This window comes from Spermophilus citellus (assembly GCF_964194105.1).
Source record: "Spermophilus citellus genome assembly, chromosome: 12".
In the NCBI taxonomy this organism is placed as follows: domain Eukaryota; kingdom Metazoa; phylum Chordata; class Mammalia; order Rodentia; family Sciuridae; genus Spermophilus; species Spermophilus citellus.
Window position 1 is genome coordinate 2,836 of NC_138198.1, and position 72,089 is coordinate 74,924.

The window sequence follows — 72,089 nt, forward strand, 5'->3', positions numbered from 1 at the left end:
CATATATTAGTTCTAGATGTTCTGGTATGGATATCCTATTAATATTAAATGGCACAGGGCAACAATTATGTAAGCTTCAAATGCTATCGTTTGGATATCTTCTTAGTTAAAGACCACAAAGCAGCTATTATATTCGTTTTATATGCTATAGTACAGATTATATATTAATATTGAAGGTCACAGGGCAGCTAGTATATTTGTTTTATAGTTCATAATATGGATGTTATATTAATATTGAAGGCTACCTATTATATTCATACTAGAAGCCACAGGATACTTATTTTATTAATATTAATGCCACAACAAGCTATTTTTAAGGAGTTACAAGCTAAGTTTAAGGAGTTATAGAATGGAGTTTGAGTTAATAATAAAAGCCACTTTGCAGCTCTTACATTACAGTTATACACTATTTTATGGATATGATATTAGTAGTAATTAGATATTATTATATATTATATTAGGAGTAAAGGCCACAAGACAATTATTATATCAGATTTAGATGCTATGGGATGAGTATTATATTAGTAATAAATGAGGCAGTGCAGCTATTCATTTTACATACTATAATATGAATATCTTATTATTAAAAGCTTCATGGCATACATTATCTTAGGTTTTGATACAATAATATGCATATCATATTAGAATTAAAAAACACAGACAGTTACTATATTCAATTTTGAAGCTATAATGTGAATATCATGTCAGTATTTAAGCCCACAGGACAGCTATAATATTACTTTTAGGTTCTATTGTATGGATATCTTATTAGTATTAAAGATCACAAGGCAGATATTATATTAGATTAAGGTTCTATAATATGAATATTATATTAGTACTAAAATCCACAGGGAACCTATTATATTGGTTTTAGGTGCTATAATAAGGATGCTATAGTAAGGATAAATTACCTACCACAGGCAGATAATTTATAAATTTTCAAAGCTATCATATGGATAATGTTAGTATTAAAGGTCACAGGGCAGCTGTTGTATCAGTTTTACATGCCATAATGAGGCTATCATGTTTCTGTTATAGCATCTATTCTGTGCAACCATTTTGTCAGCATTATCTAATAATATGAATAAGATAGTATTTAAGGCCACGTGGCAGCTATTCTATTTGTTTTAGATGCTGTAGTACTATATTACATTATTATTAAAGACTCCAAGGAAGCTATTTTGTTATATTTAGATGGTAGAGTATGGATATCATGTTAGTATAGTATTAAAGGCTGCAAGAAAACTATTATTCCACTTTTAATAGCTATAGTAAAGGCCATAGAAGAGATCTTCAGTTTTAGATACTATAACAAGGATGTCATATTAATAATTAATAATAATATAATGATTATATTAATATAATATACATGGAATTTACAATATTAGTTTTATGGGTTACTCTATGGATGTTATATTATTATTAAAAGTCACAGGGTAGTTGGGCTGGGGTTGTGGCTCATTTGTAGAGTGCCTGCCTAGCACATGTGAGGCACTGAGTTCAATCCTCAGCACCACATTTAAAAAAAAAAAAAAAAAAGGTATTATTTCCATATACAACTAAAACAATATTTTAAAAAAATTCAGTGTAGCTATTATATTAGTTTTATATGTCACAGTATGAATATTATATTAATATTTAAGACCATAGGGAAGCTAATATATTGTTTTTAGATGGTATCTATGAATGAATATATATATATATTTAATATATATATTTAAATATATTAAATTTTAAAAAGTATTAAAGCCCACAGGAAAATATTTTATTAGTTTTAGGTGCTAGTTTATCAATATCATATTAATATTAAGGGACCTTTGCAAATGTTATGATATGGATATCATATTAGTACTAAAAGCCATAGGACAGCTATTATATTAATTTTAGATGCTATAATATGGACATTGCATTAATATGAAAGGCCACAGGAAAGGTATGTTATTAGTTTTAGTTCCACAGCATGGATATAATAGTAAATTACACATTTCAGCTACTATGTCAGTTTTTGATGCCATAATATGGATACCATATTAGTTATAAAGTTCACGGGGAAGCTATTATATCCATTACAATTTCATAGTATGGATGACTTGTTTGTATTAAAAGGTCACAGGCAGCTCTTCAGTTTTAAAACTAATATTATATCCACATTATAGCATGTAAAACTGATATAACAGCTTTCCTTTGGCCTTAAAGCTTCCCTTTGGCCCACAAGGGTTCTGTGTTTGGGACTGGGGTCTCTGATGGCTTCATGAATGTGGCATGCTTGGTGGCTAGGAAGTTTCTGTGCCAAGACGAGGAATGCCTGGATGCTAGGAAAACTTCTGTGCAAAGACATGGGATGCCTACCTGCTGTAGCAATGCCCTGCATTAGAAGGCTTTCTGCTAGAGTCTTATCGGCTTTGACCTTGATCGCAGGCACACAGCTCCTGGGAATAAAGAAACACTCTTGTTATACAATAAAAATGTTTCACCAAGCTCCCATGCTCATGGACCTGCCCACCTAATAGTAACTATAAACAATAAACTTTCTTGATAGCTACACAAAGCTTCTAACATTGCATATTGTAACTGTATAATGTAACTGAGGAATAAGCTGCATAACGTTGCTAACTCTATAACCTTCCAAATGACACAAGAAACAATAGTATATCACTGATGCCAATGACCAAATGCAACCTATTGATATAAATAAAGCTGGCAGCTTGACCATTCTGCCATTCTGTCATTCTGACTCTGCATCTTCTCTCTCTGTCTCTTTTTATTTTCCTTACATTTAATATTAATATTTAATATTAATATCCATACAGTTATCTATAAAGCTAATATAATAGCACATTATTGATATTACATTAATATTAAAGGCCACAGGGAAGCTATAATATTAGTTTTAGTTGTAATATCATGGATATCATAGTAGTATTAAAAGCCATTGAAGGTATTAGTTTTGGATGCTATAATATTTATATCATAATTTGATTAAACACTGCAGGGTAACTATTAATTTTAGATGCTATATTATTGATATAAGAGGCCAAAGGGCCACTATTATTTCTAGATAGTACAGTATTGTTTTAGTAAGCATTTTTGTCATTGTGTCTAAAATTCCTGACAAGAACAATTTTTAGAGAATGAAAATTTTGACACTTATATTTTCCAGATCTCAGTCCATAGAAGACCAACTCCATGGCTCTTGCCCAAATGGTACAGAGGTAGGAAGCAAATCAAGACATGGCAAAGAGGAAGCAGATAGAGAGTTCTGCTCACCAGAGACAAATATACACTCCAAAGAAATGCCAGCAGTGACCCACCTTCGCCAGCTACACACTACCTTCCTACAGTTACCATCCAGTTAAACACTATCAGTGGATTAATGCACTCACTAGGTTAAGGCTCTCATAACCAAATAATTTCACCTTTAAATCTTTCTTACCTTTTCTCATACATGAGCTTTAGAGTAACACTTCATATCTAAACCATAACATTGTGCCCTTGGCCCCCCAAAAGTTCATGTCCATCTCATGATGCAAAATACATTGCATTCATATCCAGGAGTCCACATGTTCTTAACAGTTCCAGTATTCCCCAAAAGTCAAAGTCCAAAACCTCTTCTGAAACTTAAGGAAAAGTCAGCATGAGACCCCATAAAAATCACAGCAAACTACATAATCCAATATATAATGGCATAGATTAAACATTTCCATTCTACAAGTGATAAATAGGGGTGTAGAAAGAAGAGATGGGACCAAAACAAGACCAAAATCCAGCTGGGCAAACAAGATCTGTAGTTCCATATCAAGCATGCCAGGCGAGTGCATTACTGCTTGAGCCACATCGCCAGCCCAACAGATTACTATTAAATGCCAGAGGTCTGCTATTATGATAACTTTATATGCTATCATATGGATATGCTATATTATAGGGTTTATTGCTATCATATGGATATTTTACTTAAAATGACAAGGGGGCTATTTTATTAGTTTCAGAGGGCATAATATGGATAAAATATTAATATTAAATGCCACAGTCTAGCTATTATATTAGTTCTAGGAGATATAGTTTGGGTATTATATTACCTATAAGGGCCACAGGGCTAATATTTTATCAGTTTTAGATGCTATTATGGGTATCATATAAATATTAAGGCCAAAGAGCAACTATTATATCAAGTTAAGATGCTATAATAAGGATGTCCATTGATATTAAAGGATACAGAGCAGCTATTATATCAATTTTAGATGCAATAGTATGTATTACATTAGCTTTATGGGCCACAGGGAAGATATTATATTAGCTTGAAATGCTATAGTACGGATATTACTTTAGTATAAAAGGCTATAGGGAGCCTATAATGTTAGTTTGGGATGTTATGGCATGAATATTATATTAACATTAAATGTCACAGGGAAACTATTATATATCAGTTTTAGATGTTACACTCTTAATAGCATATTAGTATTAAAGGCATCAGGGCAACTATTGTATTTGTTTTAGATCTATGTCATGTATGTTATTGTTTCAGTCATCTTTTTCACTGCTTTAACCAAAGGATCTGACAAGAACAATTTTAAAGGAGGAAAAGTTCATTTAGGGGCTCACAGTTTCAGAGAACTCACCCAATAGATGACCAACTCCATTCCTTGGGGCTTAAGGTGGGTCAGAAGAGTGTGGTGAAGGAAAGTGGTGATCAGGAAGCAGAGAACCTAGGCATAGCTCACCAAATAAGTACCCCAAAGGCACAGCCTCAATGACCCACCTCCTCCAGCTACACACTATTAGCCTGCAGTTTCCACTCAGTTAATTCCTGTCAGAGGATTACTAATTTTGGGTTAAGGCTCTCATAACCCATCATTTCACCTTTAAACTTTCTTACATTGTCTCACACATGAGCATATCCAAACCAATTATATGATATTAAGGCCACAGTGCATCTATTATTTTATTTTATTTATTTTATATTTTTTATTTTTTTTAAAGAGAGAGTGAGAGGAGAGAGAGAGAGAGAGAGAGAGAGAGAGAGAGAGAGAGAATTTTTAATATTTATTTTCTAGTTCTCGGCGGACACAACATCTTTGTTGGTATGTGGTGCTGAGGATCAAACCCGGGCCGCACGCATGCCAGGCGAGCGCGCTACCGCTTGAGCCACATCCCCAGCCCCATCTATTATTTTAAATGCTGCAGTATGGATATTATATTAATATTAAAGGCCACAGGGTAGCTAATATATTTTATTAGCTTTGGATACTATAGGATGGATATCATATAAATATCAAAGGCCACAGGGCAACTATTGCATCAGTTTCAGATGTTCCAATATGAATATCATATTAGAATTAAACACTCCAAGTCAATAATTATGTACTATTAGATTCTCAAGTATGGATATCATGTTAGCATTAAAGTCAACATGGAAGTTTATTGGTTTTAATACTATCCTATAAATATCATATTAGTTTAATGGCCACAAAGCTGACATTACATTAGTTTAAGGTGATACAATATCATATTAATACTATAGGACCTATTTACCAGTTTTATATGGAGCACCTGTTTATCAGTTTTAGATTTATATTATGGATATTAAATGAATATTAAATTTCATAAGATACTTATTAAATTGGTTTCACAGGTTATAGGAATGATGTAACATTAATATTAAAGGCCACAGGACATCTGTTACATCAGTTTTGGAGACTATAATATTAGTATCAAAAGCTACAGGGGAGCTATTAGTTTAACATGCTTTAGCATGGATGTCACTTAGTATTAAATTCTATTGCACAGCTACTTACTTGTTTTAGATATTATAGTTTGCATCTATTAGTAATAAAGACCTCTGATATCAGTTTTTTTGCTATAATATGGAAATCATATTAATATTAAAGGCCACAGAACAGTTATTTAATCAGTTTTCCATGCTAGAGTATGAATAACATACCAATAATAAAGGCCACAAGACAGCTATTGTATTAAATTTAGAGGTCACAGTATGAATATTATGATATTAAAGTCTAGAGGGCAGCTATCATATTAGTTTTGGATGCTACACTATCAATATTAAAGGACACAAGGAAGTTATTACATTAGTTTTACATGGTATATTATAAATATTATATTAGCACTAAAGGCCACAGAGCAGTTATTACTTTAGTTTTAAAGAGCACAATATGTTTATCATATTACATATCATATTAAAGGGCCCAGGCAGCTACTATATTACGTTTAGGAGCTACAGTATGGGTAGCGTATTAGTATTAAAGTCCACAAGGTATCTATTATGCTAGTTTTAAATCCAACAGTATGGATATAATATTTGTCCTAAAGAGACAGGACATATGTAATATTAATTTAAGATGCTATATTATGGATATAATATTAATATTTAAAGCCAGAAATCATCTATTATGTAATATATGCTATTATATAGATATTATAGTAAGATTAAAGGACACAAATCATCTATTATGTTAGCTTGAGTTGCAGTAGCATGGATATCATATTAGTATTTAAAGGCACAGTGACACTATTTTATTAGTATTGGATATACTGTAGCACAGATATCATATTAATATAAAAGCCACTGGGAAGCTATTATATTAATTTTGATGCTATACTATAAAAATTGTAATAGTTTTAAAGTTACAGGGCAGCTACTATATTACTTTTAGATGATAAATTAGCTATTATATCAGTTTCAGAGGCTACAGTACAAATATCATGTTAGTATTAAAGTGAACAGGTTAGATACTATATTGGCATATAAATGTCATAGGGAAGCTACTACATTAGTTCAATATGCTATAATATTGACATTGCATTGATATGGAAGACCACAATTCAGCTATTGTATCAGCTTTAAATACTGTAGTATGAATACCTATTAGCATTAAAGGCCACAGGGCACTATTATTCTAGTTTTACAAGCTTTGGTATGGATATACCATATCCATACCAAAGCTCCTATAGTACTTTAGGATGCTATAGTATGCATATTACATTAATATTAAAAACCAAAGTCAGCTACTGTTACTTTTAGATTGCATATTATAGATATCATATGATCATGAAAAGACACAAAACAGCTCTTATATTAAGTTTATGTGCTTCTCTGTGGAGATTTTATTATTACTGGAATTCACTGGGAAGATAGTATATTAGTCTTAGATGCTATAATCTGGATATTACATTATAGTATCAATAGTATGGGTAAATATTAAAGGTTACAGGGAAGATATTATTATATTAGCATTAGATGCTACAATATGGATATCATGTTGGCATGAAGTTCACAGGACAGCTAATATATTAGTATAAAATACTTTAGAATGGATATAACATCAGTATTAAAGGCTACAGTAGAGCTATCATATTTATTTTACATGGTGTATTAGGATATTATATTAGTATTAAATTCCACAGGGAATCTATTACATTAGTTTGTCATGCTATAGTATTGATACCACATTGATGTTAAATGTCACTTTCCTGCTACAATATTAGCTTTAGATTCTAGAATGAGGATATTACATTAGTATTAATTGACACAGGGAAGCTATTTTATCAATTTTATAATACTTGGATATAGTGTAAGTACTTAAAGTCACAAGGTAGCATTTATATCACTTACATTTTATAGTATTGATTTTATACTAGTATTAAAGTCCACAGGGCAGTTATTATATCACTTTTTGATGCAATAATATGGGTAAATATTAATATTAAAGGCCAAAGGATTAGGGTTAGCACCCATGGATTCAATGCCCAGTACCCTCCCCCAAAAAAGATTAAACTACTCTAAAGTAAAACCTTAGGACATGGTTATATTTTCTCAAACACCTACTTGTTTAATTATTCATACAGTTAATTACTAGTAACTGACACTCTTAGCTAGTTCTGTATTTTATTATGAACATTTATAACACAAAAATCAAATAGTTCAAACTAATATAAATTTCAAAGTATGTGAGCTGGGGTTGTAGCTCAGTGATACAGAACTCACCTAGCATGTGTGAGGTGCTAGGTTTGAGCCTCAGCACCACATAAAAAGAAATAAATGAAAATGAAGGCATTGTGTCCAACTACAACTAAAATTTTTTTTAAAAATTCAAAGTATATGCCTCTTTTACATATTCCATGTTGAAATAATAACATATGTTAACTTATTATATTTTTATGTTGTCACTAGGTTCTAGGTTTTCCTTCTTAAAACGTGATCACTACAGAGGAAAAATATGACATTTTGGAGATTTTATTTTAACTCCTGGTTAACTTTCCTGAAAGAGTGACTTCATAAAAAAAAAATGTTCTAATGGCAAACTGACTCACTGTGACTGAATCACTTATCCCAAAAAATCCTTGTCTCTATTTTATTTCTATGAATACACTTTAGCAGCAATATAATCAAATATTTGCACTGGGACAAATAGTCAAAGAACATCCATTTCCTCCAAGACCTCTACAGGAAGTGGTGAGCCAAGAGAAGCAGAGGTGTCAGATCAGTCCAGGAGTGATATTAGATGCTGCTTTGTTGTAGGAAACTCTACCTTTTAGAAATCACAAGGAGCTATGGATGCCCAAACTCTTGCATGAGTCTAAATCTAGTTGAAATTCTAAGTAATTTTATTGTCACTAGCTCAGCTTGAAGCTAATGACAACTAAAGGATCTATGGGGCTGGGGATGTAGCTCAGTGTTAGAAAGATGTCCTAGCATGCAAGAAGCCCTAGGACCAACCCCCAGAACCACAAAAGGAAAAAAAAAAGAATTTGTGTCTTATTTGTGTAATCAAGTAGAAAATGAATAATCATTCCTCTTAAGGAAACATGTTGGACCGAAAACACTTGAGACTCTCAGAATCAAAACACTCTCCTTATAGTGTATTGCATACCTAGACCATCATGAACAGTGGTGTCACATCATAAAGCATGTTCACATTAAGCATACCATCAAAACAACAAAAAAGGCTTTATTGACTGTTGATAAGAAAAATGAACATAATCTAGCTTAGGAAATTATTAACACAACATTAGGATAACATTCGGATAAAATGTAATCATGGCATTTCCCACATGTAATAACTCTAAATACTAATAAATACATAATTTCAAAAGAAAGTCAAATTTCTAAAATCAAATGCAAACTGATACATTTTTAAATAATATTTTGAACAGAGGCAAAACAAAGAGTTCTCCCACAAGAATTCCTGACAATATAAAGTATCATACTCATTAGAAGGCCCATCCCTTTGTATGCAAGGAATAAGAGAACTTTCTGATGAATATAGAACTTTAATAGGACATATGGACATGCTTTCTAAATTTTAAAGAAGAAAAAATATCTTTTTTTTTAAAAAAAAAAAAGCTTATTTTTAGTAAATGTATCTGAATTGCAAAAAAGCAGCTACTGACTTGTCTCTTACATTTGGTAATGATTTGCATCTCAGGAAATTTCATCTGTAGTGGTTTTAAATATGAAATATCAATAGTTAACATAAAAAATATCATCCCTCTTCTCTTTTAAAACTGATTTGAAATTTTCTTAGAATAATTTCATATGAATTTGGAAGAGGCACTGTGGTATATGTATGTATGTGGGAATACATGACCTTTTTTAAAAAAATCTTTATTTTAGTTGTAGTTGGACACAATACCTTTGTTTTATTTACTTATTTTTATGTGGTGCTGAGGATCGAACCCAGGTCCTTGCATGTGCTAGGTGAGTGCTCTACTACTGAGCCACAACCCCAGCCCCAATACATGATCTTTTTAAAGCATACCTCTCATGCTTGAGTCCTGTCAAAGACATCTTCTGTGTGTGTGTGGTGCTGGGATGGACTCTATGGCCTCTCACATGCCAGGCAAGTGCTCTGCTACTGAGCTGCACATCCACTCTCCAAAGATACCTTAATAAGTGGAAATTAATTAAAATCATTTGATTATGAGCATTTCAAAACAATACAATTCTCTCAAACAAGCCAATTCTCTCAATCAAAAACAAAGTAAGCTAAAAGTAATTTTTAAAATATTCCTTATAAAAAAAATAGAAGTCCACAGAATTAAAAATTCTATAAAGGGCTAGAATGTGGTGCAAAGGCAGAGCTTTTGCCTGGCATGTGTCAGGCCCTGGGTTCAATCCTCAGCACCACATATAAATAAACAAAATAAATAAATAAAATAAAAAGATCCACTGACAACTAAAAAAATATATTTAAAAAATTCTGTAGAAAACTGAAAGAATATTAATCAAAAATTGAATTGGAAAAACCTACTGCACAGAACTGGAGACCTGGAGGCCATGGGGAATTACAATACAAAATAACTCTAAAATAAGAAAATGAATCAATTAGAAACCAAAACCTTAGAGTTCCCCCACTGGGTGAGATGCTGGGATCATCAGGGCTCAAGGCTGACTATCATCTGCCCTTTTACAAATTCTGATTTTATTTCAAATGTTCATGATCTATAGAGAAAATAAAAAGAGAGAAAGGTGACTTTTCTAAAGTTATTTTATGGTATATAAAATTCTGATACAGTCAAGATAATTCATCCAATGCAGGATGTCAGTGTTTATACAACGGACGTTATTTGTGCACCATTAAAAATATACTGCCAATTAGCACAGCAGCCAGGGAGCTGCTCATCCTAGACTAGCAGGGACAGATTCTGGAGGAGGTGGAGGGAATGTCAGGAGGAGGAGGGGGCCTGGAAGATGGGTGGGGTCTGGAGAAGAGGCAGGGTCTTAAAGAGGAGGAGGATTGGGCTGGAGTTATGGCTCCCTGGTAGAAGGCTTGCCTAGCATGTGTGAGGCACTGGGTTCAAACCTTAGCACCACATGAAAATAAATAAACAAAATAAAGGCATTGTGTCCATGTGCAATTAAAAAAATTAAAAAGAGGAGGAGGGTGAGGTCTGGAGGAGGGGCAGGACAGGAAGAAGGGAAAGATCTGGAGGAGAAACAGGGTCTGAAGGAGAGGGATAATGAGCCACAAGGGGGCAGGGCCTGGCAGACTGGTGAGACCTGAGGGAGAGACAGGCCCTAGAACATGAGTAGGACATAGAGAAGCAGGGTAGGAAGGAGGGGGAAGGTGGTTCAGGAGGACAGGCAGGGCCAAAGAATATGGGTGGGGTCTGGAGAAGAGGCAGGGTCTGGAGGGGGAGACCTTAGCAAGAGAGTCCTGGAGGGGTGGCTTCTTGCTAATTAAACTCTCCACCAAAAGAAAAATGTGTGGCAGTGGTAGCTCAGTGGTAGAGTGCTTGACTAGCATGTGTGAGGCACTGGGTTTGATCCTCAGCACCACATAAAAATAAATAAAGTAAATGTATTGTGCCCTTCTACAACTAAAAATAAATTTTTTGAACAAAACTAAGCAAATATTAAAGAAAAAAGGTGGTTCATTATTCAAAATACAGGGGATATATTTTTAATAAATTCTGGCTTTGTTAGAAGTAATATATTTAAACCTAAGTGGCTCAGAAGGCTGAGGCAGAAGGATCTTGAGTTCAAAACCAGTGTCAACAAAAGCAAGGCACCAAGCAACTCAGTGAAACCCTGTCTCTATAATACAAAATAGGGCTGCCCCACACCAGGCATCTCCCTCAGGCTGCTCTGAGGAGAACTGAACCCTGGGTGTCCCTAGAGACACGACCCACAAGGCTCCCCACACCAGGAGTCTTCCTCAGACAACTCTGAAGATAAGGAAACCCCAGGCATCACTAGAGAGGTGACCCAAGAGAGTCCCCACACTGGCGTCTCCTCCAGACCGCTCTGAGGAGAAGGGAACCCCAGGCCTACTTAGAGTCATGACCTGTGAGGGTCCCAAACCCTGGCATCTCCCTCAGGAAACCCTGGAAACCCCAGAAACATGCCACATGAGGGTCCCCAAGACAGGCGTCGCCCTCAGGCTGCTCTGAGGACAAAGAAACTCCAGGCATTCCTAGAGCCATGACTCACGAAGTCTCTAAGCGAAGAGTCCGCTGAGGCTGCTCTGAGGAGAAGGGACCTCCAGGAGTCCCTGGAGGCATGGCCCACGAGGGTCCCCAACCTGGGTGTCTCTCTCAATCTGCTCTGAGAAGGGAGCTCTGCCCCTCTCTGTGGAGTGACCCAACACTCCAGTGAACTGGGGTTCTCCCAAGCTGGTCCTGAGTGGGAAACCAGCTCTCCTCACTCTCAGGGAGGCAGCATTAAAGATGGCGGTGAGGCCCTGCCCCTTCTTGACCACGCCCCTTTGGCCACGTGCACGTGCAGCGAGCTGCTCAGGGCTCAGAGGCGGGGCCTCTCCCAGCTACCTGGTGAATGTCAGTGCCTTCTTCCACCCTCAGCAGTTATTGAATAAAATCTGTTCCCACTTCTGTAACTAGGTCTGGCTGTGGCACCATGAGTAGTGGAATCTCAGGAGAGGAGAAATGGAGTCCAGGAGACCCCCTCCCTGCACTCCACCAGGCCAAGGGCTGCAGCAGCCTGAGCCAGGTGGGCAGAGGCACAGAGGGAGGCTTCCACAGGGAGTCTAGACCCTCACTCAGGCGCCCAAGGGCAGAGACCACTTCAAAGGCTTCTGGGACATGTAGTCTTTGAGACAGAGTGACTTAGCCAGGGTCTGCCCCATTTTAGAATCAGGAATTTTAAGAAAATCTGTTAATTCCCAGCCCAGGGTGACCACTGTAGGAGGGTAGAAGAACCTGAGCTCAGACCAAATTCCCAGTAGCCCCTGAGAGCATTCTAGGTCATTCAGTCTGTCCTGTGCTCTGCCCACACCATCTTTGCCCTTCAGGACCATGGAAGCTGTGTGCCATGTGTGGGCCCAGGCAACCTGGAGGACCCTGGCAGTGGACTCTGCTGTTCTACCCATGCAGCCCTCACCCCAGAAGCCAGAGGCTACAAGTAGCACATTTACCCTCATAACCCCAGGATTCTGGGTAGTCCAGTCTTGTATTCTACGATGCAGCCCAGCTGCACAGGCCTCTGTGAGCTGCAGGCTACTCAGGAACCCCTAGTGATTCTGAACAGTGTAGTCTGGCATTCTGACCATTCAGCCCTCACTCCAGAAGCCTATGGGGGCTTCAGGTAGCACTTTAACCCTCATACACCAACCCAGGATTCTGGGCAGTGTAATCTAGTCCTCTACAATGCCGCCCCCCCTCCAGAGGTCTCTAGAAATTGCAGGCTACACAGTCACTCAGGCATCCCTAGGGATTCTGGACAGAGTAGTCTGGTGTTCTGCCCATGCAGCCATCACTACAGTGGATTCTGGGAGCTGCAAGCCCCCAAGGATCATGGGTATTATAGCCTGGTGCTATGTTCAACTGTAAAGTGACTACTTAGAGCTCAGAGCCCCCAGGAATTCTGAGTATTGTAGTCAGTTCTACTCAGTCAGCCCTGACCACAGAGGTCTCTGAGAGCTGTGGGCCATTGATTATTCTGGGTTGTGCAGTCCATCCTACCTAAGTGGACTTCACCATCAAAACTCTGGGATCTGTGTAGCACAAGCCTACCTAGACACCCCTGAGGAGTCTGTGTAGTGCAATACAAAGTTTGCCCCTGCAGTACTCAAAAGGTAGGTGTCTGGGAGCTGCAGGCCCCCAGGGATTCTGGGTAGTATAGTATTGCCCTCTACCTCCATAGCCCTCACTGTGGAAGCCTCTGAGAGTTCCAGGCCACATGGACACGGGGCACCTCCAAGAATTCTAGGTAGTGTAGTTTACCTCCCTACCCTGCAGCCCTCACTATAGCAGATCCTGGGAACTGCAATTCCCCCTGAGGATTCTGGATAAGGTAGTCTAGTGTTTTGCCTGCATTTCCCTACTGCAAGTGCCATGAGAACTGAAGGCCACATGCTTGCCTTGGTACTGATAGACCTCACTGTGGAAGCCTCCTGGAATTGCAGGCAGCACATTCACAAGTGTATCCCCAGGAATTGTAGGTAGTGTAGTCTGACCTGCATAGTGCACAGCTCTCACTTCGGAGGCCTCTGGGAGTTGCAGGCTGCATACTCACCTGGGAAACACACCGCACCAAGGATTATGGATACTGTAGTTAAGCTCTCAGTCCAACAGTCCTCACAACAGAGGATCCTGAGAGCTGCTGGCACCAAGATTTGTGGGTAATATCATCCTGTGTTTTTCCTACTCACTGCAGAAAATTCTGAAACTAAAGTTCCCCCTTAGGATTGTGGGCAATGCAGTTCAATGGTTTGCCCACTCATCACAGAGGATTCTTGGAGCTGCAGTCCCTGAGGGTTCTGGATAATGCAGTCTAGTGTTTGGCCTGCACATTCCTGCTGAGGATCACAGGAGCTGAAGACCCCATGCTTTCGCTGGGACCCTGGAGATTCTAGGAAGTGAGCTCTACCAACAAAACCATCACCACCAAATCCTATGGGACTTACAGGGTTACAGGATATGTATGCATCCCCAGAGATTCTGAGCATTGAAGTCTGGTATTCTGCCCTTACAATTCTCACCCCCAGAGGCTCCTGGGCAGAGCAGGCACCCAAAAGTAATTGGCAGCATAGTTTGATTTTTTGTCAATACAGCCCTCTCTGCAGAGGTCTCTGCAAGTTGCAGGTCCCCAAGAATTATGGGTAGCACAGTCTGTCATTTGACCCATGCTGCCTTCACTGCAGAAGGCTCTGATAACTGCAATGAGGATTCTGCAGTTATCCAGGATTCTGGGTAGTACGATCCATCATAATTTTTGCATCTCTCAACCTGGAGGCTCCTGAGAGCTTCTTACTGCATTTTCATGAGCCCTTACCCTCAGGCCCCAATGAGACTCCAGGCACTGGGCCCTCCCTGCACCATCTTGAGGGGGCATTTGTGTCCTCAGACACTCAAGCCACACAAAATACATTGACATACCATGATAATGAGCAGCAAAAGCCTCAGTAAGAAATACTGTTGTAAAATAAGTTCTGCTAAAATATTACCTGAGAAAGTAAAGAACATGGCAGAACCTCCTTCTCAGCACACCAGGCAGTACACAAGAAGCTTCTTCCTCATGTTTTCCTTGCATGGATCTCAGTCATCCTGATTCCACAGTGGAGTCTCCATGGGTAGGTGTCAGGGAGAAGGAAGCTCTAGTCCTCACCATAGACATATGCACCAGGCATCCCCAGGCCATGGTATCTTTCTAGGTGTGTTCCCAGGATAAAAAAAAAAATTCTGGTCTACACCTTATATAAAGCCCCTAGGAGTCCCTAGATGTGGCATCTCTTATATGGGTCCCCAGGAGAAGGAAGTTTGATTAGGGCACAGAACACAGCCCCCAAAACAGTTGATCAGAGAAGGTTGTTCTGAGTGTCCCCACTGGCCACTGTGGGCAGTGCAGGATGCTGGGTGCTGGGTGTTCACTGTTCAGAGCTACACCCCCTTGTGCTAGGCACAATGAAGCTCTTAAATTCATAGTTCTGACTACTCCAGGTCATGATTTTGGATTGAAAAGAAATAGAGCCTACCTCCTATGTCTTGATCAGAATGGATGGAGATAGCAAGCAGCAAAGTACTCGGCCCATAGACAAAATTTCATTGATTTCCTATATTTCAGCCATCATGTAGGGGAAACAGTGAAATTTATAAACTGGAATAAGAAACATTTTAAAGCATTGATATTTAAAATAGAGACCCCAAATTTGAAGTACTTACATGTAAGTCTTAAAGTACAAACATACTTTCAGAAAATCTTGAAATGTTTATAAAGATATCAAATGAAATATAAATAAATGCAGAGATAGTCTTTGCTCAGGTCTCAACAATATAATTAAGATGAAATTATCTCAAACCTTATCTGAAGATTCAGTGCATTCCAGAAATTCCCAAGAAGCTGTTTATAAACCTAGACTAGACAGCACTGACTGCAAAAGAACACACTTCAAGAAGCCACACATATGGATGCCAGAACCTAACAAAATACTACCTAGACTTGAATTTAAAATGGGAAACTGTAAAACTCCAGAAGATGTGCATGACCACATGTTTCATGATAAGGTTTTATATGTAGCCCCCACAAAAAAATCCATAAAAGCTGGGGATGTGGCTCAGTGGTTAAGCTCCTCTGGGTTCAATACCAGCTACCAAGCAAACAAACAATAACAACAAGAAATCCATGAAAGAAAACCTGATGTGGACTGTAGTAAATTTCTCTGTAAAAAAAATCATATAAAGATAATGAAAAGACAAGTCAAACACTGGGGGAATCTTTGGAAGATATATGTCTAAAACAAACTGTGTAAAAAAATGTAGTGAGATATTCAACAATAAGACAACATAATTGGTAAAGACATGAACAGACAACTCACAAGAAATATACGACATGGAAAAGAAGCATAGAAATGATTCTTAGTATCACCTGTCATGAGGAAAGCACAAACTAAGACCCCAAGGTGCACTGCACACCTACCAAGCTGCTAAGGTCTTTACTAAGTGTAGTATCAACCATGAGGATGATGAGCAGCCACAGGCACTCTTGTGCATTGCTGTAAGAGCACACAACAGTTCAACACTATCAAAAAAAACTAGGCATTTTCCCTAAAGTTAGACATGGTGTCACCACACAATCCTAAAAATATAGAAAACTTCCTCAAAAATGTATATCTAGGGCTGGGGATGTGGCTCAAGCGGTAGCGCGCTCACCTGGCATGCGTGCAGCCTGGGTTCAATCCTCAGCACCACATACAAGCAAAGATGTTGTGTCCACCAATAACTAAAAAATAAATATTAAAAAATTATCTCTCTCTCTCTTTAAAAAAATGTATATCTAGATAACAGCATGCAATTACATATAGTAGTTCTATTCACAATGCCCCAATAGCCTAAGCAATCAGGATGTGCTTCAATGGGTAAACAAACAGCATAACTGCTATGAATCTATGCCATGGAGGCCCTGGTGTCTCTGAGCTCCCCCAGGTCTCTACTCTGGTCTGGAAACTGGACTGCCCTTACCTTTGCATACCTCACAGAGGGAAAAGTGAATTCTGAATAGAAAAACCTGTATATGCAGCTGATAAACTCAGGCTCAGTGTGCAGTTGCTGCCTATGGAAAGAGATTTCAAAGTTATGGATGTGGGTGGTAAACTCAGAAAAATGCAAGCACAACAACCCAGGCCTGCATCTTTGTCCATCCATAGGAGCTTCCAAGGATACAACAGACAAACATGGAGGCAACTCCAGGATCCCCAAAGAACCATATCTAGGGGAGAACCTGGAGGTGACTGCCATTAGGGTCCCTATGACCCACTTCTGATTAGCTTAGAGGACATTATGATACAGCTTCATACCCCCATGCCAACTTTTAATTTCATCTCTTTTCCACAGGTAGCAAATGCATCCCGAGCTTGGATTCTGTTGATTGATTAGCTTGTTTAGTGTTGTAGAGAGAGCTGTGCCACTACCTAGTCCTGATGCACAACCTCTGAAATTCACTGTTCTGGTTATTCAACATACATTTGCATATTTTAGCTAAAATAGAGCCCATCATCCCATGTTTTGATATAAAAGGATGGTGCTATGGTTTGAATATTTTCCACCCATATTTTATGTCCCCAAAGCCCTGGATCCCAGAAAGTCCAGGGCTGAACAAACCACCCCTCATATTCTCTTTCAGCTCCCCTCTTGCCATCCACACCTTGGAACAGCCAAAATATCTCTTTTAATCTCAGCAGGGAGAGTCCCTCAGGAATGTACAGAAGATGATACTCTACTTGGTCATGGTGTCTCACCTATGCCCACTGGGCCCAGCTGGCCCTTTGACAGAGTGAGCATACAACAAGCTTGGAGTAATCCAAGACAAAGTCAGATAGGTGGAAGGGAAGGGGGCCTGGCAGTCAGTATACTGAGAGTAGACATCTTTCTCCATAGGGGCTGAGCACAGAAAATAAGGAGGGGCTTCCTGCCTCCATCCAGATGACCTCTGGACACTGCACAGGTACCCCTTCCCAGGAGGTCCTGTCCTAGTCAAGGGTCAGCTGCAGGTTGGTGCCTGACTCTAGTCCCAGCAGCTTAGGAGGCTGAGGCAAGAAGATTGCAAGTTCAAAGTCAGCCTCAGCAATTTAGCAAGGCCCTAAGCAACTCTGTGACATCATGTCTCTAAATAAAATACTTAAAAAGGCTGAGGATGTGACTCAGTGGTTAAGTACCTCTGGGTTCAATTCCTGGTACAAAAAATAAGATAAATTAAAACTTTGAGCCTGAAATTGGCGTGGTTTTGCCAATTCCTGAGATGCACTCAAGGCTTATTTCCTATTGTCTCTGGGCAAAGTATTTAGCATCTCTTTAGTGGTCAGAATGCTTTAACAATTACAACTTCCTAAGCTCCAGTTTGACTCACACATTTAGTTTAACTCTGACCAAATTAAAAGGTGTTCTTTCTGCTCTGCTTTATGATCTTTGATTATTATACCAAATTTGGCTAAAAGCTGCCAGCAATATTCATGTCACTGCCTGAATTCTGTGTTGCCTTGAAATTTCTTCTGCCAGATTAATTACTCTATCACCTTTAAATTTAGCCTCACAGAACATCTCAGAACATAGGCAAACTGTAGACAACTTTTTAGAATATAACAAGAATGGCCTCTCATCCAATTTCCAACAGAGGCCTTTTCCTCTGAAACCTCATGAGCTCAGTCTTTACTATCTACAGCTATTTTATTAGTTTACTGTGTTATAGTAAGGATAAAACATTAAGAGTCAGGTGGCAGGTATTTTATTAATTTTTGGTTTTTGTTTTTTGGAAAGGGTGTAAGAAAGTCCATCATACAGCTATTATATTAGTGTTGGATGCTATACTACAGAAATTATTTTAATGTTAGAAGCTACAGTGCAGCTAATATATCTGTTGTAGATGCTGCAGTGTGTATATTGATTTTAGATGCTATAGTATGAATATTATTATTATTGATATAATATTAATATTAAACCCTACAGGGCAGCTATCATAATAGTTTTAGATGCTACTTTATGGGTATCATATTAATATTAAAGGCCACAGAGCAACCACCTTGTCAGTTTTAGAAGCTATAGTTTGTGTGTGTGTGTGTGTGTGTGTGTGTGTGTGTGTGTGTGTGTGTAGTATTCATTTTAGATGCTGTAAAATACACAGCATTTTAATATTAAAAGCCACATGGTGGGCTGGGGATGTGGCTCAAGTGGTAGCGCGCTCGCCTGGCATGCGTGCGGCCCGGGTTCGATCCTCAGCACCACATACCAACAAAGATGTTGTGTCCGCCGAGAACTAAAAAATAAATATTAAAAATTCTCTCTCTCTCTCTCTCCCCCCCTCTCTCCTCTCTCTCTCTCTTTAAAAAAAAAAGCCACATGGTACCTATACATTAATTTTTAATGCCATAGTATGCATATCATATTAATATTAAGGCTGCAAGGTAAGATATTATTTTAGTTTTTAATGCTATAGTATGGTTATCTTATTAACAATAAAGCCACAGGGAAGATATTATGTCACTTTTGGAAGCTACAAATAGATGTCATATTGGTGTTTAAGGCCACAGAGCAGCTACTCTATTAATTTTAGATTCTATACTATGGATCTCTTATAAGTATTAGGGACAAAAAATTCAGCTATTTTATTAGTTTTAGATGCTATATGTGGATATCATATTAATACCTTAGGCACATTGCCAGCTATTATATTAGTATTAGATGATATAATATGAATATTGTATTAATATTAAAAGCCACAGGAGAATGATTATATAAGGCCATAGGGAAGCTATTACATTAGTTAGAGATGCTACATTGAGGCTATAATATTAAATTCCAGGGCAAGTAATATCAATTTTTGATGCTATTATATGGATAATATGTAAGTATTAAAGGTCATGGGAAACTATTAGTTTTATACACATTGTATAGCTATTAATGTTAAAGGCAACAGGCAGCTATTATATCAGTTTTACATGCTATAATATGGACATTATAAATGTATTAAAGGCCACAGTATGGGCTGGGGTTGTAGCTTGGTGGTAGAGCACTTGGCTAGCATGTGTGAGGCACTAGGTTCAAATCTCAGCATTGCATATAAATAAATGAAATTTTAAAAGGTCCATCAAAACTAAAAAAAAAAAAGACGTAAAAAAATGCCATAGTACAGTCATTTTGTCAGTGTTAAATATATTAATATGGATAAGTTATCAAGATTAAAGGGAATAGGAAAGATATAATATCAGCTTTAAAATACTATCATCATTAAACACCACATAGGACAGCTCTTATATCAGTTTTAAAAGCTCTTATAGATATCATATTAATATTATAGGCCACAAAGCAAATATTATGTCACTTTTAAATGTTATAGAATTATATTAGTATTAAAGGCCACAGGGCAGCTGTGCTATCAGTTTCAGTTGCTATAGTAAGGATATTATATTTATATTAAAAGTCACAGGGAGGTAATTTATCAATTTTTGATGCTACATTAAAAGTATTAAAAGACACAGGATAGGGCTGGGGTTGTAGCTCAGTGGTAGAGTGCTTGCCTAGCACATGTGAGGCACTGGGTTCGATACTCAACACCACATAAAAATAAACAGATAAAATAAAGGTATTGTGTCCATATACAAAAGTAAATAAAAACAACTATAACAAAAATTTTTTAAAGTCACAGGGCAGCTATTATATTGGGTTTATAGGTCACTATATGAATATTATACTAATATTAAAGACCAAGGGCAGCTACTATGTTAGTTATAAATATCATAGTATGAATAGTATATTAATATTTAAGGCCACATGAAAGATAATATATTGCTTTTAGATGCTATATATGGATATCGTATTATTATTAAAAGCTGCAAGAGGGGCTGTTGTTGTGACTCGGTAGTAAAACACCTGCCTATGTGAGGCACTGGGTTTGAACCTCAGCATCACATAAAAATAAATAAATAAATAAATAAATAAAATGAAGGCATTGGGTCCATCTATAACTAAAAAAAAATTTTTTAAAGCCACAAGATATATTACATCAGTTTTTTAGATGTTATTTAATGAATATCATATTAGTACTAAGAGCACTGGGCACATATATTAGTTTTAGATGTTATAATATAGATATACTATTAATACTCAGAGCCACAGGGTAGTTATTATATTAGTTTTAGATGCTATAATATGAATATTGTATTAATATTAAAGGCTACAGGGCAGTTATTATATTACTTTTAGGTTTACAGGATAGATATAATCTTAACATTAAATTCCACATTTCAGCTAATATATCAGTTTTAGATGCCATAATATGGATATCATATTAGTTATAAAGTTCACAGAGGAGCTATTATATCAGTTATAATTCCATAGTATGGATGACATATTAGTATTAAAAGGGCACAAGGGGGGCTGGGGATGTGGCTCAAGCGGTAGCGCGCTCGCCTGGCATGCGTGCGGCCCGGGTTCGATCCTCAGCACCACATACCAACAAAGATGTTGTGTCCACCGAGAACTAAAAAATAAATATTAAAAATTCTCTCTCTCTCTCTCTCTCTCTCTCTCTCTCTCTCTCTCTCTCTCTCACTCTCTTTAAAAAAATAAAATAAAATAAATAAATAAAAAGGCACAAGGCAGCTCTTATTTCAGTTTTAACACTAATATTATGTGCACACTATGGCATACAAAACTGATATGATCACTGCCTTTTGGCCTTTAATATTAATATCCATGCAATGGCCTATAAAACTAATATAAAAGCTGCCCTGTGACCACATTATGATATTACATTAATATTAAAGGCAACATGACAGCTACTATATTAGTTTTAGTTGCTGTATTATGGATATTATAGTAGTATTATTACAGTGGTCCACTTTATACTTTGAATATAGCCCTTTCTGCTCTGCCACTATAAGGTCCTTGCTTAGCATCTGGATGGCCATCTTAAATGACAGCTGCCATTTTAAGGAAAAAGTTTCACTTTCCCACCCAAGGCCCTTTCTGAGAAAGGCTCATCACTCCCTCATACCAACCCAAACCTTAACCTTTAGTATTAGAATCCTCTGGGCTCTGAATCCTGTACCTGCCCTATAAAAATCCCAGAATTCAAGCCTGTTTTGCCTCTCTTTCCTACAGAGAGATGGCCATTATTTGTCAGCTCTGACAAACTCTGGGGTGTATCTCTGCCTGGTCTCCGTCTTTCATTTCTCGATTACCCATCTCTTGTTCCTTGCTTTCCCTTCATCCGCTGTAACTATCTTTTAATATAGTAGAATATTTTTATTGATTTTTTAAAAATAAATGACTAATATAGTAGAATATTGAAATTGAAAACAGTTGTCTTTTTAAAAAATTTTTTGGTTTGGGTTGTAGATGGATACAATACCTGTTATCTTATTTAATTTATGTGTTAGGAAAGTATTCTACCACTGAGCCAAAACTACCACCTCCCCCACCAACTTATTTTTTAGAAGGACATATTTCTTGGGGCTGAGGTTGTGGCTCAATGGTAGAGAACTTGATATATATATATTTCTTTATTTCTCTCTATGCTCCTCCCTAATCTCTCCCCTCCCTAATCTCAGGGGAAACAGGATTACCTTTCCCATTTAGGAAGATTTCTCTGTCCTTAAGTATACATCCACCTTAGGAATTAAGTCATACAGAATTTGGGGATGGTACAAGAAGATCTCAGAAATTACTATCTCTGAAATTAACAAGTAGATTACAATTCCAGACAGAGAACACATGCAATGTAGCTTTTGAATAATCTCTTTAAAAGGCCTCTGTTCCTGATGGGCAGAATCATGGACTTTGGGACAGGAGTCCCCTGTGTTTCTCCTTTGCTATCAAAGCAATAAACCTTCTTTTTCCTTTTTCTCAAAACTGTGCACTCATTATAGGATTGACATTGAGCATAAGAACTGAGTTATGGAAACAGTATTAAAGACCAGAGTGCAAGCTTATATTAGTTTTGGATACTATAGTATTGATATCATAATGCTATTAAATGTTATATGGTAGCTATTAAATTAATTCTAGATGCTATTTATGGATATTACATTAGCATAAAAAGTCAAAGGGCCACTATTATATTATTTCTAGGCAGTATTGTTTTAGTAAGCTTTTTTTTCCACTGTGTCTAAAATTTGTGACAAGAACAATTTTAGAGAATAAAAATTTTGATTTGGCACTCACAGTTTCCAAAGTCTCCATTCACAGAAAGTGGATTCATGTCTCTGGGCCTGAAGTGAGACATAATACCATCACCTCACCCAAGGGTGTGGAGAAGGAAAGTGGGTCAGAACATGCCAAACAGGAAGGAGAGACCAGGGAAAAAATATATTCCCAAAGGAATGCCTCCAGTGCTCCTCCAACCACACTTTACCTACCTACAATTATTAAGTTTTCCTTATGGGTGAATTAACATGTTGATCAGTTTAAGGCTGTCACTATCCAATCATTTCACCTGCAAACTTTCTTGCATTTTCTCTCACATGAGTTTTCATATCTAAACCATATTATTCTGACCCTGGCCCAGAAAAGCTCAGGTCCACCACTCACAAGGCAAAATATTTTGAGTCCATTTCCAAGAGACAAAATATTCTCATATTCTCATTCTCTCCCTCCCTCCTCCCTCCTCCCTTCTCTCTCTCTCTCTCTCTCTCTCTCTCTCTCTCTCTCTCTCTCCCTCCCTCCCTCCCTCTCTCTCTCTCCTTTTATTACCAGGGGTCAAACCCAGGGCTTTGTGGATGCAAGGCAGATGCTTTGCCACTGAGCTACATCCCAGCCCAAGAGTCCATATATTCTTAACAACATACTCAAAAGGCCAAGTCCAAAGTCTCTTCTGAGATTCAAGGCAAATTCTCTGCAATGAGCTCCCATAAAAATCAAAAGCAAATTACATAAAAATCAACAAATAACAGCACAGGGTCTTTTAAAGAAGGGGTGGTGTCAAGGAGAGATAGATGAGGATGGTGGAAACATAAGGTTAAGAGAATAATTATATAAAATAAGCCCACTGTACTGACTCCCCACATGCTTTCTTTGCCAAAAAAGCAATCTGCATGCAACACTGCCTAGCCTGGGGGGACCGGATATGTCACATTCCTGCTTCTTCCTGCCCTTAGGCACATATGTGGGGGGTCTGGGGTATATAAAAGAGCAAGACACACCCATCCCCACAGACATTCAACTCTGAGCTCCCTTCTCTTTGGAGAAGTCTATCTTCATTTCTTTCTTAAATAAAACTTGGTTTCTATGCTTACCTAAGCATTTCATGGGTGTTTAATCTTCAACATCAGGGAAATAAGGACCTGTTCTTGATCTCCAAGACTGGTATCAGTGGGACCAAACAAACACTAACACTCAACTGGGCACACAAAACCTATAGTTCCACAACCAGCATCTGAGGCACATGGCATGGTGATGTTCTCTCCAAAAGGGCTTGTGCAGCTCTGCCCTATGGCTTTGCTGGTTGCAACCCACAAGACTCTCTCAGCTTATACATCTGTTTGATTCCCACAGCTTTCCTTGGCAGACTCTCCATGGTACTGGAATCTCTTAATCTTGGGGGTCTCCACTACAGTTCCAGCTGCCTTCTCACTTCATACATCACATTCTCAGAGGCTACCCACAGCAACTAACCATTTTCCTGGCCTCACAGGTTTTCCTTTGAAATCTCAGTGAAAGCCTCCCTAACTCCCTAACTCCAATGTCCCCCAATCAAAAAAAAAAAAAAAAAAGAAGATAATAGAAAAAGCACCATGTGGTTGATGCCAAGTTCTTTTACCATCTCAACCAGTAGGCAAGATTTCTATGACTATGGCTGTAGTATCCTCTGAGTGCCTGGCATGGTGAAACAACTTCCCAACCCTCTTGTTCAAGCAGGTGCACAAATGGTCTCAAAGAATTTTTACTTTTATAACCTTGAGCCAGAGATAGGTGAAATCTTTTCAATTCCTAAGATGCCCACAAGCCATCTTTTATATTGTCTCTGGGTAAAGTAATTTAGCATCTCTGCAGTGGTGGTAATGTCCTGAACAATAACAACTTCCTTCATCCCAGTTTTACATTTTTCTGGGCAAACTGGAAATTGTTAAAATCTTTCTGCTCTGCTTTCTGATCTGATCCACAGTAAATTTGACTAAAGGTCACCAGCAATATCCATCTCACTACCTGAATGCTGTGTTGCCTTGAAATTTCCTTTGCCAGATTAATTAGTTCATCGCCTTTTAATTCAACCTCATAGAATGTCTCAGGACACAGGCAAAATGTAGACAACTTCCTAGCAAGAGTGTAATATGAATGCCCTCTAGTCATATTTCAATACAGTCCTCTTCCTCTGGAACCTTACAACTCCATTCTTTGTTTTTTACAATCCTATTGGCATTTTAGACTTCTGAGAACCCACCAGAATCCCTCATTAAGCTCCACCTGCAACTTACTAAACCTTTCCCAGCTTTATCTCTAAATATTTCAAACTTTCTCCCCCAACAAACCATCTCTAAAGACTACTGAATCGTATAGATTATTCATAGCAAAAACCCACTCACTGATTTAGTCAGCTTTTTCACCACTGTGACCAAAAGATCTGACAAGAAAAAATTTAAAAAGGAAAAGCTTATTTGCTGCTCGTGGTTTCAGAGGTCTCACTCCAAAGACACACAATTCAATTGCTCATTTTAAAAAAAAATTTTAGTAATCAATGGACTTTTATTTATTTATATGCAGTGCTGAGAATTGAGCCCAGTGCCTCACACATGCTAGGCAAGCACTCTACCTCTGAGCTCTTGGTCCAAATTGAAGCAGAACATCATTGCCAAAACTGTAGAGAAGAAAAGCTGGCAAACAAGAAGGAGAGGGAGGGGGGGCACGAGCGCTCTTCTCCCCAGGGACAAAATATTAACCTCAAGGGAATGCCACCATTTACCCACCTTGTCCAGTTACCACCCAGTTAATCCCTATCAGTGGATAATTAGGTTAATGCTTTCATTAAGTTGGTGCACTGATGTAGGTTAATGCTCTCAGGATCCAGTCATTACACATTTAAATTTTATCTCATTGACTCACATGAGTTTTTTAAAGGATAACTCATATCTAAACCACAATAGCTATGGATACCATAAAAACATGAAAGGACACAGGGCAGCTATTATATTAGCCTTAGGTGCTACACTATGGATATCATATTAGTATTAAAGATCACAGGGAGATACTATTTTGCTTTAGATGTTATAGTATGTATATTATATTTGGATTAGAGACCACAGGGTAGCTATTATATTAGTTTTTGATGTCATGTTATGAATATTATTTTAGTATTAGAGGCCATGATGTGGACATTATATTAATATGGAAGCTGTTATATTAGTGTTCAAGGCTACTCTGTGGACACTATATTTGTATTAGAGGCCACATATGGTCACAATAGCATCAAAGGCTACTATGGATAATACATTAGCATTATAGGCTGCACACAGACAACATGTTAGCATTATCACTCCACCGTAACAGTATTATGACACTGCCATATCCATGAAAGTGGCACATACCCTCTGGTGGTCATTAGGACCCAGCACAGAATGCTTCAATTCAGTGGTGTATGGGCACCCCATGACATTCCTGAGAAATGGATGAAATTCAGTACTGTATCTAGATTACTCAAGGCCATGATTTTGGAAATTCAAACTAAAATGAAACCCAGTATCCTTGTTTTTTTAAGAAATGGTGATTGAGGGCTGGGGATGTGGCTCAAGCTGTAGTGCGCTCGCCTGGCATGCGTGCGGCCCGGGTTCGATCCTCAGCACCACATACCAACAAAGATGTTGTGTCTGCCAAGAACTAAAAAAAAATAAATATTAAAAATTCTCTCTCTCTCTCCTAACTCTCTCCTCTCTCACTCTCTTTAAAAAAAAAAAAAAGAAAAAGAAATGGTGATTGAACAAATTATTCAAACCTTATTAAGTGAAATGAATGTAGACACAAACAGAAACTCCTACAAAAATTAACTCATAATAGTCCACAACTAAAATGTGATAAAACTAAAAAAAAAATCTGGAAAGAAATAAGAAAATCTATGTAATCTTAGATTTAGTAATGGTAGTGTATATTTGTTTTGGGGGGTTTTGAATGTAGGGCCTCACACATGCTGTACAAACTTTCAAATACTGAGCTACTTCGCCAGTCCTTGCAGATGAGTTTTAACTCACAATACCAAATACCAATTGACTGAAAAAAAAATACCAATAACATGGACTTTATAAAGTTCAATTTTTTACGAAGTGCACTGTTGCATGCCAACAACCCCAATTACTGAAAAGGTTGAGGCAAGAAGATTGCAAACTTGAGCCCAGCCTAGGAAATTTTTAAAGGATGGGATTAGCTCAGTGGTAGAGCACTTGCCTAGATTATGTGAGCCCTGTGGTACAATCCCCAGCACCACACACACACAACTCACATATGCACACATGCAAACACAAACACACACACACACACACACACACACACACACACACACACTTTTTTCCTACTCTGTAAAAGATGGCACATAGTTATACAAAACGATGCTCAGCATCCCATATCATCAGGGAATCATAAATTAAAACAATAGTGAGGTAGTATGGCACAGCTATTAGAACTGCTGATCTCTAAGAAACAGCAGTGCACCAACAGCTGCAGGATGTGAGATACCAGCAGTCTCAGGCATTACTAGGAGAACATGTGGCATGGCCATTTTGGAAGATGATGTGCCAGTTCTTCCCAAAGCAAAAAAGTCCAATCTATAACCCAACAGTGTCCCTATAAATCACCTTCTTTTAGAGAAATTCTTTGAAAAAGTATGTCAAAACAAAACTAGCATATAATTATGAATAGCAGCTCTATGATGCTGATCAGATCACAAATAAGAATGTCCTCCCAGGGCTGGGGATGTGGCTCAAGTGGTAGCGTGCTCGCCTGGCATACATGCGGCCCGGGTTCAGTCCTCAGCACCACATACAAAGATGTTGTGTCCGCTGAAAACTAAAAAATAAATATTAAAATTCAAAAAAAAAAGAATGTCCTCTGATACCTGAATGCATAACCAACACAGAATATAAAGGAATGAACTACCACCCTACACAGAGAAATAGATAAGTTCTACCTGGTGTGAAATAAGCCAGGCTGAAGAGGCTACATGCTGTATGGTTTACCTTTTATGACATTCTAGAAAAGACAAAATTACAGAGGAAGAGTTGTGCAGGATGAGGCCCAGGTGCCTCCCAGCACAGGAGTCTCCATCTACATGGAGTTGTGGTGCACCACCCTTCCTGTGGTTTTTCTCATGACCATCCTCCATCCTGAAGCTTCCCTAGAGCCCACCAAAAGTCCTTATTAAAGCACAAGCCCCTCCTAGGCCCCCAGGAGATTCTGCAGGATTTAGGAGCTCTGTGCAAATAACCAAGGTAAAAGAATCAATATTAGGACAAAAAAATGCTCCTAACACCTCTGTCACTCAGCAAATATAAAGATTTTAGGAGTGCTGCACCAGGAACTGGGTGCAGAGGCTGAATGTGTATTTCTTATTATGTCACAGCCCATAATCTGGAACAATAATGAATTCATTGCTCATAATGGAACAATGAATTAATTATATGGCAGAAACTGGGAGCTAGATTTCCCACTGATGGGGTGAGAATTTATGATAAACAAGGGATGAAGGCAGAGGGATCTATGTCATAATGGGTCAGAATCCATTGACTGCAGATCAGTATAAACTCACATTTTGCTTAATATATTCACAGATGGTTCCACATAAACATAGTTATAACTAGGGGGTATGAAAAGATTAGAATACACATAAACTTCTAACATGTCTGATTTCTGCTTCTAATAATTCAAATGCAACCATTTAAATATGATCAAAAGTGCATGTACTTTTCTAATGAATCCAACAAATATGAGAGAGATACTAAACTGCATTCTGAAAGCCACCTTATAAGCACATAGGGGCACCAACATTAGGATAAAATGTAATCATGGCATTTCCTACATGAATAACCCTATATACTAATAAATACATAATTTCAAAAGAAAGACAAATTTCTGAAATCAAAAGCAAATTGATACATTTTAAATGATACTTTGAACAGAGGCAAAACACTTAAAGAGTTCTCCCACAAGAATTCCTGACAACATAAAGTATCATGCTCATTAGAAGGCCCATCCCTTTTTATGCAAGGAATAAGAGAACTTTCTGATGGACATATGAAAATGCTTTCTAAATTTGAAAAGCAGAAAATATGTTTTTTAAAAGCTTATTTTGAGTAAATGTATCTGAATTACAAAAAAGCAGCTACTGACTTGTCTCTTACATTTTGTAATGATTTGCATCTCAGGAGATTTCATCTATAGTGGTTTTAAATATCATGAAATATCAATGGTTAACATTAAAAATATCATCATCCCTCTTCTCTTTTAAAACTGATTTGAAATTTTCGTAGAATAATTTCACATGAATTTGGAAGAGGCACTTTGGTATATGTGTATATGTGTAAATACATGATCTTTTTTAAAATTTTTTCTTTACTTTTAGTTGTAGTTCAACACAATACCTTTGTTTTATTTACTTATTTTTATGTGGTGCCAAGGATCAAACCCATGGCCTCGCACGTGCTAGTCGAATGCCCTACTGCTGAGTCACAACCCCAGCCCCGATACATAATCTTTTGAAACTATACCTCTCATGCTTGAGTCCTGTCAAAGACATCTTCTGAGTGTGTGGTGCTGGGATGGACTCCATGGCCTCTCACATGCCAGGCAAGTGCTCTGCCACTGAGCTGCACACCCAGTCTCAAACATGTCTTAATAAATGGAAATTAATTAAAATCATTTGATTATGAGCATTTCCAAACAAGACAATTCTCTCAAACAAAACAATTGTCTCAATCAAAAACAAAGTAAACTAAATTTTTAAAATATTCCTTATTGGTGTAATCAAATAGAAAATGAATAAAAAAATAGAAGTTCACAGAATTAAAAATCCTATACAGGACTAGAGTTGTGGCACAAAGGCAGAGCATTTGCCTGGAATGTGTTAGGCCCTGGGTTCAATCCTCAGCACCACATATAAATAAATAAAATAAAAAGATCTACTGACAACTAAAAAAATATTTTAAAAATTCTGTAGAAAATTGAAAGAATATTAATTAAAAATTAAATAGGAAAAACCTATTACACAGAACTGAAGGCCATGGGGAATTACATAGCAAAATAACTCTAAAATAAGAAAAAAATAATGAATCAATTAGCATACAAAAGCTTGGACTGATACTTAGAGTTCTCCCACTGGATGGGATCCTGGGATCATCAGGGCTCAAGGCTGGCTGTCATCTGCCCTTTAACAAATTCTGATTTTATTTCAAATGTTCATGATCTATAGAGAAAATAAAGAGAGAAAGGTGACTCTTCTAAAGTTATTTTATGGTATATAAAATTCTGATACAGTCAAGATAATTCATCCAATGCAGGATGTCAGTGTTTATACAACGGACGTTATTTGTGCACCATTATGAATATATTGCCAATTAGCACAGCAGCCAGGGAGCTGCTCATCCTAGACTAACAGGGGCAGAGTCTGGAGGAGGGGGATGGAAGGTCAGGAGGGGGGGCTGGAAGATAAGTGGGGTCTGGAGAAGAGGCAGGGTCTTAAGAGGAGGGTTGGGCTGGGGTTATGGCTCAGTGGTAGAGCACTTGCCTAGCATGTGTGAGGCACTGGGTTCAAACCTAAGCACCACATAAAAATAAATAAACAAAATAAAGGCATTGTGTCCATGTGCAACAAAAAAAAAATTTAAAAGAGGAGGGGTGAGGTCTGGAGGAGGGACAGGACAGGAAGAAGGGAAAGATCTGGAGGAGAGACAGGGTCTGAAGGAGGGGGAGAATGAGTCACAAGGGGGCAGGGCTTCACAGAGGGGTGGGACCTGAGGAAGGGACAGGCCCTGGAACATGAGTAGGACCTAGAGGAGAGGCAGGGTAGGAAGGAGGGGGAAGGGTGGATCAGGAGGACAAGCAGGGCCATAGAATATAGGTGGGGTCTAGAGGAGAGGCAGGGTCTGGAGGGGAAGGCCTTAGCAAGAGGGTCCTGGAGGGGTGGCTTCTTGCTAATTAAACTCTCCACCAAAAGAAAAACGTGTGGCTGTGGTAGCTCAGTGGTAGAGCGCTTGCCTAGATGTGTGAGGCACTGGTTTTGATCCTCACCACCACATAAAAAGAAATAAATAAAATAAATATATTGTGCCCTTCTACAACTAAAAAAAATTGAAAAAAAAACTAAGCAGAGATTAAAGAAAAAGAAAAATGTGGTTCATGAGTTTGATTCCACAAAAAACATGAGATGTATTTTTAATAAATTCTGGCTTGGTTAGAAGTAATATATTTAAACTTAAGCAGCTCAAAAGGCTGAGGCAGAAGGATCTCAACTTCAAAACCAGCCTCAGCAAAAGCAAGGCATGAAGCACCTCAGTAAAACCCTGTCTCTATAATACAAAATAGGGCTGGAGATATGGCTCAGTGGTCACGTGCAACAACAACAACAACAACAACAAAAAAAAAAGATAAGTACTAAGTTCAATCCTCAGTACTCAAAAATAAAAATTAAATTTTTTAAAAAAATAACATAGTGGGTTGTTAACATATGTACTTTTCAATATTTTTTTCTACTATTTTAACACTGCAAGAAAAAGCAAACCATTTAAACACTAAGGAAAACAAGGAAGTGGACTGGGGTCCCCTTCCCTTAAGCTGTACATTCCTCCTTTCTCCCTGCCAGGTTCCCTAGAAACCACCCTGGGTCACTATGTTAAGATGATGAGGGTCACAGCCTAAGGAAGAGTCACTGCTGCACAGGGAGCCAGGATGAAATTGTGACGGACAGAGTGGGGCTGACAGTCAAGGCTGTCCTCAGCTCTCAGGTCCAGGACAGGGTTTGCTCCTCATGCTTCCCACCATCTCCTCACCAGCTGCCAGAGCTGCCAGAAGCTTCTGAGCCATCTCTCTGAGGCTGCTCTGAGGAAAAGGGAATCACAGGTGTCCCTAGAGACATGACCATGAGGGTCCCCATGCTATACATCTCCTCAGGCTGCTCTGAGCAGAAAACGCCAGGCTTCTCTAAAAATATAACCCATGAGGGCCCCAAGCCAGGCATCTCCCCCAGGCTACTCAGAGGAGAAGGGAACCCCAGGCATCCAAAGAGACATAAACCAGAGGGTCCACACACCAGGCATCTCCCTCAGGCCACTCTGAGGAGAAGAAAACCCAGGGCCTACATAGAGTTGCGACCCACAAGGCTCCCCACATCTGGCATCTGCCTCAGGCCAATGTGAGGAGAAGGAAGCCCCAGGCATCCCTAGAGACATGACTCACAAAAGTCCCTAAGCCAAGAGTCCGAGCTGAGGCTGCTCTGAGGAGAAGGGAGCTCCGTGAGCCCCTGGAGGCATGACCCCAACCTGGGTCTCTCTCAATCTGCTCTGAGAAGGGAGCTCTGTCCGTCCATGTGGAGTGACCCAACACTCCCAGGAATGGGGCTCTCCCGGGTTGGTCCTGAGGGGGAAGCAGTCTCCTCACTTTCAAAAAGGCGGCATTAAAGATGGCGGCGAGGCCCCACCCCTGATTGACTATGCCTCCTTTGGCCAAGCACAGCAACCCTGGCAACCGCCCCAGGCAGCTCTGAGGAGACGGGAACCTAGGGCTACTTAGAGACTTGACCCACGAGGCTCCCCAGGCCTGGCATATCCCTCAGGCTGCAGTAAGGATGAGGTTGTCCCGCAGTGTCCCTAGAATGTGACCCACGAGGGTCCCCAAACCAAGCGTCTCCTTCAGGCTGCTCTGAGGAGAATGGAACCCCAGGCATCCCTAGAGACACGACTCACAAAAGTACCTAAGCCAAGAGTCCACTGAGACTGCTCTGAAGAGAAGGGAGTTCCGTGAGTCCCTGGAGGCATGACCCATGAGAGTCCCCAACCTGGGAACTCAATCCGCTCTGAGAAGGGAGCTCTGGCCCTCCCTGTGGAGTGACCAAGGACTGGGGCTCTTCTGGATTGGTCCTGAGGGGGAAGCCAGCCCCTCACTCTCAAGGAGGCGGCCTTAAAGATGGCGCTGAGGCCCCGCCCCTGGTTGGCCACGCCCCCTTCCGCTGCACACAGCAACCCGGGCGTCTGCCCCAGGCCTCTCTGAGGAGAAGGGAACCCCCAGCCTAATTAGAGACATGACCCACGAGGCTCCCCAGGCCTGGCATCTCCCTCAGGCTGCTGTAAGGATGAGGGAGCCCCCCAGTGTCCCTAGAATGTGACCCAAAATGGTCCCCACACCAGGCACCTACCTCAGGCTGCTCTGAGGAGAACAGAACCCCAGGCGTCCCTAGAGACATGACCCAAGAGGGTGCCCGCACCAGGCGTCTCCCTCAGGCCACTCTGAGTTAAAGGGAACCCCAGGCACCCCTAGAGACATGGCCCACGAGGGTCCCCACACCAAGTGTCTCTCTCAGGCTGCTGAGGAGAAGGGAACCCCTAAGCCAAGAATCAACACTGAGGCTGCTCTGAGGAGAAGGGAGCTCCGTGAGCCCCTGGAGGCATGACCCACGAGAGTCTGCAACCTGGGTGTCTCTCTCAATCTGCTCTGAGAAGGGAGCTCTGCCACTCCCTGTGGAGTGACCCAACACTCTGAGGACTGGTGCTCTCCCAGGTTGGTCCTGAGGGGGAAGTCAGCTCCTCACTCTCAAGGAGGCAGCATTAAAGATGGTGGCAAGGCCCTGCCCCTTATTGACCACACCCCTTTGGCCATGCGCTGTGCAGGAGCTCCTCCCAGCTCAGAGGCGGGGCCTCTCCTGGCTCCCTGGTGAATGTCAGCACCTTCTTCCACCCTCAGCAGTTAATGAATAAAATATGTTCCCACTGCTCTAATTAGGTCTGGCTGTGGCACCAGAGGAGTGGAATCTCAGAAGAGGAGAAATGGAGTCCAAGAGACCCCCTCGCTGCACTCCACCAGGCCAAGTGCTGCAGCAGCCTGAGACAGGCAGGCAGAGGCACAAAGGGAGGCAGCTACAGGGAGTCTAGACCCTCAGCCCAAGGGCAGAGGCCAGAAATGAAGCCAGATTTAAAGTCAGGTAGTCAGTGTAGTTAGGTAAATCGGGTCTAATACCGAGTGAAATCTAAAATGGAGGCCATGCTGGAAATGACTCAGGAAAAACACAGGACAATGGAATGTTAATGGAGCCCAGGAAACAGCCCCCAACAGATTTGAAGATAGCCCTTCACAAAGAAGTGTTAATAAACAGCCCCCAGCAAACTTAAAGATACCCCATCCCAAAGAAGTGATAAAGAAGTCCTTCCTGCCTGGCCCACCGGTGTCCCAACCCCTCCCACCTACATTCCATCACCAAAACTATAAGAAGGGGAAACAACCGCACTTCCGCGGATTCCACCTATTGGGTCCCCTTCTTCCTCCGGGAGAAGTCTTTTCTGCTGTCCTCTAATAAACTTCTACTTTCTACTCTGACCTTGCCTCGGCGTGCTTCTTTGGTGTTATTCTTCAACATCGGGGAAGCAAGGACTCGTCACCGGTCAACAGCGGTAACATATATTGGAGGTCCCATACCGAGATCTACACCGGGGTAAGTGCATGCACCCCATGTCTGTTTGAGGTGCATCTTTTTCTCTCTTTCTTTCTGGAGGATAAGGTGGGCACCCGACGGCTACTTAAACGCAATTAGTGCAGCCGCCACTCTACAAGACTCGGGTGAGAGGTTTCCCGGCCTAAGCAGCTCTCAATCACCTGTTCAATACAGAGCAGGCATATTGGGTTCTGCCAAAGCCGATTCCAACTTTTCTGTCTGGGCCCGGAGAGCAATTGGTGTGAGTACACAGTGTCCCTAATCCCGATCTGCCTCGGATGCGTGGAGGTGGAGGAAGGAGTTTGGAACAACTGCGGAATTCCGGTCTGGGCTACTCTCAGACGTTTCCAAAGGTTCCTTTCTCTTGAGCCCCCTTCCGACAGCCCTCAGGGGTATCTAGGGTGATCGGTAGATGAATGGCACTGAGGGAAAGCCCCAATCACATTTGCCTCCGTATGGGCTACGCGCAACACTCCCAACCCCGCATCCATTCCTCCTGGATGCTTCCCTTCCTTCGCAGGTCAGAAATGTTAGCAATTCAGGTTGCAGGACTGAGAAAGGCATGAGATAATTAGTAAAATCAGCCCAGGTTCCCTAAGATGCATAGGTAACTTTTACAAGTCTGTTTTACTGCCCCAATGTTTAAAATGTGCTGTGTTCCTTAAGCTGCTAAGAGAGGCATTTTTAGAATCAACTCCTTAATCTTATCAACTCTAAGGTAATCTGCTACCTTACAACCAGTAGATATCCCTTAACACTCAGGCGGCTCCTTTAGTCTACAGAGCAAAGACAACAAAAGAGCACAGGATTCTCTTTTGCAATGTGTTTTTAGTGGTCGGGAGGAAAGCAGTAAGGCCCTTAAGTCTGAATCCTCCCAGGGTCTCTGGCACAGGGCAAACTGAGACCCTAGCAATTTGCTAAAGGGGACCAGAAACCCCTTGGCAAAGCAAGGTGAGAGACGGGTTTTCTGGACCGTTTAGGAAGCTCAAACTTAGGGAGACGTCCCTCATGAGAACAGTTTTCTCTGGCGCAGCGTGGGCGCCTGAATCCTGTTTTCTTCTCACTCAGAAGGGAGCTTCTCTCTCTCCAATACGCCAGGTGGACCACTAGCCTGCGTATTGAAAAATTGGGATAAATTTGAACCTCAGACACTCAAGAAAAGCGCCTCATTTTCTTGGCCTGGCCTCAAATACGAGAAACCTGGCCACCAGAGGGAAATATCAATTTTAATACAATTTTACAGTTTGATAAAATTTACAAAAAAAAGGAAATGGTGTGAGGTGCCGTATGTTCTTTGCTCTAACGGAAAATCCTAAATTATGTCAACAATGTGAAGTAGACTTAGCTATGATATCTGCCATGAAGAGAGAGAAAATCTTGAACTCACTGAGGAAAAAGAATCAAGAGAAAAATTTGGGCCGATCAAAGTACATACCCCCTTCCCCCTTCAAGACCTAAAGCAGAGTAAAAACTGACTCTACTGGAAAGTTAGGAGATATGCCAGATTGCCTAGGATTGGATCTATCCAAAGGAGCTAATCTTGCAAGTGAAAGGGAAACTGAGGAATTCCCAGCAGCTGCCAGAGCCATTTTCGCTTTGGGGAAGTTTCCTCATAATTTCCTTCACTGTAAGGATTACTCCACCTAAATGCAGTAAAGTCAGTCACACTGAGACCCTTAATTTTACACCTATAGTTGCCCTTATGTGAGAACATCTGGTCCACTCATGGGGAAATCTAAGGTGCCACTGATAGGAGTCATAATTAAATGGAAGTTCAAAACCTGGAGAGAGTTTTTCTTATCTGGTCTGTTTTAAAGGTTATTATAGATTGTTTCTTGGAGATAATCTAGGCTAAATGTGTGTCTAAAAGATGTTTCATTGTAACATCTGGTATCTAAATGAGTTTGAAGCATTGCGTAATCTTGCAGTTAAAAGTTAGGGTTAGGTAATTGATTAGTTTGATTTCAGATAATTCATGCAGGAGAAATTAAATACTTCCAAGTTGGCAAGTAACTCCCAATCATTCAGTTTTATTTTTTCATCAATTTTTGAACTGGGTAGCCTAAGGAAATTTCACTAGGTATACAGTACATTGATTTGGACAAGGATAGTAAATTATGATTTGGTATCTGTTTCTCTCAGTGTGTAAGATTTAGGAAAAAGTGTTGAATTAAAACGTTGGTCTGGCTTATTGAAATGACATTAATTAGCAACAGTCTTGGGAATTTTCAAAGCTTAATTTTAGATATACATGGTAGTGTGTGGATTTTTTTCCAGGTGATTTAATGTAACTTAATACCACTTTAGGAACTTCAGAACAAAGAAAGTAGCTTAATGATCCTGAAGGAACTTCTTCTAATGGTGGCTTTTATACTATCAAGAAAGATCCTATTTTCAGTTTTGTGTGAACAAGTTTTTCTAGTGTAGGAAGATATAAAGATGTGGAATCTTGTAAACTGTATCTTAAACTTTTACCATATTTTCAACTTCCAAACCTGAAAATTGTGACTTATGGTTAAAATGCCTTAGACATGAAGTTTCTGCTCAAAATTCCAGTTTTCCCAGTTCCTTCCAGACCTCAGCCAGGACTTAAATTGATATGCAAATAGAAGAAGCCTGGAGCACTCAGTAGGCGACAGATCTGAGGCCCAAGGAAAAAAAAAAGTAAAGGTGTCTTACCTGAACTCAAACTAGATTAAACCAAAGAGTAAATTGTATGGCATTTACTAATTACTGGCCAGTCAATTTTTCTAGGACTTTTGCCTTTTCTTAGATTCTATGTTTTTTTTTGAGCTCATGATTTTTATTCTACAGACAAGCTAATGTTTTTCTGATAAGTTCTATTTTTGATCAACTGGAGTTTTTTAAACATTGCAATGAGATTTCACCTGAGAAAGCTGCAAAGGCCTTTTGTGTTATGTGTTACACTTGTGTTACGTGTTGTATGTACGTATGTGTGTATGTCCATATGTCATGCAGTGATATGACAATTGACAGATGAGGAGCGCTCATGAAAAATTAAAAATGGATCCAAATATCTTTGATTCACGTGATTCAAATGGCTCAATTTAAATTGGGTAAACAGATGAAAGTAAAGATGCCTTTAAAATTAAGCTTATAAGTTTTTCTAGGTGTTCAAAAAGGCCTTAATAAAATGTTAAATCTGCTTAAATTCAAAAGTTTACAAGTATTGTTTCAATGTGAAAAAAAGGAGGTTAACAGATAAAAAGAGAAACTAAAAGGTTCTAGATTTCTGGATAAGAGTCTATATGATGAAGTAATTAAGAGGGTTTAAATAAATGATATAAAGAAGGTCTGTGTAAGTTTTTGAGCAAGTAATCTTAAAGACATTAAACAGCTGATTAAACAAGTGTTGTCGTTTTAGAGAATTGTGCTGTTATTTCTTTAAAAGCTAAACTTGGTTAATATAAAAACATCAATGTAATTGGTGCCATTAATGTGTTCATATCTTCCAGGTATACAAGTCTGTAAGGTAGAAGCTTTAGAAAGAACATCATATCAAGCTGGTATTCTAAAAGTGTATGGTAATTTTAGGCTTAAAAGAAAAACATGTTGGAAATTTATTTATATCTTTTGTGTTCTATAACTGTACTTATTATCAATAAGTTATGTAAAGTTCCATGTTACTTTTTACACTGAGATACAATTTAAATGTATTTTTAAGTCAATGAGAGCCTAATCTGGGTGAAGGTTTTATTGTGAGACACAGAAATACTTTGCTAATTTCCAACAAGAGGTTAGAAGCTTCCAGCCTTTCTTTAATTCATGTTTTAGATGTGATATTATGTTGTGTTAGCTAATATTCATGTAAACTTGAGCAACAATTTATGTAGGCTTTGTAAAATGATGTTTAAAAAAAAAAAAACAAAGATCAGCTTCAGAACTATAGTATTTAAGATTTATGAAGAGCCCCACCTTACTTGAGATAAGGCTCTATGTCCCATATCATGTGAAAATGACTATGAAAGAAGTAGGCTAGATTTTAGTGCATTTAAAGTTGTGCCCAAAAGTTGGTTTTTGTCACGATTGCCAGGATATCAAACGGGATGTACTCTGCCAAAATTCAAGGTAGCTATTATATGAACTAAATGTTTTTACTCTTGATAATTTTATCTTGTAGTTTTCTTATGATTTAAGATTGCCTGTTAATGTTTTGCAGAGGTACTGATTTAAGAGCTCACTACCTGGGTTAATTTAAGATAATGTGTTACAAGAAGTTGTCACCTACAGGATAGAGAGATAGACATTAAAGTCCAGTACTCTTAGTATAAGGCTGTTGAAACTTATTTGCTGGATGTTTAAGATTAAGTTTTAAAATTAAAGTTAAATTAAAAGGGCCAAGAAAACCAATATTTGGCTCTTGCCCTCTGAGTCAGTCTGAATCAGGGAATAGGGGACTTCTCCAAAGGGCTCTGCAACTCTAGGCCACATAACCTCCTGATCAGGGAGATTAATGAGACCAGTGGAGGACAGGAAGCCAGTCAGTGCATTTGCTGTGAAGAGGAGGGTCATCAAAAAGGGAGACATCCCTGATGCTTCCGAGGGAAGCCACATGGTCAAGCAAGGCCTGGACCCATCCTAGCGCAAATGGCACTAGCAGAACTGAGAAGCTGCTGTGAAGTTCCCGAGGACTCCCACCCAGAGTAACTCAGCTGACTGTTAACAATAGATTGAAACAAAAGTCAGTTTGACTTGCTTCATCTTAAACACTTAGCAAAGACAGTCAAAGCCAAAGCACAGTTGTTCCTGGACATCTTAAATAATAATAATAGTTAAATGAAACTTCCATAAATAAGTAAACTGGAGGCTACAAAAGAGATTCTCAGACAGGAATGCCTGATAACTATCAAAAGAAACTGCCAGAGTAGTTTTTAGTTTAAGGCCCACAGATACTCCTAACCTACACAGGTAGGCTTGGTGTTTGCTAGTATGAGTATCCAGCCCTAGGTAACAGAATTAAAGATTTCTATTAGACACAGGTCATACTAGTAAAAGGATTTTGCAGGATCAGATGGCATTAAATTATTAAACTATATCTTAAGGGAAGGACAACTGTAACCCTAAAAGTTAAATGTTGTGTTTACATCCCTGACATTTCTGGCAATGTGACAAATATCCTTAAAGATTTACATGCTCAGATAGAAGCCATGTCCTCAGCAACCTTGTCATGGAGACAATATCTTAGCTCCTGGTTCTTGGTACTTCCTGGTGGAAAACATTGTTAGTCTTTGTCTTTGCCATCATACTCATTGGCATATTCCTGTGCTGTGGGACAATATGGTTCCAGTACTAATGAATTCTTGTTTCTCTTATAGACCACCCATCACTCAGATGGCCCTCCAGCCTATTACTTCTCAATTGGACTTCTATCATGGACCACTCAATAGACCCGATTTTTAAAAGGGGACTCCAAACTGCTTGCCCCAACATCGCCCCTTTTGTCAGCCTGAAGAAGCCAGAAAGATCTTCTTCGCCCCCTTTCCTTACAGCAGTAAGGAGTTCCCAAATTAGAGGGGGGAATGAAGCCAGATTTAAAGTCAGGTAGTCAGTGTAGTTAGGTAAATCGGGTCTAATACCGAGTGAAATCTAAAATGGAGGCCATGCTGGAAATGACTCAGGAAAAACACAGGACAATGGAATGTTAATGGAGCCCAGGAAACAGCCCCCAACAGATTTGAAGATAGCCCTTCACAAAGAAGTGTTAATAAACAGCCCCCAGCAAACTTAAAGATACCCCATCCCAAAGAAGTGATAAAGAAGTCCTTCCTGCCTGGCCCACCGGTGTCCCAACCCCTCCCACCTACATTCCATCACCAAAACTATAAGAAGGGGAAACAACCGCACTTCCGCGGATTCCACCTATTGGGTCCCCTTCTTCCTCCGGGAGAAGTCTTTTCTGCTGTCCTCTAATAAACTTCTACTTTCTACTCTGACCTTGCCTCGGCGTGCTTCTTTGGTGTTATTCTTCAACATCGGGGAAGCAAGGACTCGTCACCGGTCAACAGCGGTAACAGAAACAGACCACCTCAGAGGCTTCTGGGACGTGTAGTCTTTGAGACAGAGTGACTTAGCCAGGGACTGCTCCATCAGAATCAGGGGTTTTAAGAAAATCTGTTAATTCCCAGCCCAGGGGGACCACTGTAGGAGGGTAGAAGAACCTGAACTCAGACCAAATTCCCAGTAGCCTATGAGCATTCTAGATCATTCAGTCTGTCTTGCCTGTCCAGCTCTCACCATGGATGCCTCTGGGAGCTTCAGGCTACACAGATTCAGGGTTCTCAGGGTTTCTGGACAGTGTAGTCTGGTGCTCTGCTCACACAGTCTTTGCCCTTCGGGACCATGGAAGCTGTGTGCCATGTGCTGGCCCAGACACCCTGGCAGTGGACTCTGGTGTTCTACCCATGCAGCCCTCACCCCAGAAGCCTAGGGGTTGCAAGTAGCACATTCGCCCTCATACCATCAGGATTCTGGGTAGTGAAGTTTTGTATTCCACATTGCAGGCCAGCTGCAGAGGTCTCTGTGAGCTGCAGGCTACTCAGGCACCCCTAGTGATTCTGAACAGTGTAGCCTGGCATTCTGCCCACTCAGCCCTCACTTCAGAGGTCTATGGGGGCTTCAAGTAGCACATTCAACCTCATACCCCCACCCAGGATTCTGGGTAGTGTAATCCAGTCTTCTACAATGCAGCCCCCATTGCAGAGGTCTCTAGAAATTGCAGGCTACACAGTCACTCAGGCATCCCTAGGGATTCTAGACAGTGTATTCTGGTGTTCTGCTCATGCAGCATCAGTACAGTGGATTCTGGGAGCTGCAAGCCCCCAAGGATCATGGGTATTATAGCCTGGTGCTATGTTCAACTGTACAGTGACTACTTAGAGCTCGGAGCCTCCAGGAATTCTGAGTATTGTAGTCAGTTCTATTCAGCCAGCTCTGACCGCAGAGGTCACTGAGAGCTGTAGGCCATGATTATTCTGAGTAGTGCAATCCATCCTACCTAAGTGGATTTCACCCCCATCACGGCTCTGGGATCTGTGTAGCACAAGCCTACCTAGACACCCCTGAGGAGTCTATGTAGTGCAATATAAAGTTTGCCCCTGCGGTACTCAAAAGGAAGGTGTCTGGGAGTTGCAGGTCCCCAGGGATTCTGGGTAGTATAGTATTGCCCTCTACCTCCATAGCCCTCACTGTGGAAGCCTCTGAGAGTTCCAGGCCACATGGACACGGGGCACCTCCAAGAATTCTAGGTAGTGTAGTTCAGCTCCCTACCCTACAGTCCTCACTATTGCAGATCCTGGGAATTGTGATCCCCGCTGAGGATTCTGGATAAGGTAGTCCAGTGTTTTGCCTACATGCCCCTACTGCAAGGGCCATGAGAACTGAAGGCCACATGCTTGTCTTGGTACTGAAGACCTCACTGTGGAAGCCTCCTGGAATTATAGGCAGCACATTCACCAGTGTGTCCCCAGGAATTGTAGGTAGTGTAGTCTGACATGCATAATGCACAGCTCTCACTTGGGAGGCCTCTGGGAGTTGCAGGCTGCATTCTATCGGGCAACACACCCAACCAAGGATTCTGGATACTGTAGTTAAGCTCTCAGCCCAACAGTCCTCACAACAGAGGATCCTGAGAGCTACTGGCACCAAGATTTGTGGGTAATATAGTCCTGTGTTTTTCCTACTCACTGCAGAAAATTCTGAAACTAAAGTTCCCCCATAGGATTGTGGGTAATGCAGTTCAGTGGTTTGCCCACTCACCACAGAGGATTCTGGAAGCTGCAGTCCCTGAGGGTTCTGGATAATGCAGTCTAGTGTTTGCTCTGCACAGTCCTGCTGAGGATCACAGGAGCTGAAGACCCCATGCTTTCCCTGGGACCCTGGAGATTCTAGAAAGTGAGCTCTACCAACAAAACCATCACCACCAAATCCTCTGGGACTTACAGGGTTACAGGGTATGTAGGCATCCCCAGAAGTTCTGAGCATTGAAGTCTGGTATTCTGCCCTTACAATTCTCACCCCCAGAGGCTCCTGGGCAGAGCAGGCACCCAAAAGTAATTGGCAGCATAGTTTGATTTTTTGTCAATACAGCCCTCTCTGCAGAGGTCTCTGCAAGTTGCAGGTCCCCAAGAATTATGGGTAGCACAGTCTGTCATTTGACCATGCTGCCCTCCCTGCAGAAGGCTCTGGTAACTGCAATGAGGATTCTACAGTTACCCAGGATTCTGGGTAGTACGATCCATCATAATTTTTGCATCTCTCAACCTGGAGGCTCCTGAGAGCTTCTTACTGCATTTTCATGAGCCCTTACCCTCAGGCCCCAATGAGACTCCAGGCACTGGGCCCTCCCTGCACCATCTTGAGGGGGCATTTGTGTCTTCAGACACTCAAGCCACACAAAATACATTGACATACCATGATAATGAGCAGCCAAAGCCTCAGTAAGAAATACTGTTGTAAAATAAGTTCTGCTAAAATATTACCTGAGAAAGTAAAGAACATGGCAGAACTTACTTCTCAGCCCACCAGGCAATGCACAGGAAGCTTCTTCCTCATGTTTTCCTCACATGGACCTCAGTCATCCTGAATCCACAGTGGAGCCTCCATGGGTAGGTGCCAAGGAGAAGGAAGCTCTGGTCCTCACCGTAGACATATCCACCAGGCATCCCCAGTCCATGGTATCTTTCCAGGTGTCTCCCCAGGATGAAAAAAAAAAAAAAAAGAAAAAAAACCCCTCTGGTCTACACCTTAGATAGAGCCTCTAGGAGTCCCTAGATGTGGCATCTCTCAGGTGGGTCGCCAGGAGAAGGAAGTTTGATTAGGGCACAGAACACAAACCCCAAAAGCAGTTGATCAGAGAAAGTTGTTCTGAGTGCCCCCTGCTGGCCACTGTGGGCAGTGAAGGATGCTGGGTGTTCACTGTTCAGAGCCGCACCCCCTTGTGCTAGGCACAATGAAGCTCTTAAATTCATAGTTCTGACTATTCCAGGTCATGATTTTGGAAATCGAAAAGAAATAGGGCCTACCTCCTATGTCTTGATCAGAATGGATGGAGATAGCAAGCAGCAAAGTACATGGCCCATAGACAAAATTTCATTGATTTCCTATATTTGAGCCATCATGTAGGGGAAACAGTGAAATTTATAAACTGGAATAAGAAACATTTTAAAGCATTAATATTTAAAATAGAGACCCCAAATTTGAAGTACTTACATGTAAGTATTAAAGTGCAATCATATTTCAGAAAATCTTGAAATGTTTATAAAGAAATCAAATGAAATATAAATAAATACAGAGATAGTCTTTGTTCAGGTCTCAATATAATTAAGATGAAACTACCTCAAACCTGATCTGAAGATTCAGTGCATTCCAGAAATTCCCAACACACTCTTTTTAAATCTAGACTAGACATCACTGACTTCAAAAGGACACACACTTCAAGAAGCCACACATATGGATGCCAGAACCTATCAAAATACTCTCTAGATTTGCATTTAAAATGGGAAACTGTAAAACTCTAGAAGATGTGCATGATCACATGTTTCACGGTGAGGTTCTAAATACAACCCACCCCCAAAATCCACAAAAGCTATGGATGTGGCTCAGTGGTTAAGCACCCTGAGTTCAATCCCTGCTATCAAACAAACAAACAATAACAACAAGAAATCCACGAAAGAAAAACCTGATAATGTGGACTGTATTAAATTCCTCTGTAAAAAAAAATCATATTAAGGAAATAAAAAGACAAAGACTGGGGAAATCTTTGGAAAGTATATGTCTAAAACAAACTTGTGTACAAAATATAGTAAGACTCAATAATAAGACAACATAGTGGGTAAAGATATGAACAGACAACTCACAAGAAAGATATGAGATGGTAAAGAAGCATAGAAATGATTCTTAGTATCACCTGTCATGAGGAAAGCACAAACTAAGACCCCAAGTGCACTGCACACCTACTGAGCTGCTAAGGTCTTTAGTAAGTGTAGTATCAACCATGAGGATGATGAACAGCCACAGGCACTCTTGTGCATTGCTGGAAGAGCACAAAACAGTTCAACACTATCAAAAAACTGGGCATTTTCCCCAAAGTTAGACATGGTGTCACCATATGGTCCTAAAAATATAGAAAACTGCCTCAAAAATGTATACCGAGATAACAGCACACCGTTACATATAGTAGTTCTATTCACAATGCCCCAATACCTTAAGCAATCAGGATGTGCTTCAATGGGTGAACAAATAGCATAACTGCTATGAATCCATGCCATGGAGGCCCTGGTGTCTCTGAGCTCCCCCAGATCTCTACTCTGGACTGCCTTTACCTTTGCATACCTCACAGAGGGAAAAGTGAATTCTGAATAAAAACACCTGTATATGCAGCTGATAAACTCAGGCTCAGTATGCAGTTGCTGCCTATGGAAAGAGATTAAAAAGTTCTGGATGTGGGTGGTAAACTCAGAAAAATGCAAGCACAACAACCCAGGCCTGCATCTTTGTTGATAGGAGCTCCCTGGGGAACAACAGACAAACATGGAGGCAACTCCACGATCCCCACAGAACCACATCTAGGGGAGAACCTGGAGGTGGCTGTCATTAGGGCCCCTATGTCTCACCTCTGATTAGCTTAGAGGACATTATGCTATAGCTTCATACCTCCATCCCAACTTTTAATTTCATCTCTTTCCCAGGTTGCAAATGCATCCTGAGCTTGGATTCTGTTGATTGATTAGCTTGTTTAATGTTGCAAAGAGAGCTATTCCACTACCTAGTCCTGATGCACAACCTCTGAAATTCACTGTTCTGGTTATTCAACATACATTTGCATATTTTAGCTAAAATAGAGCCCATCATCCCATGTTTTGATCTAAAAGGATGGTTTAGCAGTTGTTGGGGTTTGCGCACTCTGCCATCTGAGCAACTTTCTCTGTGTCCAGAGGCTGCAGAGATGTCATCTGTTGTTCCAATTAACTTTTCCCTTCATTTTTCATTGAGCCATAGTGGCCCTGAGGTTAGCAACTGTAGCTCCAACCCACCGGAATCCTGCAGGTCTCCTCTGGGTGAGCAGAGTGTCCCTGCCTCCCGGGGACTGGTGGCAGCTCTGTGGAAGTGGAGCAGAACAGGTGATCACCTCCTCGGGCTGGGGAGCCTGGAGGAGAAAGGGCAGAGCCGTGGTGCGCTGATGCTAGGCCCACAGTTTCCAGTGCAGGATAAACCAAGCACCTTTCAGAAACCTACAACCTGGCTTCTGTCCGCAGGTACCTCCTATGGGTGACACAAACAGAGGACCTTTTTGGCAGCAGAGCGTGGAGACCCGGAACCCCTGAAGCCACACCTGGGAAGGGCTAGTGCCCTCTGGGCTCCATAAAGTCAATCCAGGGCGCTGGAGTTGCACTTCAGGTCATGATTTCTGAGTTCTAATTCTGCTGCACCCTGGCCCAAGCCTGCATGGTTTGGCTATGTGACTTAACAACTCTGAGCTGTAGTTTCCCACCTGCGCCAGGCGGTGGCAGTGCTGTCCTGGTTCCCACCAGATGGGCAGCGAGGAGCTGGTGCTTTCAGGGTTGGAAAGCACTCTGGGGCTCTAGCACCGCCACCCTCTGTGCATGGATCCTGCTCCCCTCTCCATAGCTGTGTATTCAGCTTGTACTCACGCTTCAAGTCACTGCATCCATAACGTAATTCCACATAGGTACTTGCCCATATTTCAATGTACCCCACATTGTTTGGAGAACCATGCAGTAAATGCCCTCACTTGACTGAACGCTTGCTTCATATATGTGAGGCCCTGGGTTTAATCCTCAGCACCACATAAAAAGAAAATAAAAATTAAAAATTAAAACTAAATGCCCTCATTTGCTATTCCCCCTTTCAAGACTTAAACCTTTCTTTCAAGCTTTGGATCTGAGATTTCTCAGTGTCCGATGCAAGTGGGTTTGGTTTTTCCCTCATTTAAGACTGGGCCCTGCAATATGGTGGGGCCAGAAACTGATAGGCATGATGTGGTGTTTACACATGATATTGTGGCTGGGACAAAGTTATGTCTAGGAATAGTGACTGAGCCTATGTAAGGAGTTTTGAGAACTGCTGAGTAAAAACACCCAGGCCCTGCCTTTCTGATCCTGAGTCTGAATTATACCAATTAACAGGTGGAATGGGAGCTACTTCTACATAGCATACATGAAAGCAATTCAGAGGAGAAAGGCAGAAAGGAAGACTGCAGAAGGGATCTTACACTTGGCTGGGCTCTGGGCACTGCTCTGACCTGTGGCACTTCCTCATGGGGCAATAAGCCCCGCCTCCTTACTGCCAGGAGGTTCCCTGTCCTACAGACACCAGGTTGTCCTCATCTTGGACACAAAAGTTTTCCACCAAGGCCTTCTGGATTTCAGCAGAACTTCAGTGTCTAAGCCCAATGGATGCTACTGCAAAGAGCAGGCAGCTGCAAAAGGGGGATGTGAAAGGCTGGCCAAGGGGAAGTAAATGCAGGTTTGCCCTTGCACAGAAATGGGCTTTCAGTGAAATAGGCTTTCAGTGGACACGCTTTGTGCAATAAAGTCGCTAACTCTGAGATAAACAAGATTAATAAGAATTTAGCCAAACTAACCAAAATTAAAAGACAGAAGACTTACATAAATAAAATTAGAGATGAAAAAGGGGAAATCATAGACATTACAGAAATTCAGCAGAACATTAGGGACTATATTGAAAATTTATATTACAATAAATTGGAAAACCTAGAAGAAATAGACACATACAACCTGCTAAAACTGAATCAAGAGGACATAGAAAACCTAAACAGACCAATAACTAGGAATGATATATAGAAACCATAAAAAATGCCTTCCAAAAAATAAAACTCTGGGACCAGATGGATTCTCAGCTGAATTCTATTAGACCTTTAAAGAAGAACTAAAGCCAATACTCCTCAAATTAATCCATGAAATAGAAAAGAATGGAGCACTTCCAAATGCATTCTATGAAGCTAGTATCACTCTCATATCAAAACCAGATAAGGACACATCAAGTAAAGAACACTGCAGACCACTATCATTTATGAACTTAGATTTTTAAAAAATATACCTAATAAAATATTAGCAAATCATGTTCAACAACATACTAAGAATATTGTACATCATGATCAACTTGGTTTTATACCAGAGATGCAAGGATGGTTTAATATACACAGATCAATAAATGTAATTCATCACATAAGTAGAATTAAGGGCAAATATCATTTAGTCATCTTGATAGGTACAGAGAAAGCCTTTGATAAAATTCAGCACAAAATTTGACAAAATAAAAGTGATGAAGACACTAGGGATAGAAGGAACCTACCTCAATACCCTAAAGGGTGTATATGTAAAAACCTAAAGCCAACCCCACAGTAAACAGGAGAAAACTGAAAGCATTTCCTTTAAAATCAATAACAAGACAAAGATGTCCACTCTCACCACTCCTGTTTAATATAATTCCAGGCAGAACAATTAGGCAAGAGAAGGAAATAAAGGGATTAAAAGTAGGAAAGAAAGGAGTCAAATTATCACTGTTGGCAGATAATTTGGTCCTATACTTAGAATATCAAAAAAACACCACCAAAAGACTATCAGGGCTAATAAGCAAGTTTTCCAAAGTAGCAAGTTACAGAATCAACATAAAAAATCAGTAGCTTTCCTATACATCAATAATTAATCTGCAGAGAAAGTAATCAAGAAAACTATTCCATTATCAATAGTCTCAAAGAAAATAAAATACCTGGGAATAAATCTAACCAAGGAGGTGAAAGATCTCTACAATGAAATCTATAGAAGATAGAATAAAGAAATTGAAGATGACTCAAGAAGATGTAAATACCTCCCATGTTCATGGACACAAATGTGAGCTTTCAGGGCTGGGGATGTGGCTCAAGCGGTAGCGTGCTTGCCTGGCATGTGTGCGGCCCCAGTTCTATCCTCAGCACCACATACAAACAAAGATATTGTGTCCGCCGATAACTAAAAAATAAATATTAAAAAAAATGTGAGCTTTCAAGGCCCCTTTTTTTTCTAATGTGGCTCACAGGAGTCAGAAAGGAGTGTACTTAGTACTGCCAATTCACCCCAAAGCCTATCTTTCAAACATATCTTAAATAATAAACTTGAACAGGCAGGTGACAAAAATCAGGTAAAAGAAGTCATAAAGAGCATGTCTCTTCATGCCCTCTCCAGGTCCCACCTCCCAGCACCTTCAGCAACATGGAAGGTCTTTAACCCCTGTCCTTTTGCTTTTCATTTAATGATTTATTAAAGAATTGCTCATGGTGATCACCTGAAACTTCTGTGATTAGCTCATTGGAACTTGTACCCTCCCACAAGTTTAATCAACTTCTGTGATTAGCTCATTGGAACTAATCCTCCCAAATCCTCAATCCTCCCCAAACTTGTGGGAGGGCACAAGTTCCAATGAGCTAATCACAGAGTTGGTTCCACTGCACCCAGCCATCCAGGGCCACCCAGAAATCATAGATCATGGTTCACCTCCCTGGCTGCAAATAGACACACTGCTTCACTGCTTCATAGATTGAAGGATCAGGAGGTTAGTGCCAGGAAACTGGGTCAAAGACCTTTTTTTTTTTTTTTTTTGATACCAGAGATTGAACCCAGGGACACTTAACTACTGAGCTCCATCCCCATACCTTTATTTATTTATTTATTCAACTATTTTATTTTTAGATAAGGTCTTCCTAAGTTGCTTTAGGGTATCAATAAGTTGTTCAGGATGGCTTTGAATTTGTATTCCCCCTGCCTCACCCTCCCCAAGGCTCTAGATTAACAGGCATCCAACACTGTGCCTTGTCCAGATTTCTTATTATGACTCACCAACACATATAAATAAATAAAAGGCATATATATATATATATATATATATATATATATATATGCTTTTCAACTTGAAAAAGAACTTAAATACACACTGCACTAGCAAATATGAAAAGATGCTTAAGGTCTCATTAATTATGGTCATGTAAGTTAAAGTCACAGTGAAATTTCCTCACTCCTGTTAAAATAATTTACAATAGCAAGCATTGGTAAGAATGAAGACAAATGTGTAACCTGTGTGTGAAATAATTGCAGTTTCATCAAAAAGTTAAAATTAGAATTATTAGAATTATCATAGTACTCAAGTCTGTTCCTAGGTTTTTACACCAAAGAACTGGAAGAAGATATTCAAAGCAAAATGTGTATGTGTTCTTTCCATCTGTTTAAGTCATGAAAATGAGGGACAGGCTCATAAAGAGTTCCAGGAAGAAAAATGTGGATCTGAGTAAAAAATTATAATAGTTTCCCCTTGAACATACACACCAGCAGCCCCCAGGAATCCTGTCATTAGAGAAACCCATCTCTGCTCTCCACATTAAAACCAACAGCCTGGAAATTCCTGCCATCATACAACCAAGTTAACTTGCTCTCCAAGAAGATCCCAGCAGGACTGTGAGGCATACCATAAATTCCCCTTGCTTACACATGGAGTTCAGCAGCTCTGTCAATCCTGCCATCATACAGCCCAGTAACCCAGTGAATTCTGCCATCTTACAATACCAGTTACCTGCATCTCCAGCAGGCCTTGGATTTCTGATATCATGGAAACACAACTTTCTGTGTCTCCATGAGGATTGCAGCAGACCTGTGTGTACTGCTGTCATAGACACCAGTTCCATGTCTTTCTATCTAGAAGACAGTAGTCCTAGTTGTCCAGTCATCAATAGAATCCACGTTCCCATACTACCAGAGTCCAGCAGTACTGTGAGTCCTACCATCACAGAACCACACTTCACTGAGGTTTCTCATAAATCTTGGAGCACTTCAAGTCTTATCAACAGAACATCAGCTTCCTTGTTTGCCATATAAAAAAGCAGCAGCTCTGGGAGTCCAGACATCATTGACTCACTATTCCATTGCTTACCACTCAAAGCCATCAATTCTGAACATCCTGCCATCACAGGCTGCAGATCCCTTTGCTACACAATGAGTTCAGCAGTCAAGTATGCACTTCTCATAGAAAATAAGTTCTGAGGCACTACAAAAAGATCCCTACAGACCTGGAAGTTCTGTCATCAAAGACTCCAGTTCTGTGCCATTCAACATAGACCCCAGTATAATGAAGAGTCTGGCCATCACAGAAACTCTGTAATCTTGCTCTCCACATACATAATATCAGCATTGTGTGTTCTTCCTTCATAGTATCTTAGTTCCCTGGTTCTCCAAATAGAGCACAGAGCTGGCAATTTTTGTTCCCCTAAAACCCCAGTTCCCTGGCTCTACACATATACCTAGCAATGCTGAGACTCCTTCCACTATAAAATTCCAGTTTCTTGACTCTCCTCATGAAACCCAACAGTTTGGGCTGTCCTACCATTGTTATGCTCAAATTTGGGACCCCCAAAAGACCACCAAAGTCCAAGATCAATGTAAACAGCAAAGAGGTGTTTATTGCGAGCTAGCTCGGTCCTCTGCGTGCACACACAGCAACTGGTGACGCTGAGAGGCCCCGAGCCCAGGGTTTGCAGCAGTTTTATACATTCTTTGGAGAAGGCAGGGACCCCCACATACATCATAGCATCTCTTAGCAAATCATCACACACCGCGGGAAAATCAAATAACAACTCTAAAACATGATTAGGACATTCACTGGTGGGAACAAGTTGGGTAGGGGTGATTGGTTACTACAAGGGGGGGGGGGTCATTTGAACTGATTGGTTTAAGCCAAGAAGGTTGGTGGTGGTAAACTACATGGTTTCCCAACATGTTATCAACCACCATAAACTACTGGGAGGGTCATCTGGCATCCCAGGTATTTCCCTGTCTCATGCTGATTGGTGGCTGCTAGGGGGTTGCTATGGATCCCCACCTAGCCTGACTGAGTCAGGGACATCTGGCACAGCAGATCTATCGTGTTATTTGTAGATAAACAACTTAGCAGGATGGGAATGTGCCTAGGAGTGCTCTGTGGGTCTTTCCAAGGGCAAAGGTCATGTCCCTTCCTTGGACAGGCTTTCCTCTGAGGTAGAGGCTGGTTTTTCACCATCATAGCACATCAGGTCCCTAGGTATCTACATAGAGCACACCAGTGCTATTTGACCAGCCATCAGAGAACTCCTGCTCCCTGGAATTCCATGTAGAGACAACAAGTCATGAGTGACCACCATCATAGAATCTCACTTCCCTGATTCATCACATATAGCACAACAGCCCTACAGTCTTTCCATAACAGACCCAGATTTTCCTGACTCACCATGGAGAGTCAAGTAGCCTTATGATACACACCATCATAGGACTCCAGTTCCCTGAATTACCTCATAGAACTCAGAAGATATGAACATAATGTTATCAATGTAACACAAGTTTCTTGACTCAGTATCAAGAGCCCAACAGCTCCAATGAGTCATGTCATCAAGAAAATCCCAGTTTCCAGTATTTCCACAATAAGTCAGAATTCCCTATATTCCTGCCATCATAGAATCTGTTTCCTGGCTTTGAACAAAGAGACCAGCAGTCTTATAATCCTGCTATCATAAAAATCCAGTTCCCTTGTGCTCAAATAGAGTCTACCAGCCCTGTGAGTATTGTCATCAAATAACACAATGGTTTGAGCTAAGCAGAGTCTAGTGAACCATGAGTCCTGACATCATACAATTCCAGTTACTGGCTCTCCATGTACAGCCCTTTGGTACTTAGACATCAATAGAATTAGAGATCAATGTCTCACCACATAGATTCCAGCAGTCCTGAATAGTTTCCCATCATAGAACCCCACATTCTTAACTCTCCACATAGAACCCAGCAATTCTGTGAATCCTGAAATCCACTTCTCTGACTCTCCACATAAAATTCAGAAGACCTGTTTCCTTTCATCATTAGAATCCCAGTCCTGGGCTATCCAAACAGTGCTCAGCAACACTGGAAATCATGTCATCAGAAATGACACTTCTCTGGTACTCCTTGTATAATTCTGCAGCCTTATGAGGCTTGTCATCCATATAAATCCTTTATTACTAGTCCAACACATAGAGTCCAGTAGAACTCCAAATCATGCCATCAATAGAACTACGTATCCCTGGCTCTCCATCAAGTCCATTATCCTTTCAAGCCCTGCCATCATAGAACCCCATTACCAGGAGTACCACAATGTGTGCCATCATAGACGCCCTGTTTCCCACCTCTCCATATGTTGTCTAAATGTTCTGTGATTCCTACCATAATAGTACACCATTTTCCTTGGTCTCTACCTAGCACTCAGCAGACCTCAGAATCCTGCCCTAATAGGTCCCTGGTTTCCTGGCTCCTCACAAAGTGCCCTGTAGCTTTACAACTGCTGCCTTTCTAGAACTCCAGTATCCTGGCTCTCCAAAAAGAGCTCAGTAGAAAAACAATATCCTGGTTTTTTTTTTTTTCAGAGAGAGTGAGAGAGGGTGAGAGAGAGAGAGAGAGAACTTTAATATTTATTTTTTAGTTATCGGCGGACACAACATCTTTGTTTTGTATGTGGTGCTGAGGATCGAACCCAGGCCACACGCATGCCAGGCAAGCGCGCTACCACTTGAGCCACATCCCCAGCCCAATATCCTGTTTTTTCACAGAGTCCAATCTTGTGTTTCCTTCCAATTTAGATATCATGTTCTCTGGCTCTCCACAAAATGCTCAGCATTTCTACAAGTTCTGCAACTTTATAAAGCCAGTTCCCTTACTCTTCATATACAGTCCAGCAGCTTTCAGTGTCCTGCTCTCATAGAACTAGGGTTCCTTAGATCTCTGAACAGACTCCAGCAGCCTTGGGTGTTCTGACTTAATAGATCCCCAGTTCTCTGGCAATCTGTGAAGAGGCTGCAGTCCTGAACATCAAGCCATAATGAACTTCCAGGTTCACCATGTAGAGCCAAGCAGCCCTGTGAATCCTACAAGCATACAACATTGGTTTCATGGAACTCCACATAGAACTGAACATCCTTGCACATTCTGCCATCACTAGAATCAACATTGTCCACCTCTCCATCAGGAACACAGAATCCCTTGAGACCTGCCATCATAGAACTCCAGTTTCCAGCTTGGAATGCAGAGATCACCAGCCCTTAGTGAAAAACATAGCTCCCTGTCACTGCACATAAAGATCAGGATCCCTAAAGTGTTCTGCAATCATAGAATCCCATTTTCCCAATTCTCCATGTAGATTACTGTAGCCCTTGTAATCCTTCAATTACAGAAGACAAGTTAGTTCCTTGGCTTCCCATATTCTGCCATCTTAAAATACCATTAACATCCCACCTTTCATACAGTCAGCATCCCCAGGAATCCTGAAATTTAAAGTACCTGTCTTCCATGGCTCCCTAAATAGAGTTCATCTGCCCTGGGAATTCTGCCATCCAAAGAAATACTGTTCCCTGGTCCTCTTCCTAGAACCAACAAGTGCTGCCTATCCAGTTATCTTAGAATCCCTTTCTCTTCTCCAGGAGCAAAGAAAATCTGTGAGTCCTGAATTCATGGAACACCATTTCCTTGGGTCTTCCATGTGAATCCCAGCAACTTGAGAATCCTGAAATCATAGACATCCAGTTTCTTCTCTCTGCACACAAAGATCCTCAGGATTGCAAAACTTGCCATCCTAGAACCCCATTCTCTGGCTCTCAATGCAAAGCCCAGCAATCCAGTGTATCTGGTAAGCATACAGTCCAGCTCCCTGATGATCACACAGAGGTCAACAATACTGTGAGTACTGCCATCACAAAAGTCCACTTTCCTGGCACTCCAAGGAGATCCCAGCAGCACTGGGAGTTCCTCCATCATTGACACCTATGTCCCTCTCTCCATATAAAAGTCAGCATCCCTATGAGTCCTACTAATATAGAACCTCATTCTCTGTGTCTACTAGCCCAGTGTCACAATAGGCTCTAGATCCCTGATGTTTGCACAGAGCTCAGCAGCACTGCATATATCATACTATAGAAACCCAGATAGAAATCCTGGCACTGCAGATAGAGTCAAGTAACCCTGGAAGTTCTTCCATAATAGAAAGAACGGACATTGAATTTCAGAGGGGCCCAGAAGTACTGTCACTATAGAAACCTAGTTTCCTGGATCACCACATGGAACCCAGCAAACTTGGGTGTTGTGATCATATATCCTCAATACAATATACTGCTAAAACAATTTTCTGAAAATCATAAGCCATGGAAATAGGTTTCTTATTTTCAATTTTAAAGTTACTTTTATAGTTACTCAAAATTTTAACAAGAAACAAAGGAAAAAAAAAAAACAAGAAAAAGAAGATTGGGTGCCTAGCTTCCCTGAGTGTCAGGCACACTGTCCCAGTGCCTGGAGATGCAGGTCCCTAGGCTAATCTCAGAAATGTGCACAAGGACGTGAATTCTGTCCTTCCTCAATAAAGTACCAGGAGTTTAAGTCCCATCAAGGACAACTCTGGCTTTGTAGTTTAGGACAAGCTCTGAGGTGCTCTCAGCCACCAAGAGTCCCTCCAGCTAATTACAGCCCTGACCTCTAAGACGCAGGCTCTGGAGCAGCGCAGATCCCTCTGCATTAAGGATGCGACCATTGCCCACGCGGTCAGAGGGAGCTGTCGCTCTCCACCTGAACTTCACCTTCGGACCTTGGTGCCTAGTCAGAGTTCCGAAGGCGGCTGTGGACAGCGCGTTCCAGGGCGCCCCTCTCCCCTGCACCGCTATATCAGCAGCGCCATATAGCAGCGGCAGGAACCTCCGTCCCCCAGCACGCCCCCATCCCGCCTGCCTCGCCCGCCCTCTTGCTCGCGGAGGCCACTGCAAGTCGGGAGCCTGGGCTCATCTGGGCGGAGGCAATCACGGTGGACAGCAGACCCACAGTAGTGTCCAGGTGAGCTAATGGTGTGCACGGGAGGACCAGCGGAAGAGAGAAGGAAGCAGTGCGGGCAGAGCCTGAACAGGGCTGCCTGCCATTGCGCTTGGGCTCCTTCTAGCCCCCTGAGCCTCAAGGGCGGGGTCTCTTTCCAGGTCGCGATCTGCGCAGTCGCACAGCTGGAGCTGGGGTTCCCGGGTGAACGACCCCAGGCCTCTGTTGCTCACCCAAGTGGACTCCCAGGAAAGCTAAAGCCAAGGCTGCCCGGTGTCCTTGCAGCGGGAGGTTCCATAGAAAGGAATCGACTTGAGTGAGTCCGTAGACCATGGAGTCGACTCCTTTGGGTGGTGCTGCTTGCTGCAGAAGCTGCCCTCCTGTGAGCCCAAGCAGAGACACACTAGAAACCACTCACTGAGCTTAAGCAAAGTCCAACCCATTGACTGTTGAGCATGAGTTAAGGCTCCAGTGTAACAGTATCGCATCTCAGTGTCACAGGAACTTAATAACCGGTGTTTGCCAAGTTCAAGTCCTCCCTAGTAACTTATTACCATGTGGTATTTTATAGTAGTTGACTGTGCTACTATTCTCGTTGTTAAAACAGAGAAATAAGTTTTAAAATTATTTAGAAGTGAGATAATTATGGAGGTCTTTGTTCTGTGTTAGTAATGATATGATACTTGGTTTCACATATCATCCCCTAAAGGCCTCCAGAGCAGCCTCCGGTTTTGTTTGGTAATTTTAGCAGGCCCCCTGTCTTGCAGAGTGATGCGAGTGTGGTGAATTTTCTAACACTCATCCTTGAACCTCTCCATGCCAAAGAGCACTTACCTGGTCCTATAGCCCTGTACAGTCACAGCCACACCTTCCACCTGAACATCTTTAGCAACCTCTTCAGCTTCAAGAGCTCAACCCTGAACTATTACTTTCTTAATTCCTCATTATGACAAATTTTTTACTCTCACCCTCCATGTGAAAATTATATGTTTTTTCTTTTTTGCCACAAAATGTTACCAGCATTCTACTACAGTAACTTGAAAATTTAAATCATATCTTTCTCCATTTAAAAACATGTGATGAAGGGCTGGGGTTGTGGCTCAATGGTAGAGTGCTTGCCTAGCATGCATGAGGCACTGGATTCGATCCTCAGCACCACCTAAAAATAAAGTAAAGATGTTGTGTCCACCTAAAACTGAAAAAATAATAATAATAAAATGTAATAAATAAATAAATAAACAAATAAATAAATAAATAAAACATGTGGTGAGCCAGTGCTGTAGGGCATACATATAATCCCAGCTACTTGGGAAGCTGAGGCAGGAGGAGCCCTGGAAAGTTCAAGGCCAACCTGGGCAACCTAGCCATCCCTTGTGTCTCAAAATAACAATAAAGTAAAGGGCAAGGAGAGATAGAGATCTTGACTAGTGGCAGAGCACTTGCCAAACATGCAAGAGCCCCTAGTTTCAATCCCCAGTACTGCAAAAATAATAATATAAAATCAACATAGTGGAATGGGGTTGTAGCTCAGTGGTAGATCACTTGCTTTGCATGCATGAGGAACTGAGTTTGAATCTCAGCAGCACATAAAAATAAGTAAATAAATAAAGATAGTGTGTCCATCTACAACTAAAAAATAAAATAAAAAACAACATAGTGACATCTTTTCCAATTCATAAAGCCTCTATTGATGTCAGTATAACTTACAGACATTTAATGACTCAGTGGCCACCATAGGTGGTGAAGCCAGATTTCAAGATAGGTAGTCAGTGTAGTTAGGTAAATCGGGTCTAATATCGAGTAAAATCCAAAATGGAGGCCATGTTGGAAATGAAGTGGGGGGGGGGGGGAAGCATAACAACTCATGGAATGTTAATGTCCCCAAGGCCCAGAGCCCATCCCAAAGAAATGTTAATGAAACAGCTACCAGCAAACTTGAAGATGCTGACTCAAAAGTCCTTTCCTACTCCTTTGGCCCACTTGTGCCCCACCCTTGACAGAACAAAGGACAGGAATGCAGGAAAGCTAAAGAAGACCTTAGCTATAAATAGGAGGGACAACCGCCCCTCCACTATTCCATCTCTTGGGTCCCCTTCTTCCTCTGGGAGAAGTCTTTTCTGCTGTCCTTTAATAAAGCCTCTACTTTCCACTCTGATCTTGCCTAGGCGTGCTTCTCTGGTGTTATACTTCAACATTGGGGAAGCAAGGACTCTTCACTGGTAAACAGTGGTAACAGTGGGAGATCAATATGACAACAATAGTTCCAAGGTCATCATCCACTCATACACCTTGTATCTCAGACAAACTCAAAACATAACCATCAAAAGTATAATCCAGAAGCCCCTATGGAACAAGAGGCTCTTTCAGAGGGTCCATAAAATTAAAACTTTTCATGGTATAATACATTATTTGCCTTTTTATTATCATCATTTCATATTTGTATAGCAGAATTTGGCCAGAAACTACCAGACTTACATTAACCCAAGAAACTGAATGCAGAAGAAAATTTCAAGAATCTGGCATTTAATCAGGCTAGACTTTAAAATATTTGCAAAAGAGTAAAACAATACTGCTCTTCTCACTTTTTTGATTATTATTTATAACAATTTTATATTTACTTGTAATGCATTTATTACTGTGTGGGTATGTGTATATGTGTGTGTGTGTTTGAGGTACTGATGAAAGGGTAAAGTTTCTAAGCTGGAAAGCTTGAATTAAAATGTAAAAGATTAGGTATTATTAAGTTCCTCTGTTACACCCAGATTCCTGAGATAGTTAAGACAACGCCCTACTGGCCATTCAGCCTAGGGCCCTATGCAGTTTGTCACAGGGCCCGAACCAATCAGTTTGAATGTGTACCCAGTTTAGAAGTGACCAATCACCCCTGCCCAGCCTGTTCCCGCCAATGAATGGACTAATCATGTATCAGAGTTATTGTTCAATTTTCCCGCGTCTCATGATGATTTGTTCTGATGTATACAAAGCCCCCCACCCTCTCCAAAAAGTGTACTTAAGCTCTGCTTGACCTCTGCTCTGGGCTCTGGGCTGCTCTCCCTTCTTGAGTGAGCACGGAGCCCCAGCGCGCTGGAATGGATCCCTAATAAATCCCCCTTGCCATTGCATGGAGCTAGTCTCCAGTGGTCTCTCCTTCTCCGACGTTTTGCCGGACCCTTACACTGAGGTGTGAGCCCAGGGATGTGGGCCACTGAGCTACATCCCCAGGCTTTTGTTTTATTTTGAAACAGGGTCTGGATAAGTGTCCCAGTCTGTCCTCAAACTTTTGATCCACTTGCCTCAACTTCCCAAGTCCCTAAGATTTATGAGTGTGTGCCAATGTGCAATTAATAAATTACTAATTGTGGTAAGCAAAATAATGTTCTTTCAAAGATATATACAGGTTTCATCTGTGGAAACTTTCAATATGTTATCTTAAGTGACAAAAGGGATTTTGTAGATATGATTAAGAATCTTTTGCTGGGCTTGGTGGTGCACATCTGTAATCCCAGGGAGCTGAGGTTGATCTTGGGAGCTAGACATCAAGAGATTGCTGTCTGGCATACCTTCATTTTAGCCCTGTGAAACTCATCTTAGACTTCTTACTACAGGAGCCTAGATAATAATTTTTTGTCATTTAAGTCACTATCTGTGGCAACTTCCTTGAGCAGTCATAGGGAATTGACACAGTAACTCAAACTTTACTCAATTTTAATTTCCAAAACAATAAAAACCATTTGATGTCATCTTATGATAAAAGTTCTTCATGATGAACAATGTTTTTCAAAAATGGGATTGTGCTCTGTTGCCCAGTATTTGTCTCAAATTCAAGACCTCTCAAGTGATCCTCCTGCCTCAGCCTCTGAGACAAAAAAAATTTAAGAACCAATCCTCTAAATAAATCCTGTGTCTTTATTACTTGCTACCTCTCTTTTCACCTTGGTTCTTGCTGCTCTGAGTGCCTAGAATGTCCTTGCCTTAATTAAAATCCTCACCATTGTTTAAGGTGCATCTTACTGTGTACCTCATCATCACTCCAGCCAGAAGGCTCCCCCAATCCTGTTTTCTGACATTCCATGAGGAGGTAACCATCTCTGCAAATCCTGCTCTCCACAATTCAAGGTCCCTGGCTCTCTACATAGACCCCAGCTATACTGCCATGATGAAATCCCAGGTTCTAGATGCTCCACAAAAGAGCCAAGATTCCCAGTGAGTACTGCTGTCATAGACTCTAATTTACTAGCTCATCATGTAAAGCCCAGCATCACTGTGAGTCCTACCATCAAGAGAACCCCAGTTCCACTTTTTCTAAACATGGAGTTCAGAGGAACTGAGGAGGTGCTAATCAAACCACCCCAGGCCCTTCCTGCCCAGATTACTCCTCCAGTCATCTGTCTCCCACCTTTTGGCCTTCCCACCTACATTCTATCACGGCAGGATAAAGGGAAACAAAGGACAGAAATGGGGGTGGAATAAATGAAGACCTTACCTATAAAAAAGGGAAGACCTCTCCCCTCCACGGATTCCACCTTTTGGATTCCCTTCTTCCTCCAGGAGGAAGTGTTTTCTGCTATCCTTTAATAAAGCCTTCCACTTTCCACTCTACACTTGCCTCGGCATGCTTCTCTGGTGTTATACTTCAATGATCAGGGAAGTAAACAGCAGTAACACCGCCCGTTATCAGTGAGAGTCCTGCTTCCCCACATGTTGAAGTTTGAACATTAAAGAGGCACACTGAGACAAGCATGGGAACCAGGGTTTATTTTAAAAGGGGTAGGTAGCATTGACTCCTCCAGCAAGGGAGAAGGGGGCCATAGCTGGTATCCTGGTATCCCAAGAAGCCAGGTGTTCTGTCTTTTTTTTATGTCCTAGGATTCCTTTGTTCTCCTGCCTTTTCCCCCTTTCTCCTTCCTGCCTAGTGACTAGGCCCAGGAATGCCCAGTGGGAGGGCCAAAAGATGGGAAATTGGTGGGCTGAAGGAGGAAGGGCAGGGCACAGTAGCCAAGGACACATTAACAACCTTATATCTCCCTATAGGGAGGGGAAATTCCTGGGACAGGTTACTTTGGAGCAGGGGCAGGTTCTTGATAAGATCCCTCAGGGGACAATATCCAACTGCCCATATTCACTCAAATTGGCCTCCTAGATCTGATCTGACTCAATTTACCTATCTACACTGACTGCCTGTCCAATTCTGGCTTCACTGTGTAAAGGTAAAATTTCTAAGCTGATTCTAAACTGCAAAGCCTGAGTTGAAAGTGTAAAAGACCGGGCATTGTAAAGTTTCCAAGCTGCAGGGCCTGGGTTAAAAAGTGAAGGACCAGGTATTGTTAAAATTCCTCTGCTACCCCCAGAACCTGTAATCCTGTAGCTGTTAGGACAATACCCAAACTGCCCAGTAAATATTTCCACTGACTCCCTGGTTGTTTAATAGCTAAGGTCTCTGAGTAGCTTGGCACATCGGCATCCAGGCCCCAAAACCAATCAGTTTGAATGTGTACCCCGCTTAGAAGTGACCAATCACCCCTGCCCAGCCTGTTCCCGCCAATGAATGTACTAATCATGTCTCAGAGTTGTTGTTCAATTTTCCCATGCCTCATGATGATTTGTTCTGATGTATGCAAAGCCCCCCCCCCGCCCTCCCCAAAAAGTGTACTTAAGCTCTGCTTGACCACTGCTCTGGGTTCTGGGCTGCTCTCCTTTCTTGAGTGGGCACAGAGCCCCAGCATGCTGGTTCAATAAAACTCCCTCCTGCTTATTGCATGAAGCCAGTCTCTTGTGTGGTCTCTTTCTCTGATGCTTTGCCGGACCCTTACAACTGCTGCCAGAGAAACCCACTTACCTGTCTCTCTTGTAGACTCCAGGAGACCGGGAATTCTTCCATAAATAGAACCTCAGCTTCAATGCTTTCCACATAAATATTAGCAGGACAGATAGTCCTACCATCCTAGAATTGCAGTTTCCTGTGGGGTTTTTGTTGTTGCTGTTGTTGTTGTTTTGGTGATGTGGGTTGAACTCAGGGGGACTTGAACACTGAGCCACATCCCCAGCCCCTTTTTTGTATTTATTTAGAGACAGAGTCTCACTGAGTTGCCTAGTGCCTCACTGTTGCTGAGGCTGGTTTTGAACTCATGATCCTTCTGCCTCCTGAGCCACTGGGATTACAGATGTGCTCCACTACACCTAGATTTTGAAGAAAAACCCACCCAGAAACACTGTATATACTGTCATTATAAAAGTCACTTTTGTCTCTCTGCATGGAACCCAGCATCCCTGCCATCACAGAACCCAATTTCCCTGGCTCTCCACATAGACCTCAGCAGGCCTAAGAGTACTGCCATCATATAACCCAAAGCCCCTGCCTCTTAAAGTACTGTGCTTTAGCCTGGGGAGTCTTTTCATGATAAAAACCCAGTTCCTTGGCTCTACAGATAGAGACAAACATCACTACAAGTCCTGTCATCATGGAATACCAGTTTCCTGGCTCTCCAGGTGAATTCTCAGAGGCCTGCAAGTATTGCAGTGAATAAAATCTGAGTCTAGAAACCAAGATTCTATACTCTCAATGTAGACTTCAGCAGACCTATGTATCTTGTCATTATAAGCATCATTTTGCACCTCTCCATGTACAGCTTAGCAGTCATTCATGCCCTGACATCATAGAAACAAAGGTCTCTCCTTCTTTAAATAGATTCCAGAAGTCCTCTGATTCCTGCCAACATGTAATCCAAGACTCTAGCTCTGCATACAGATACCCAAAGCCTTGCCATCTTGTCATTATAGAAACCAGTTTTCTTCTCCCCATCTCTCATTGTAGAGTCCAGCAGATTCACTGGCCTGTGTGTGCTGCCACCATAGAACCCAAGTTTACCAGCTCTCCACACAGGATATAGTAGTGCTGGGAGACACAAAATTATTGAAATCCCATAATCTGACTCTCCACATAAAGCCTAGCAGCCCTATGAGACCCACCTTCATAGAACTTCAGTCCCTTGCCATCATAGAACCAAGTTCCCCTCTGTCTACATAGAGCTCAGTTGAATTGTGAATTCTGTTATAAAATCTCAGTTCTCTGGATGTCCACATAGAAGTGTCCAGTAACATTACAAATCCTGCAAGCAATGGAATCCCACTGTACTTTTACTCCACATAAAGCCCAGAAGCTCCAGGTTTGCTGTAACAACAGAAACATAGTTTCCTGTCTCTGCACATAGAGCCCATAAGTTTTGGGAGTCACTCCAACAATACAACCCTTTTCCCTTTTTTTTTAACCAAGAGCCCAAAAGTACTGAGAGTACTGGCATCATATAACCCCATTCCTTATGACTTCCATGTAAATTCCACCAGACATGAATTTCCTGGAAACATTTTAAAAAATAGTGCACTTGCTATATCCATGGAGAACAGCAGTCCTGAGAGTCATTCAATCATAGAAACCATATACAGACCTGCAGAACTATGAGTTCTGACATGATAGAACCCCATTTCTCTGTCTCCAAGTAAAGCCAACAAAACATGGGAGGCCAATTTATCAAACCTCTGTTCCGTGGCTTTCCACATATCTCATAGCAGTTCTGGTGTTTATGCTATCATAGAAAACAGTTTCTTGAGCTGGGTATGTGGCTCAAGTGGTAGCGTGCTCACCTGGCATGCATGCGGCCCAGGTTTCCTCAGCACCACATACAAACAAGGATGTTGTGTCCACTGAAAACTAAAAAATAAATATTAAAATTCTCTCTCTCTCTCTTAAAAAAAGAAAACAGTTTATTTTCTCTACATCAAACTCAGTTGTCCTGCTGTCATAGAACACACTTTTTCATTTCTCATTGTAGAGTCCAGGAGCCCTGTGCATCGTGAAAACCTGTTTTGTTGTTGTTTTGGTTTTTCATGTACAGCTCAGACAGGATGGGAATTCTACCATCGATTTAATTTCATCCTTTTGTTCTCTGCATGTACCACAGTAGCACTTTGAGTCCTGTCAACATAAAATCAAGATCTCTCAATTTTCACCAAGAGACCAAAAAAATGTGAATCCTGCCATAATATAACCTCATTTCCCTAGGATACATAAATCTCAACAACTTTGTGAGTTTCACCATTGTAGTGTCAAATCTCAAGTTATGTCATGATAGAACCTCAAATCCCTGGAACTCCACAAAGAGTCCTGCAGCATGGAGATTCCTGTCATCAGTACTCTAGTTCCTTGACTCTCCAAATATGATCATGAAGGCTTGGAATTCCTGCTATTTTTTATTTCTCCTGTTCTCTGGCTATCCCTGAAAAACCTAACAATTCTATAAGTTTTTTCATCATATAATTTGTCATTTTTTACTCTCCACAGAGATTAAAGTAGCTTTGGGTGTCCTGTCATCAAGTAAACCCAGTTCTATGACTCCACATTTTTTAAGGCAGCTTTGGGTATTAGGAAATCATAGACTGCAATTGACCAGGCCTCCATGGAGAGCCATGCAGTCCTTGGAGTCAGCCTTAATTTAAACCCTGTTGCCTGGATTTCAAAATAAAGTCCAGCAGCCTTCAAACACCTATCATCATAAAACCATATTTCCCTGACTCTCAAAGTAGAATCTGGCAGTCTTGCATGTCTTGCCATCCTATAATGCCAGTTACCTGTCTCTATATGTAGACCCAGCAACAATAATCACATTGTCAACAAAAGAAACTCAGATTCCTGGCTGGCCACCACAGAGTTTAGATGCACTGGGGTACCTACCATCACAGAAACCCATTTTTCTGTCTTCACATACAGTTGAGCACCTCTGTGTGTTATGATATGAGAGAAACCCAGTTCCCTAGCTTTGGACACACAGTAAATCAGTCATTTGACTTCTACGACAATTGAACCCTATTTCACTTGCTTTTCACATGGAGACCAGCATAGCTTTTATAACTGCTATCATAAGACACTACTTATCTGGATCTCCAAGTAAAGTGCAGAAGACCTGGGGATCCTTAGAAAATACAACACCACTTTTCTGAATCTCTTTGTAGATACAGCAGCTTTGCTTTCCTCCCATGATATAAACTGGTTCCTTTTTCTACACATAAAGGTCAGCAGATCTATGAATCCTGCCATAATGGAAAGCTATGATATGGCTCCCATAGACCCTAGACCCTATTTTTTCATCATAAATCCCAAGAACCATAGGTAGATACCCAGCAGTGAGCAAGCAAATGTTGGGACTACACTACCCATAATCCTTTGCAGAGGAATTTCTCCGGATTTCTGCATGAAGAAGAAAAATTATGAGACTACATTACCCACAATTCAAACAGGAAGAAAGCTCCCACAATTCCCCACAGATAGTATAAATTATGTGAATATATTACCCACAATTCTGAGGAGGAGGAAGTTCCCAGAATTCCCCAAAGTCAGTGGTATGCTCACGACTACTTCACCCATCATCCTCAGGGAAGGTGGCACCCAAAATACCAAGTGGTGAGTAGAGAAATCTGGGACTATGTTACCCATAATACTAAAGGGGAGGAAGTTTCCAGGATCCTTTGCACAAAGAGGACAAATCATGGGACTACATTACCCACAATTCTATTGGGTGGAATTCCCAGAGCTGCCCAAAGTAAGTGGTACGCTCTTTACTACTTCACCCAGGGTCCTTATGGAAAAAGACTCACAGAATACCCAGTGGTGAACATCAAATGTTGATACTACATCATTCATGATTCTAAGGAGGGGAAGTTCCCAGAATTCTTTGCTCAGAGAGGCTAAATCATGGGACTACAATACCCACAAGTCCACAGGAAAGGAAGCTTCCGCAAGTCCCCAACTGTGTAATATGTGGGACTACATGACCCACAATTCTATGGCACAGGAAGTTCCCAGAATTCTTTTCATGGAGAGGTCAAATCATGGGACTACATTACCCAAAATCCTCAGGGAGGAGGCTCCCAGAATACCCAGCAGTGGGCAGGCAATTTGGACTACATTACCCATAATCCTAGGAGGGAGGAAGTTCCCAAGATCCTCTGCACAGAGCCAATAAATCATGAAACTACACTACCCACAATCTCCCACAAGTCGCCACAGTTTGAATAAAACATGGGATGATTACCCACAATTCTAGGTGAATTGGTAGGAGGAATTACCCAGAATTTCTCAACCTGAGCCATATTCCTCTTTTTTTTTTTTTTTTTTTTAGAGAGAGAGTGAGAGAGGAGAGAGAGAGAATTTTTAATATTTATTTTTTAGTTCTCGGCGGACACAACATCTTTGTTGGTATGTGGTGCTGAGGATCGAACCCGGGCTGCACGCATGCGAGGCGAGCGCGCTACCGCTTGAGCCACATCCCCAGCCAGCCATATTCCTCTTAATACTTCAACCACAATATTTTAAGAGAGTGAGGGAGAGAGAGAGAGAGAGAGAGAATTTTAAGATTTATTTTTTAGTTATCGGCGGACACAACATCTTTGTTTTGTATGTGGCCGAACCCGGGCCGCACGCATGCCAGGCGAGTGCGCTACTGCTTGAGCCACATCCCCAGCCCCACCCACAATATTTGGGGAGAGCCTCCCACAATACCAAGCTAAGAGCAGGAAATGTTGGGACTACATTATCCATAATCCTAAGGGGAAGAAGTTCCCAGGATCTCCAGTGTCAGTGGTTAAATGTGGGCCTATACTACCCATGGTCTTTAGTGGCAGAAATTCAAGAGTACCTCTTGGTTTTGTAAATCTCACTGACCTTTGCCCTGTGGCTAATTTTTGCCTAGCCCTACCCCTGTCCCTACCCCTAAAATTACTCAGAATCCTCAGGGTATAAGGGCAAGCATGTGCATTCAGCTTTCATGGGTCTCCTGGAAGAGGTGTGTGGGTAAGATCAAGGACTACATCACCCATAATTCTTAGGGTGAGGAAGCGCCCAGGATCCCCCAAGGACAGTGAGAAAAACCCAAACCTTAACTCCATTCTTGTTGTAAGGTAGTTCAGCATTTTGCTAGCTCTTCATGGGGGATCCTGGGGCTTCATCTTCCTTAGGATTGTAGGTCATTTAGTCCAGACTTTTTCCCACTCATGGGAAGAGGTGAAAATAATTCTCCTAAAAGTTTCTCACCCTGAGGGCTGTGGGTAATGTAGTCCAGCATTTTGTCAATTTATTGGGGCAGTGCTCCCATGAGGTGACCCCCCCTATAGATTGTGGGTAATGTAGTCCAGCATTGGTTCTCTCTGCAGAACCCAAGGAACTTCTGCTCCATTAGGATGGTAATAAAGTCCCTGTATTTTCTGGCTCAGAGGGATTGATTCTGTGCACTTCTACCTCCCCCTCCATGGATTATAAATTGCTAGGAGCCACAAGCAAAATATACGATGTATGGCACCTTTGGTTGTAAAGTGACGCCAGCTAGCCACTGAGGTATTATTATGCTAAGATTTACATTCATATGCAAATTGGGCTCCTGCTGTTCACCTTGGCCTACTGGACTCATGTTACGGGGACTCATGGAGAGTTCCCATTGGTTGGGGAAGGATAGTAGGAGGGAATTCCGGGGGAGGTCCCAGGAGACCGGCGGTTCCGGGAGGCGCGCGGTTCCGGCAGACGCCCTCGTGGGAGGACCGGTTTTGGCTTGCTGGCGTGGAGAGAGTGTTGGCGGCTTTTTCAAAATAAAGTTTTGTTCCTGCTTGAGTGGCTCGTGATTCTGTGCCCAGCCAGGACTGCGGCAATAAATAATGTAGTTCAGCATTTTGCTTGCCTGGGGGGTGGAGAAAGGGGGCTCTTGAGAACTTCTGCAACAGAGGGCTGAAGGCACTGTAGGGCAACATTGTGCTGGCTCCTGTGGGGGAATCTGGGAAACTCTGCCACCCCAGGATTGTGAATAATTTAGTCACATGTTTTACCAGCTCACGTGAGGCATGGGAATCCTGTGATTTCTGTCCCCCAGGATTGTGGGTAATGTAGTCCCACGTTACAGCTCATGGTGAAGGAATTCCTATGAACCTCCCATTCCCACCTCCACCCCAAGCATTGTGGGTAATGTAGTCTAGTGTTTTGCTGGTTCTCTGTGGGGGATCCTGAGAGCTTCTTCCCCCTTAGGACTGTGGGTAATGTAGTCCCACACTTTCCTAGCTCACAGTGGGGAGCACACCTGTAAGCTGCTACTGCCCCCCTGAGAATTGTGGGTAATGTAGTCCAGTGTTTTTCCCACATACACCTCTGTCAGATGTCTATGTAAGCACAGTTATCACCACAGTGGCTTCTGGGAATTATCAGACATATCACTCAACTGTGTGCAAACTTACCCAGAATGAATATAAACAATGAAGCAACATTAGCCTTAGCCCTCAGGCACTAGTGAGTCTCCCTGTGCTGGGAACCCTAGGCCTCCCCTGCGCTGCCCTGAGTTTGTGCCTCAATTTCTCCTTTTAGTGTGCTGGGTTTTCTCCCCATAAAATATACCTTCTCCCCATAAAATATACTATGACCGTGAGCATTCAAAGCCTCACAAGGAATACTTTCATAAAATTAAGCCCCACCAAAATATTAGCTACAAAAGTAAAAACAAGGCAGAGCTTCTTTCTCAGCACCTGGGACAGTGGACAAAGAGGCTTTTCCTCATTCTTCCCCCACCTTTTCCTCAGATAGACTTCAGTTATCCCAAAATCACTGTGCCATCCACATGTAGATGCCAAGGGGAAGAAATCTCATGGTACACACGGTCCCTAGGTGTCCCCAGCCAAGGCATCTCCCTGTGAGGGTATCAAGGAAGCTCTGTCACAACAGTCATTGCTCCAAGGTGCCTTTAGCCTGCACCCATGGTCCCTTCCTGGGTGGGTTCCCAGTTTGGGGTTAGAGTTACCTCACTGTGGACAAGGCCACCAGGTGTCCTCAGCCACAGCATTTCCCTGTGTGGGTCCCAAGGAGGAAGCTTTTGTCACCACACTCATAGCCCCAAGGTGTTCACAGCAATGGTCTCCCCTGGCGGACCACAGGGGTGAGGATTACAGCAGATCTTGAAGGTTTGTGTTACCTCATGTGGATGTATCCCCAGCCAGGGAATTTCCCCAGGTGAGTCCTGAGAAGAAAGTTTGCTGTGGAAATAGGACATCCATCCCTGGCAGTCATATGATTCATGGGGATCAGAAAAAAGTCACTCTGAGAACCCTCTTCTGGCCATTATGGGCAGTTGAGGATAATCAGTGCTCACTGTTCAGCACTGGCCCTGCGCTCCCTTGTGGCAGTCCTGGTGAAGCTCTGAAATTCATGGTTTTGATTTTATGAGGCCATAATTTTGGAAATCAAACAGCAATAGAATCCACCATCCCATGTTCATAAAGGATAAAGATAGCAAAAAGCAGGGCTGGGGATGTGGCTCAAGCGGTAGCGTGCTCGCCTGGCATGCGTGCGGCCCGGGTTCGATCCTCACCACCACATACCAACAAAGATGTTGTGTCTGCCGAGAACTGAAAAATAAATATTAAAAATTCTCTCTCTCTCTCTCTCTCTCTCTCTCTCTCTCTCTCTTTAAAAAAAAGATAGCAAAAATCAAAATACATAGTAAATAAGCAAAAATCAATTGATTTCTTATATATCAGTAAAACTATATAGGAAAAATTGGAATTTAAAAACTAGAATAAGAAAAAAAATTGAACAATTCCATTTTTCATATCTCTGGTTGTATATAAAGTATAGTGATTCAAATTTGTGTATTCATACATGCACTTTTGATTGTGGTCTCTATCACCTTCCACCATTCTTGCTAATCCCCTGCCCTTTTTCTTTTCCTCCCACCCCTCTTCTTTATTGAGAATCATCTATTTATCTCATGCTACCCCTCCCTATCCCATTATGAGTCAGCCTCCTTATATTTGGCATTTTTTTTTTTTTTGGAATTGGTTAACATCACTTAGCATTATTTTCTCCAATGCTATCCATTTACCTGCAAATGCCAGATATGATTATATACCTAGAAGACTCAAAAAGCTCCACCAGAAAACTTTTAGATCTAGTAAATAAATTTATCAAAGTAGCAGGATATAAAATCAACATCCATAATCAAAGGCATTTCTGTATATCAGTGAAAAATCTTCTGAGAAAGAAATGAAGAAAACTACCCCATTTACAATAACTTCAAAAAAAAGATACTTGGGAATCAACTTAATGAAAGAGGTGAAGGGTCTATACAAGGAAAACTACAGAAACCTAAAGAAAAAAATCAAAAAAGACCTTAAAAGATGGAAAGATCTACTTTGCTCATCAATAGGCACAAATAATATTATCAAAATGACAATGCTACCAAAGCACTATAGAGATTTACTGCAATTCTGATCAAAATCCTAATGGCATTCCTCATAGAAATAGAAAAATCAACCATGAAATTTATCTGGAAAAATAAGAGATCAAGAATAGCTAACGTAATCCTTAGCAGAAAGAGTAAAGCAGGTGGCATTACTATACCAGACCTTAAACCATACTACAGAGCAATGGCAACAAAAACTGCATTGCATTTGCAAAAAAACAAACTGCACATGAATGGTACAAAATAGAGGTCACAGAGACTAACCCACAAAATTATAGTTATTATATATTAGACAAAGGTGTCAAAACATGCACAGGAGAAAAGATAGCCTCTTTAACAAACCAATATCTCTCACCATGCACAAAACTCAACTCCAAGTGTATCAAGAACCTAGGAATTAAACCAGATACTCTGTGTCTAATGGAATAAAATACAGGCTCTAATCTTCATCATGTGGGATTAGGCCCCAATTTCTTTAATAAGACACTGATAGCACAAGAATTAAAACAAATAATCAATAAATGGGATGAAATCAAACTAAAAAGTTTATTCTCAGCAAAAGAAACAATCTCTGAGGTGAAGACAGAGCCTACATCCTAGAATGAATTTTTTACCCCTCACACATCAGATAGAGCACTAATCTCTAGGGTACATAAAGAACTCAAAAAACTAAGCAAATAATAATAATAGTGATGATGATGATGATGATGATGTTGATGATGATAATAACCCAATCAAGAAATGGGCCAAGGATCTGAACAGAGAGTTCTTAGAAGAGAATATACAATTAATCAACATTTTTTATATATCTGATTGGTTTGGTCCTCCCTTTTCAGGACCAAGAACAGTTCTGGTTCAGTTTCTAAGAAGGGGAAACATGAGCAAAAATTATTCTCAACTCTCCTTTATAAATTATCAAATACAATTATCTATGACATTTTCTAAACATAGCTGGACATGGGAAATAAAGGTTTAGAGCAGAGAACATTTTTATTAGAAACACAGTGTAAAAGAAAGAAAAAAAAACATAATTATTTGTACCACATTAAACCACAAGAGAAATGGAACCTGGAATTCAGAAAAGAAAGATTCAAACTTTTATACTTTGAAATGTGGATGACATGGATGCCTAAAGTGAAAAGGTTATTATAAGCTTTTGAAAGAAAATTCATGTGAGTGGCAGATAATGGTTAACCAAATAGAATCTGCACAGTGTATTCCTGTGGCTTTGTCAGCTGTGTACTACAGAACATTCAGGTACTCATAGCCTCCATGAAGAGCATTATTCATCTGTGCCCTCTAAAATTATTCCCATAGTACAGATGAAAAAACATGGGTATCTGGATACTAAATGGCAATTCAGCAGCCCACAGAAAACTACCCAGAGACAAAACTTATGAAATTTCTTCAAAGACCATCAATGTATTGTTAGCTCCTGACACAGGGATGTCAGTCTGGGGAAATATTATTTTCTCTCCATTTTGAAGAGAGTGCATTGAGAATATATTTCAGGGACAACATAAATACTTTTTTTTTTCTTTCATGTTAAGAAACAGAGCTCTCAAGACAGATTTCTTAGAAGTGTAAATGCAACCACATCAGTGGCCCTGAGTGACTCAGTAAGGAAATAAATCTAAAAGGCTTATAAGAAACTGAAAATAGAAAAAGTAACTATTTCTAAAAATAAATATGTTCATTAGTTGCTATTTCCACAAAGTCATTAGGTAAACAACAAATTATGTATGAATATTTCTAGGATTGGCCAAATTTTATTCCATATGATTTTATATTAAATTCCAAAGTCCAGATAATAGAATTCATGATTTACTGCCAAAAATATTACAGAAAAAAAAAATTTTAAGGAGTGGATGTTTAGTAAATATGTCATTTAACAATTTTATTACTGTATGATTTTAAAGAAATTTATTCATTTTCCTGCAGCCATAGTGTAGAGAAATTTCTTATTTATTTTTCCTGTAGTAATTAACAAAGATAAGCCCTAGAATCCACTTTAAATAACCTACCCTTACAATCATACAAGAAACCTATAATAAATGATGAGTAAAGAAAAAAGTCAATTTTAAAAAATAATTTAAACCTTTTTTTTTTAAATCAAACTCTAGCTGCATTTTTGGATTTTTTTCTCATCTTTTAAGCCAAAAATATATAAAAGACAGAAGTTTGAACTTCAAATTTATACATGAGATATGTTTATTAACTATAAAAATTCAAAATCTTTAGAAATTTAAGAAACAAAAAATAAAATCCCATCATGGGAAAAATAGGGTAATATTGATGAACATTTAAAACAAATTAATAATGATTAACTCAAAAGGAGTTTAAATTAGTATCTATTTTTGGAAACTATTTTGCTATTGAATATAC

At 40.9% G+C, this 72,089-nt stretch overlaps 1 long non-coding RNA gene across 1 annotated transcript; it reads right to left on the reverse strand.

Moving 5' to 3' along the window:
* Window positions 1-29,696: 29,696 nt before the first annotated feature.
* On the reverse strand, window positions 29,697-43,275 carry LOC308632016. Its single transcript, XR_014018414.1, has 3 exons — window positions 43,103-43,275; window positions 30,221-30,340; window positions 29,697-29,768 (listed from the first exon to the last, which is right to left on the reverse strand). It is a non-coding gene; the product is annotated as an uncharacterized lncRNA (long non-coding RNA).
* Between the last annotated feature and the right edge of the window lie 28,814 nt (window positions 43,276-72,089).